General features: G+C 37.9%; 1 protein-coding gene across 1 annotated transcript; it reads right to left on the bottom strand.

The window, feature by feature from the left end:
- Positions 1-57,125: 57,125 nt before the first annotated feature.
- Positions 57,126-71,280, bottom strand: RECQL (RecQ like helicase). The gene is given in 16 exon segments (XM_030960932.1): positions 57,126-57,534; positions 58,098-58,157; positions 58,159-58,228; positions 59,294-59,513; positions 59,803-59,894; positions 60,603-60,741; positions 61,365-61,482; positions 61,575-61,723; positions 62,764-62,845; positions 63,224-63,390; positions 64,828-65,026; positions 65,969-66,075; positions 66,601-66,780; positions 68,647-68,844; positions 69,896-69,968; positions 70,925-71,280. Coding segments are annotated over 15 exon segments (1,986 nt in total). The 5' UTR covers positions 69,912-69,968; positions 70,925-71,280; the 3' UTR covers positions 57,126-57,345.
- Between the last annotated feature and the right edge of the window lie 809 nt (positions 71,281-72,089).

Genomic DNA, 72,089 nt, shown 5'->3' with positions numbered 1-72,089 from the left:
ATTTGCCATATACAAAGATAGAACCAAAACCCATCTTCTCCTATCAGAAGAGATTTAAAGAGAAAAGTTGTTTTCTCATTGTTGAAACACATGTAAATTTGCAATTGTGGATGCATAAATATGTGACCAATCAATAAAAAATATGGCAAACCTTCAGAAAATTTTGTTAGTTTATGCAAGAAATTGCAGTTTATATTACTTCCTATCCTGCCTTAGACTGCACATCCTTACTATAAAAACACTGCAGGATATTTTATAAAAGAATCTAAAGATACTTTTATGTTCTAGGGATCTCTTTTAATTTACCTTTGTTTCAAGATTTCTGGGGAAACCTTCACTTACATAAAAGAACACACTGCTTGTTTTTCTATTTTTAGGGGAAATAGTTTTTCAAAGCAATTGCATTACACATTTTTAACCTAAGGTTGTGAAATAACTCAAACAAGACATGATAGCCCCTATTTGCTCTTTAGTACATGACATGCTATGTGTAAAATTCTTACAGACAGTTTAATTCTGGCTGAATCATACAGGTATGAAATGATATGTAGTGAGTAAACTTAAATAAAGATGATATTATAGACATATCAGTTTTCCTCTCTCTTTTAATCATGGCATATATAAGGAATGTAGAATTTTTCTCAGCTAAGAATAGTTGATATTGTTACACAGTTGCTGATGGAAAGCATCTACACTTCCATCCAAAGCCTCAAATCATCACAACCTTCAAAAATATTGCAAATTTCAGGACTATTCTGACAAGAAAGCTTAAAAATGTACCTACACCCAGTAAAAGTTTCAGAGTGGCATCATTCATATCTGATTTTTCTATACTCAGAGAAGTGTATTTTTTGCTCTGTTCTAGAATTAAATTAATTAAATTTAAAATACTGGGAAGAGCACATTATAGTAAATTAAAAATATGCACATTTTTTCATCGGTGAAACAGAAAACAGCAAGTGGAAAAGGATACTGATTTTCATATAATACACTTATGAAATAACTATTTTTAGAGATAATGTATTTCACACCCAAAAAGTAGAGAAGAGCCTCCAGAAAGGAAGGAGAGGTAAGGGTGGCAGCAAGGGCTTCTCAACAAGGGACACAATCTTTCTGTAGCTGAGCAGGTCTGGTTGGGTGATGAAGCACAGGGTTGGCCACAGTGCAGCCAGGCAGGCAGGTCTGTCGTGGGAACGCAGATCCCAGGGCAAGCTGGGGAGAGGATCCAGCAAGGGCAGGCCATGGCCAGGGATGGGCAAGACACAGACAGGAAAAACTGAGACATAATTTGGGCGGAGGCTGATGGTGTAAATCAACAGCCAGGCAAAGGGATGCTCATTTAATCTCTTACTGCTTCTTTGTTCTCCAGAGATCTGATCTAAGATTACATGGCTGCACCACATCAGAGCAAGCCTTGAACAGCAACAACTAAATCCCTGAGGGCTGTTAGGGTTGCAAAGGCTGAGTACAGAGAAAAATATTTCAGGACAGCAAGACCCTGCTGCACTCAGAGCCCTGAGAAAGAGGATGGCCTAGAGAGAAAGAGCAAGAAATTTGTTTGAGATGTCACTGAGGTGCCCTAGCAACAGCCCAAACTGGTGGCTGTAAGCAACTGGTTCGGATCAAGGATGTTTATTAAAACCAGAGTGTGACTCTCAGTCCAGGAGATTTTGAGTAATAGCATTTGACTTCTGGCAAAAAAAAATATTCTGCAGATTTCTAGCTAAATATTCCCCATGGGCAGTTTCCATGATTTGCTACTGTTGTACTGTATAAGTATACTTCCATCAGCTTCCACCGCTTCTCTCTATAGATTATCACTCCTGACAGGACTATACCCCCAACCACACAATTGCTGTGTTTGCTGTACTGCTGAAGACTGCCCCAGATATCTCCAGATATGACACACTAGCAAAAATATTTACAATTAAAAGCCACCATACAGAGAAGGGTACATGTGAAATATAGTTCTCCTGAGAAACAAGAAATCAATCCTAATTAAGTTGTTGTATCAGAAGTAGTCTTTTGTTGTTATAGTTTTGAATAAATAAGAGCCATTTTTATGAAACATATATTTTTAAAACAAGGCTTCATTCCCCTCACAGAACTTTTTTTTCTTCCTCTTACATAAGCACAACATAACACATGCCTTCCCTAGACATAATATTGCTTTCTTTTAGAAGACACTTTATGAGCTGATTTATCAGGGGATTCTGAAACTAAATAACAATCTAAATAATAATTTATTTAATTGCTGCCTATTATTACAGCCAAAATTTTTACCTCTGCTTAAAATGTCACAGAGCATTGGTATGTGGGGGGCTATTCCTGTGCCACAGAAGAAATCACAGTAGATTGGCATAGTGTGAAGACAACCTGGTAAATATCTGCAGAATATGTTAAGCTTTTCCTTTGCAACAGTACTGCATGTTTGTGAAAATTTTTCAGAGTAGAATGAAGAATAGAATAGTAGAATTGAGTCATAGAATGGTTATTGTTGGAAGGGTCTTTAAAGATCACAGAATCTTAGAACGACTTATGATGGAAAAGACTTCTAAGATCATTGAGTCCAACCATGAAACTAACACTGCCAAGTCCACTATAAAACCATGTCCCATCTTGTTCCCTCCCTCCCTCCCTCCCTCCACTATGGGCAGGGACACCTTCCATAGATTAGGCTGCCCAGGGTCCCATCCAGCCTGGTCTTGAATATCTCCCAAGATGGGGAGAAACCCATTCCAGTGTCTCATGACCTTTGCAGGAAAGAATTTCTTCCTTATAACTTATCTAAAACTAATCTCCATCAGTTTGAAGCCATTCCCCCTTGTCCTATTACTGAGTGCTGTTTTAAAGGGTCCCTCTTCAGCTCTCTTGTAGGCCCCCTATGGGTACTGGAAGGTGCACTAAGGTCTCCCCAGAGCCTTCTCCAGGCTGAATAAATCAAGCAGCAGTTTGTAAAGCAGAGGAGAATGATGTACTGCATCATTCAATAGGTGTGCTGCATTCTCCAGTGTGACTTAACGTGGGTAAAAAAGTTCAACTAGACACAGGTTAAATGCTAGGTGAAATCAAAGTTCTGAATGGTTAATCATTTCCCTCTCTTTGTCTAAATACATTCTAACTATGTTTTTTTCTAGATTTAACAATGATTGAGTGTTTAACCGGGGTTAATTTCCTTGCATTTAAAATTCTTTGTTGACACTGTTTCCATCTTTGCTTTTTAGTTGTCTTTACTTTGTGTTGAATATTTTCAGAATTTGGACAATAAAGAAGAGCAAAGCAAGCTCTCATCCTGCTCAATGAGGCTGACAGGACTCATCAAGATAATCACTGAGTAGTGTAGTCAATATATAGCTTAATTTCCAGTTTCTCTAAGACTATCTCGCATTAATATTACTCATTTAAATATTGTCAAAATTCCATGTATTACTATTAGGTAAGCTTCATTCTGTTTCAAGATAACTCTAAACCATGTTTTGGAAGAAGAGATAAACACTGAAAGAATTGAAATACTGGAATTATATTACTTTCTTTTTTCACATGGGGGAAGAGTCATGACTAGAGTCATCATCTAGACACTTTTAATTTGCTTTGCTGAACTTGAACCACTTGATTTAGTAATCCCATAAAGAATAACTGTGCCTCAGGGTGAAATGGCCTTAAAAATGCCACTTAAAAGAATTCAGATGTTTCTGGGAACAAGATCAGAGGAGGAGAATCTATTGTTTTGCCCTTACTGAAAGCATCAAGGCAATTGTTTTTGATGACATTGTACCATCTCTCTGTTTCAGAGCATGACCTAGAACTTCAGCCCTATCTTAATGAAAAAACCTAAAATTGGAGTCAATTGTCTATCTCTGAAAATCTCTGTGAATCTTCTCAGCTTTTCAATATGAATGGGCAGACTGTGACCATTGAACATCCAAACAAAGGATCTACACTTTTTTAAGGTCCATTCCATGTCATAAGACACCAAACATTTATATATAAAAAATTATTTCTCTTATTTTTGAGTGGTTATTATGGCTCCAGAAACATAAAATGCAAGCTCTGGATGTAAGTAAAGAATTGCACTATAATGTAAAGAAATTAAATTAAGAGATCCAAGGAAGGGATCTCCACAAGTATGAGTAACTATGGAGTTAACTGTCTTAAAGATCAATGAGTACCAAATGATCATTTTTTCTTGTTTAATGTCATGGCTTACTTGATTTTGCTCATCATAATTCAGTAAAATATCAGCAGCATGCTATACATACACACACACATATTATTATTATTGCATAACATTATTATTATTGATTGCAAAATACAAAAATAATACCTTGCATCTTTATGGCAGAGAGAAAAGCAACAACAGCTGTCTTATCAATACAAACAAAGGCATGAGATGAAAAGCAGTTAATACAAAGAAAGAAAGCAAGCTTAATTTGATTCTGTAATTTTTTCTCTTCAATACAATACTTCTCTTGGAAATAAGAGCAGATTTCATTTTTTGCAATGAAATATCAGTCATAAAATTTTGACCCCAATCAAAAACCTTTTCTTTTGTTCTGCCAGCTAATAATACAGCAAGAAAGCAGAGCAATTAACTGAATTTTATTCTCTTAGTTAAAAAAAGACATTCTAATAGCCTGAAAATTAGGGTCACCAATTGAAAAAGCAGTTGATTTCCCTTAATTTTTACTGTTTCATCAAACTTTTATTCAGATTTAGAAGTGCTTGCCTTTCCTACCCACTTACTATTTTAATCCTTTATTTTTCTCTCTTTTTACTCTAGCCATGCTTTCAGTTAGAGGTAATTTTGTAAAAAAATTGGTTTAATTTTTTTCTCTGTATGATCCAGTCAGCAGGGGTTTATGAAAGATGGGTCCTGCTGACCAGACTGATCTCATTCTATGGCAAGTTGACCTTCTTAGTGAACATTGGAAGGACTCTTAATGCTGTCTGCTTCAAGTTTCAGTGAAGACTTTGACCCCGTCTTCCACAGCATGCTCCAGAAGAGAATGACCATGGCTTGGACAAATGCACAGTTTCCTGGGAAAAACTGGTGGGATGGCCAGGCCCAGGGAATGGTGGTGAGTGGTTACACATCCACTTGGTGGCCAATCACTGGTGGTGCTCCCTAGGGCTCAGCACTGGGATAAAACTTGTTTAATATCTTTATCAATGACCTGGATGAGGGGATCAAGAGTACCCTCCATATTTTTACAGATGATACCCAGCTGGGTGCAACTATTGATCTGCACAAAGACTATATGTTGGGATCTAGAGAGGCTGGATTGATGGGCCAAGGCGAATTGTATGAGCTTCATCAAGGCCAGGTGCTGGATTTGCAACAACTGCAGGCAGCACTGCAGGGTGGGGCAGAGTGGCTGGAAAACGGCCAAGGTGAGGAGGCCTTGGGGATGTTGGTCAGCAGGAGTTGAACATGAGCCAAAGTGTGCTCAGGTGGCCAGGAAGGCCAAAGGCATCCTGGCCTGTACCAGCAAGAGCATGGCCAGCAGGACCACAGAAGGGATTGTCCCCTGTATTTGGCACTGGTGAGGCCAAACCTTCAGTTCTGTGTCCCATTCTGGGCTCCTTTGGAGCAGAAATTGAGGTTGCTGGAGTGTGTCCAGAGAAGGGCAATGAAGCCAATGGAGGACCTAGAGTGCAAATCTTATGAGGTGCTGCTGCAGGAACTGGGGTTGTTTAACCTGGGAAAGAGAGGGAAACCTTATCATTTCTTCAACTACCTGAAAACAGGCTTTAGCCAGGTGGGTGCTGGCCTCTTCTCCTAAGCAGTAAGGAGATAGGATGAGAGGAACGGGTCTCCAGTTCCACAAGGGGAAGTCTAGATTGATATTAGGGAAAATTTGTTCAAAGAAAGAGTTGTCAAGCACTAGAAGAGGGTGCCTGGGGCAGTGATGGAGACACCATCCTTACAGGTATTTAGAAGGCATGTAGGTGTGGCATTTAGGGACATGGTTCAGTAGTGGACTTGTCAGTGGTGGGTAAAAAGTTGGATTTGATATTCTCAGAGGTCTTTCTCAAACTAAATATTTCTGATTCTATAATTATGAAATCTTTAAAGATTTTTTTGTATTTTAACTAATTTGCTAATGTTAAATTTTCCCTATTCTATTTCACATATTACTGTTCTCAACAACTCCTTTTGTTTTATTCTCACTGTATTGTTATTCTCCTAGATACAATAATTCTTCTTTAAAATCTTTTCTTGCTATTTCATTTTTCTAACAGAGCCACAATAGAATCAATACCTGAGGGATATCTGAAATTATAATAAAAATTGCAATATTACACAGTCCCATTTACAAAAAAATATTAATACTGTTTAATTTTCTTTTTATTTTCTAGTATTTTCTTGCTTTTTCTTTATTTCTAGACCATAAATCTTGGATAGCTGCATAGAATGCACGATTCATGGGACATATGACTTTTGTCACAGCAGGACCTAGGCCTATTTAGGATTATGAACATATGTCTTAATAGTGAGATATTCAGTGGAAAAACTTATTTCATGTGGTCTAATTTCCCATATGTCCTGCCCAAAGCTGAATGGCTTGGCAATCTGGACATAGAATTTATTAAGAAATACAGAAATATATGTTCTTTCACATTTATCTTTAGACACCCCTGATAAGAACAAAATGGTTCTTGTTATTCACAAGACATAATTTTTCTCTCAAAAGACTGTAATGGCTACATCAATTTTTATGTTGTATTTGCATACCATTAAGGTAGGTTAAAAACCAAAATGGGAAAAATTATGCAGCCATGTATTTTGCTGAAAAAAGTTCTATCTGCCGTCACTATGCCAACAATATTTGTGACATGGACTCAAATATTTCAACAGAAAATAAGTTTATTAAATTAATTAATCTTGCTGTTCATGACAATGACGAGAAGATGAAAAATCCACAAACTTTTGTCTTCTAATTCTCTGTCTATGTTAGTTGTAGACTTCAATCTAATATCAGTACTCGCAGCACAGGTAATCTCTAGAGGAGCTTTCCACAGCTTCATGCATAGACATATTATTTTTATTAATGAAATCATTGATTTCTAGTTTATAAGTACCATGTCCCTAGTACTGCAAGAATTTGTTTCAAATATATGAGATTTAGAGTAATTTTGAGACAGTCAGACAGCTCTTTCAAGTGAGTAAATTACTTTACTTACTTGAAAAATATATCAGGACAGACATTAACAAAATAATAGCATAGACAGCCATCATTTTTGTTATGTGTACTACCTGGGAGGAGCCACTGAAGTAAGGGCAATAGTATGACAGTTGAGTGTTGTTTTGGGTGTTCACTAAAATGCCACTTTACATACCTCTCTGTCAATTAATCTGTCATTTATACAAATTCATTATTTCAAATTCCATCATTAAATTTAAACACTATTTAATTTGACCTATTTAATTTTATATATATACAATGAATCTTTATTATATTTACATCAGGCATAAGGGCATGTAGATCAAATGAAGGGATTCACGGTGTAAAACTTTCAGGGCACAATTCATCTGATGAGCTTTAGATGTCAATTTTCAGAGATAACCAGACAACTTAAAGAGCCTTTATCATTTCACTGACCGTGGAGCCAGTCTTGAGTAATTGACCTTGAAGTAGATAATTTATACCACAGAAAAGCACTGGGATTTATCTAGCTTGTGGTGGGTTTCTCACATGAATATTGAAATATCTGAAATTGTTCTCTTAGATCGTTTTTAGTCTATGGAGATGTTGTCTTTGTATTCAAATGAATCTAATGTGCAAAGAATCTCATTCTAGATGCCTACATTTAATCAAATTTAGCCTTAAACGAAGTTGTAGATATGTAAAACCAGGTGAGATAAATCCCACCAGGGGCCTACATCATTTTCTAACCATATAGAAAATTACATCAGGACATGGAGTAGTAAGTATCCTTATATCTGAAAGATGTATAAGAAGTATTTCTTCATTTCAATGACTATCAGTCATGCTCCAGGAAGGAACAGATGTCTAGTTAACACAACAATCCTGTCAAACCTTTTCAAATTACCTGATAATTTTATTTGGTCCTTAACTAATAAGCATTTAATTGTCTGAATTCACTAAAATTCTCTGCTAAAGATATGTTTTCATATGTTGCAATGAGTAAAAGTCTGGATAACAGATTATCTTTCTCCTGATTGAAATAAAAATGCTTTCTTAGAACTGTAATGAAAAGAAGGTGAGATCATTTGATAAATGCTTTTCAATTAAATTACACTGTTGAAAAGATTTATATGCTAATTTAGCAACTTTTAACTAGAAGCAGATATCATTTAAAGGAAGTTAACACACAGAATAAACTAAGAACTTTTTTTAAATGCACTTTTCAGTGACAGTCATTACCAAGTTGAAAGCAATGGGAGATCATTTATGGAAAGATTTTTTCTTTCTTGTACTAAAACCAAAATTCACCTCAAAAACCCCATGCAAACTATCTTAAAAACAGTTCCATTTTGAAGTGGCTGATAATTTTAATCAGCAAATATTACTTATTCAAACTCAGAATTTTTTTGTTGTTGTTTTGGTTTTTGTTGGAACATGACTTTTTCAGTGAATTTTCTTAGAAAATAAGAGATTTGTTATTAACATAGCCAGGGCAATTTGTTTTCTAAATTACAAATTCTCTTTTGTCCTTTAACCAAAGGGATATATAGTACTTAACTCTGACTGTCCTATCACAAACATGAATAGTCAAATAATTTATCTGCTTGCTTGCACTCTTTATTTTAAGTTTCCCACTGAAAATTCATTCTTTGCTATTGATTAGATCAGTCAAAGTGATTTTATTACCAGATGGTTAAAGCCTTCACAGCAGGCATTTCAAGATCCACTGCAAATTTATTGTAGACAAGTAGAATGAACCTAATTTCAAGACTGAAACCTATAGCTGAATAATTAGAGTAGTCATCTTCAAACTAAAACAAATTTCTATATCACTTACAGTGCCAGTGACTGACCAATGTCTGTTTTCATGTAAAGGTCATTCTTTTATTCAATGCTAGCAAGTTTTGTGAGGAAGGAAAACCATTTCCCAGCCCACTCAGGTCACAGTTTTAGTGTTTTGATTTGGAATGAGTTCTACAGGAAACCACAGGAGAGTTAATTTAGGCACATAAGAGTGCTCGAATATGTTCCTCCTAATTATGCGAATTCCTAGAAAATGAAGCACTCTTGCAATTTTACTGCTTTGTATTTCACTTTCTGAGCCTTTCACTATTATCACTTGGAAATACAGAGAGGATGTTCCCATGAGAAAGATCAGAAATTTCTCATAGGAATCCAAAACCCTTGCGGCAAAAATGACTTTTGCATTGAAATTAACTCATGGAAAATTTCATGGTTTTGCAAGTTTCAAACAGAAACACGAATATCTTACAGGAGAAAAAAATTCCAATTACCCAAAGTAACTCTGAAACGTGTCTGTTTGCACCTGACTTCATTTACAGATTTCAACAGAAAAATTAACAGTTACTACACAGAGAAAGCAGGTCTGTTCTCACAACACAAATACAATAAAGAAACCACTAACATTAACAACAACTACAATGACTGAAACTTTAGTAATTTTCAGACTTGTATATGCAACGCCACATGGTTTGTATGAAGCAATGGCCCAGCTCCAGTCTTATAGATGGAAATGCAATATCATATTTTCCTGATGGATAGAAAGGAAACTAACACACACTACTGACCCTTGATGACCAGCCTGAAGGAGTCACAAGCCTAGTGCTAATGCCAGTGACCAAAATGTATCGCTTGAGAAATGCAACCTTTCTTCATATTTAGCAAGCAGATAAGCTCGTCCACTTTCTTAATTTGCCATATTACCATCACTGTGCCTTTATATCTCTAGACATACCTTCATAATCCTGTGAAAATATTTAAGGTACAATGCATGTCCTCTCCTGAATTTAAGAGCAGCAGTTTGCTTTAAAAAGCTCATGTAAGGTACAGCGAAAGTCATTATGTCTTTTCTTCTCCCCCTCTTCCTAGAGTGTAATATCCATGAAACAAAGAAACAGACCTTATCTTTTATCACAAAACTCCTGAATATTTTGTTAGTATAATTATGCTGGTATTATAGTCAACTATATTGATTTCAATGATTTGACAAGCACAAGAAGTTATACTGGCCAAAACATAAAATATTGTGATAACTATATCTCTTTCATGGTTTTCCCAGGAAGAAGCTGATAAAGACACATTCTCTTTCTTATACTGATCTAACAGAAGGAGCTTCTGGTTTGCTCTACATAAGTCACAGTAAGGAAAGAGAGCTTCTTTTCAAAGAAAAAAGATAATGTTTCAAAGCAGGTGCTATTCCTTTCAGTGAGTTTGATTTTAGTGTCAATAGTATAATACAATATATATCTTAATAAGGCAGCTGTTCATCAGAGAGGATATTTCCCTAGAAAGTCACTCATGTACTGTTGAGAAATTACCACTATTTCATCATGGAAGAAAGGAAACAAGAAAGGGAGGGACAGAGGATTGGAGGGACAGAGAGGGAGGGCTTGTCACAAACACAATATTTTTATTTGTTATAAGACATATATTTTTAATTTATCTCAGGCAATCCAAGGTGCTCAGGACTACTTTTGAAAAAAAATGGTTCTCTCCTTCTTTTGTTTTTCAAGGAAAAATCCCACAGAGGATATTTTTAGTTCATCTTAACCTTTAGAGATTCTTACACTTCCTTAGTGACCCCACTTAACCAGCTTTCTAACTCATGTCTCCTGCTGATACCTCCTGCAAAAAGCAGTTGGTGGGTTCATTTGCAGAGTAATAAATGCTGTCTCCCAGCCTGCAAGAAACTGATTGAAAGAGATTACCTCCCAACAGTGCTTGTTAGCTATGATTGACATATCAATATGAGATACACTTTTATTTTCAACCCTTTCCACCCTCAATTTCAGACAGAAAGGCATTTTAAAGGCACTGAAAATAACTAATATAAATTCTTTCTGTAAAGATTACTATGGGTTTTCATGTGTCTCAGCATTATAATTTCCCCCTCATTTATCCCACCTTTTTTTTTGCTAAAGTCAGTGTGTAATGGAGAATCATGTCCTATTATTCCCAAGCTTGCTCCATTTTATCCTTTTAAAGGATATTTTAACTGCCCTTTTAAAAAGAGCAAAGCTAGGGCTTATTGTTGTCAGGTTTTTTTCAATGCACAAAGTTCAGAATCCATCCAAGTATTGATCAGTAAACAAATGAAATATGTGAGATGGGATGATTACCCAAATTCACTTCAGTCATGCCTGACAGATGGCACACATAAATAAGCCAAACAGAACAAAGGTACATGCAACACTCAGTCCAAAGTCTGTATAATATGATGACCATATTTTATTTGGGAAATTTACTTAACACCTTCACTGACATAGCCTTACAATGAATGGTTATTTTTCAAATAGCTCAGCTTGTTTACTAGCTGGCAACTGTGCCGTGTATTTTGGAAGTAGGATTAGTGATCTTGGTGACAGCTCTGTATTATATAAAACACCATCCCCAGAGCCAGAAAGAAGTCTGCACTTTCAGCTGAAATTTATTGGCAATTTCAGCTTAAAGGCTAATGCTGAGAAGGCTCCACTTTTGTGACACATTTCTGCAAAATGTGCTCTTTGCTCATTACCAATTCCTGATCCTGAAAACCCATTAACTACCAGCACCACAGGGGAAAAAAAAAAGTGCCTTAAGTGCCTTGTAAAATGCTACAGGTGTAGTCATGTGAATCAGAGCTAACATTTAAAACAGCCAGAATACATGTGCAGGAAGAGCTGGGGAATTCCCACTTCGCTCATTTTACACATATGTACAAATGGTAAGATCCAAACTTCTCACTCAGTTGCCACCTAATTCGAGACAAACTCCAGGTACTTCAGGTTTTTTCCCTTCTATTTTGAAAGCCAGCCAGCCCAGAATGCTGTCACTTTCGAAAGAATTATTGTCTTTCACAAGACCTCTGAAGGAGAAGCTCCTGGTCCCACTGATGCTGAGTTTTATCTCGTGGTACAGTACATAGCAAAGGTTTAGCCCAGACAACAAAGACCTCAAGCTTCTGTTTCTCAGGAGGTTTCCCACAGCTCTCTGATAGAGAATGTGCAGGGCAGAAAGCAGAGCAGAGTCCTGTACTAGAATTATTCCTTTCTTAGAATAACTGGAGACCTGGTAGATCTTTCCCTGGAACATCCACCTACTTCACTCTAAGACCTGGTTCCTGTTCAGGGAAATGTTTATGTGACTTTTTCCAACCACTAGTGGAAAATGCACAGTCCCTGAATCATGCCTGGAAAGCTCTCCAATAGCTGGAAGGCCAATCCCCAACCACTCATATATGAACTCTTGCTGCTTTTTTGTCCCTTCTCTCTGGTCTAATGCAGTATAGATTTTTGACACACAGTGAAAGAGATTCAACAAAAAGAGAAATGGTCTCCTTTTATCCACAGTCTAGCAGCCACATGACTCTCCCAGAGGGTGGGAGTTTGAGAACCCTCTGGCAGAAAATGCATTGAGCTCGAGTGTGAAAGAGTATTCAATCCAGTAACCAAAAATCTACATTAAAGAAAACACCAGAACTTCCCTTACTTAGGGAAGGGGATTAATTTAAAAAAACCCATTTGCTTTGGTTCAGGTGACCATTGTGAGAACCTGAATTTTGATTATGCAATGGAAGAAGGTGGAGAGATTATCACAACACAGTAACTACACACAGACACCCCTACCCGACATGGGGTCTATCTCAGGTGGAGTTAACTTCCCCCCAGCGCTGTGGCATTCCCTCACAGTGCTGTGCTTGGATTCTACAAAGGTGTTGATAGCACACCAGTGTTTGGCTACTGCTGAGCAGTGCTGGCACACCACCAAGGCTGTCTCTCCAACATTCCCCCTTTCCAAAGGCCAGCAGGCTGGAATTGGGCAAGAAGCTGGGAGGGGACAGAGACAGAACAGAGATTGACCAAAGGGATATTCCATACCATATGGCATCTGCTCAGCAATAAAAGCTAGGAGAAAGAAGGAGGAGGGAGCATTAGTTATTCATTAGACACTAATCTTCTAGACCAGCCATTTCATATACTAAAGCAGTACGTCCCAGGAAGAGGCTGAACATTGTCTGAAGATGAGAAGCAAAGAATAAATCTTTTGTTTTCCTTTGCTTCTGTTTTTAACCTTTGCTTTCGTGCTATTAAACTGCCTTTATCATGACCCATGAGGGTTTTTGTCATCTTATTTTTTCCCCTCATTCCGAGCTGAGAAGCATTGTGGGCACGTGGCATCCAGCCAAAATCAACCCACCATATCCTTCCCCCCAAAACAAAAAAGCAAACAAACAAAGCAACCACAAAAAGAGGAGAGAGGAAGTGTGTGAAAAATTGAAATTAACTGCTAATCTTTTTCTTTAGAGTAAAATATCACAGGAAAAAAAAAAACATTACTCAAACTGTAGGAAAACATAAGTGAAGGAAACATTTTATTCAGTAGGAGACTGTTTCATCAATAGGCCAGAGAAAATCAAGTAGATGTTGACCCAGCTGCTACTGAAGCCTGGAAACTTTTTGAATATTTCCTACAATTACACAAATCTCATCTGAGGAACTACAGATTTGAAAGTAAGAGCTAAATCCTCTAAAGAGTATTTCCCCAGAGGCCTTTATTTTTAATGGAAATTATTCCTTCAGATGTTTGAGCAAGTTCACTTCAGAGAAGTTTGGGGTTTTTTGCACAAATAAAATGTTGCAGAATAAAAAATGTTGCTAACCACAGGTAGTAGTTACTATTATTCCATAACCTTTCTACTTTTTCAGTACATTCATTTCCATGATGCTGAGGTCTGATAAATTGTATTCCATTTCTTGAGAAGTAGCAAAACTTTCACAAAAACCAGCCACACAGGGGCTGAAATTGTTCAGATACACATAAAAAAAATCTCCTTGCAAAAATAATTAAAATGGGTCTGCACACAGCTGCATGTGAGTGATTCTGTTTAGAAAGAACAGGTTTTTCTCTAGGGGAAAATAGGTCTCACAGTTTTGCTGCTCCTTATTTAGATGCTCTGTTCCACATCCGTAGTTCTTCTATATTCTGGTATATGATTTATGTATACTCACCAATACTTTTTCTCAAGTAATTTAAAACATAACCATAGAATCTTACCTGCCAAAAAGACTATTACAGTATAATAAGGAAGAGTGGAACACATTTTCTGAAAAATTGGTTAATGAGGAGTGAATGGGGATGTCTGCATGTAGATGCATCAGAGGAAATAGGATAGGGCTCAAGGCTTACTAATAGGAACAGGGCACTCTGAAAGGCCTCTGTTAATGGCTACCAGATCAGCCACTCACTATCCATCATCAGGGTCCCTACAGGAGAAGGCATATCTGTAACTTGCATGTAGTCCCCATCCTAGGAGAATCCTCGAAGACATGAGGAGGATTTGACAGCTTATGTCCCTTTTCCACCATGTCATCACAACGGAACTGGAATTCACACCTGGAATAAGCTCAAGGTACCTGGCTGCTGGACAGGCTCCTTGGACTCTGCACATCTTGGTGGTTCTGAGTATGAGACTGGGAGAGCGGGAGAGTAACAGAGGGAAAGCTGGTTTGTTTCAGATTTTATTTTAAATAAATCACCTCATGCTCCTAATAACATCTGGGAGAAATAACATTTTCTACAGTGCTGGAGCATGGTGGCAACAGTATTTCCTACAAATACTCTGGTACATAATTGTGCTAAGGCATTATAAATCATGAACACAGGGAGGCTTCAAAAAACTTTGGGCTAGACAGAGCACTTCACATCAGTTTCTCAACTGTATGTGAGCAAATCCAACTCTGCAGAAAGGCATGCAGGCTCCTTCCAATAAAGAGAGATATCTTCCTGATAGACCAAAAACTAAAGGACTGTGAAATATGCATTTGGAAAAAATGCACTGGGGAAATAGAAATACTACAGTAAAATAATTATAAAAAGAGTTGAAGTATAGATGATTTTCTGTTCAACAGTCATACACTTTCTACTAGTATTCTGAACAATTTTGTAATATAATTTAATAATTTTAAAAAACCCAAGAAATTTACAAATAAGAATTTCAAGAGGGAGAGGTTAAGTGGCAGAGAAAATCATACCTGTTAGGGAATCAGAGAGATCCAGTGTCTGAGAGAACTAGAGCTTATTCCTCTAGTTTCAAATCTTAACTCAACCCACACAAATTTTGCCTATTCCTAAACAGAAGAGATTCCTTAGATTTCTTTCCCCAGGCTCCTCACTTATTTCCCCTGAAAACATTTGTATCAAAGATGTGCTGGGTGTTACTTGTTTGAGAAGTGATGGCTATTTGGAGTTTTCCAAACCTGGCTGGCCAAATAAATGATATACTATTGAGAAATGCTGATCACCTCTAGTGTAAATGCTTCTTTTCAGCCTTTGAAGCATTTTTATTAAATTGATCAAGATATGCTAATGTCAATTTGTCACACTGTAACAGTATTTTTTTCTGTACAAAGCAACACCCTTTTATAGAACAAATTTCAAGAACATATATTCATTCAATGTCTGAAACAAAATCAATATGTTGTTCAGGCTTCTTTATTTTACAGCTTCCATGAATAAGAAATATTTTGAAAAACTTCTTAGGCTGCTACTAGTGTTTGACCTTTTTTTTTTTTATTTAAGGCTCCAGCCACATTGCCAGTAGAGCATTAAATCTCAAATAATCTTTCTAATGCTAGCATGTAATATCTTCATTTTTAAAAAAAATATTATGAGATATTATTATGAGATAGGCATAGGTGCGTGTATATGTAAAATGCAGAATGGATAAAAGATATCATAGTGAGATAGGTGTCATAGATTTATGCTCTTACATCAGGGAATGGAAAAGATATGTCAATTTTGTGTGATCTGGATGTTTCAAAAAATTTTAGTTTTAATTTAATTATGTTAAAATGAAGTTTTCTGTATCAGGTAATTTATTATTTTCCCCCTCATTTTCCAGAACATTTCCTTCTTAATTAATGAAAAATTTCAGTCCTCCAGTGAAGGAGTTGAATGATTGTGGAAACCTATTCTTTCCATAATAGTATGATATCTGAGAAAAGTATGATATCTGATATTTGCTTTTAATTTATTAACCAGCAATCTGTATAAGTCACTGGTTTGGCAAACACTTACTGAGTTTTCAAAAAACTACACAAAAGAACATGTAACTTCAGGAATCTCCTTCCTGGTTCTTAAATGAGGTAACATAGAATCGTAGAGTCATAAAGATTGGAAAAGACCTCCAAGGTCATCAAGTCCAACATGCATTCCTCTTCACAAAAATTACTAACCTATAATGATATACTTAGGATATATTTATGAGATAAATATCAAGAGCTGGATCTACATCTAGATCTAGAAATAGATATAGATATATTTTATTGCTTTACCTGGTGAAGGTTTGCAGCATAGGGAGAGTTTTTTTCATTATTTTGTTTTTAAGATTTAAAATGCTTGGTATGAAGCACGTCATTCTGTCTGCTTCTTTCTTTTCTTTTCTTTTCTTTCTTTCTTTCTTTTCTTTCTTTCTTTCTTTCTTTCTTTCTTTCTTTCTTTCTTTCTTTCTTTCTTTCTTTTCTTTCTTTCTTTCTTTTTTTTTTTTCTTTTTTTCTTTCTTTCTTCTTTTTTTTTTTTTTTTTTTTTTTTTTTTTTTTTTTCTTTTTTTTTTTCTTTTTTTTTTTTTTTTTTTTTTTTTTTTTTCTTTTTTTTTTCTTTCTTTTTCTTTCTTTCTTTCTTTTTTCTTTTCTTCTTTCTTTCTTTCTTTCTTTCTTTCTTTTCTTTCTTTTCTTTCTTTCTTTCTTTCTTTTCTTTTTTTCTTTCTTTCTTTCTTTTCTTTCTTTCTTTCTTTCTTTCTTTCTTTCTTTCTTTCTTTCTTTCTTTCTTTCTTTCTTTCTTTCTTTCTTTCTTTCTTTTTCTCCCTTTCTTTCTTTCTTTTCTCTCTCTCTTTCTCTCTTTCTCTCTTTCTCTTTCTTTTTTCAGTCATGTATCAAAAAGAGAGCAGAAGAATCTTTTTAATGGTCTCAACTTTAGATAAATTTATCTGGAAACCTTATCACCTTAAAAAAAAACTGTCTTGACTGACATTTGAAATGAGGATTGTTAAATTGATGCCAACAAGTAGTGGGAAAAAAAAAAATTTCTTCAACCCCCTTGTGAAAATATCTGACATGCTTCACTTAAGCAAAATTGCATGAATTTGGATGTCTGCCTTTCCCAGTAGGTCCAATGCAAATGAGGTGAGAAGAAGAGATGAAGGAATTCCCTGGTGTGATATATATTTTATGGAGGTATTGAATTTTTTTCTTAGCATTTAAAACCTTTTGCTTAGCTTGAATAGTTTCTTCTTGGGTTAGGGAAGAGAGAAGGGGCCTGGACACACTGTACACTGATACACAGATCCTTTTAGATGATGAAAATTCCGTACCATATAGACTATGATTTTATTATTTGCACTGTAGTACAGCCCAGAGGTCCAGTCAAGGATCAGAGGCCCATTTATCTAATGAATAAAAAGACAACCAAGATTGTTTCCAAAAGCAAGTAAAGACTTTTCCAGTTGTTATTGGCAAAAGTCAACTTTTGTGTTTCCAAAATAATAAAATTCAACATTACTTCAGAACATATTACCTAGATCCAAGAGGTCAATAAGATTCAGGTTACTGGAAAAAAACCCTCTTTTGGCTTAGAACTAAATAGTTTCATACTTTGTAAATTCCCATTGATGCTGCCTTTAACTTACTACCTTTTTCTGATTTTTGCTATTTTTATCTGTGACAGTAGACAGGAAGATATTAAGTGTAATTTAAACCAGCATTTAGGGACGGTCTCTTCTCTTACTTGAATTCTTACAGAAACTCAATATTATTAGACAATACATCAGTGAAAATATTCCAAAATTAAGTAAACATACAGTGGTTTATATCCATTTGTCACTAGAGCGTCTCTGTATGCAGTGCGTTAATCCACTTAAAAATTATAGCAGAGTCTTTTCTAACTGAAACAGAAGGAGTTCTCAAAGCTAATTATAAAAGACTTCATAGTGCGCTGTAAGAAACTGAATTAGTTCATCCATATGGGATTATTCTTTGTGTTCTTTGGTGTTATAAAAGGTTAAAGAAAAACTTTTTGGATGCAAATAGAGGAAAACCTAGCATAACTGAGAAAAGCCATCAAGGCATGCCTCGAATTATGGTCTAGCTCCATGAACTCATTTTGCCTCAGTCAAAATCTACCTGGACTGACTTCTCTGTCTTGAACTTGACATTGACAGCCCCTAATTTGAGTTAGAGGTGGTTTTTTATAAGAAAATTCAGCTTCCAGTATTCTTAATTTGCAGGAATTTTCTGCTGCATACAATTGTTTTTCAGAATTTATGTCTCCCCAGGGGAATGAAATAGAGAAATTCACATTCATCATATGTATATGCCCCTGAGATCACCTAATAGTTATCTAAGACATTTGTCCATAAAATACATTACCTCAACAGTATTCAGCTTCTGAGGCAGTCATTTAAACTTGACCTTGTTGCTGATTTATGTATTGTACTTGTAAACTGAGGAGAGAAAATGCTTCAAATATTAATCTTAGAGAACAAATGAACTTTTAAACATATGCCAAGCACTCTCCTATTTCTTTGAAGCTTACACCACTTTTCTATACTGTACATATGGCTTAATTGCTTGCTAGTCCACGGCATGCTAATAGAGTATCAATCTGATTACAGAACCCTTTGAACTATCATTGGTGAACATATTGGAATGGGTCCACATTTCTTCTTAGAGAGTAAATTAAATTGCTATTATAAAATCAATGTAATATTTTGCAAATCTTTTATTTATAATGCAGTCATCTCTGCACTACTTGTGGGTTTATTAGCATTTCATAGGGATCACAGAAGACATGTAACTTCAGCTATTAGTTTTGGAGGTCACTGCACCAGCACTCAATTTCTAGAGGAAAATTTAGAGCTGCTGAAAAGCTCCTGTGCTCATACATTCTTAAGTTAATGTAATACAGAATTGATAAACACATGAAAAATCAAGTCAAGGAAACAAAGACTGCATCAGAATACTTTGAAGCAGTTCTCTGTGGTGTTTTCCACAATTTATGAGTTCAGGTAGCAGTCAGGTATCTGAGAAAATGTTCATGAACTTTCAGAGGTTTGCCAAGACTTACACTGCCATAAATGTATGTAAACATCTTTCCATTTGTGCATTATTTTAAGTTATTGGTGATGCAAGTCAGGCAGACACAACTACTCAGGTGACTTAGAAAACCTGCTGTACCACAGAGCCCATGAACAGCAAGTGGAGAGCTAATGTAGGCATTTATTAAGCATTGATTAGGTAGTTTGCACCCATTTTGCATCTTGAAAATTGTAAGTTCATACCTTTCATTGAATAGCAGGCATGATGCAAGGAATTGAGCTTATGTTTTGAGTATCTTGCAAATACATATAACAAGAAATGCTGCCCATAATACTTTCAGTAATTGATTCTGAGAGATTTTTTCCTAATAAATTTCTATATATTTTCAACATAGTAGTCACACAGGACTCTACTGGATATGGAATTTCTGTGGAACAAATTAATCTTGGCGTGCTTATGCTTGATATGAAATTGATGCAAATAAATTAATCCATTCCATTCTCAGTAGAAAATCACACGAAATTTATGATGCTCACATATAAGTCTTGGAAATAAACACAACAAAATAAAATGTCTGTTTTGACTGTAATTTGTGTCTGACAGTTTTCCTGCTGGTTGTGATTAAAGTATTTTCCCAGGGGACCTAACTCACTAGTTCCCTGAGCAGCCTGAAGTCTGTTCTCCCCATGTCCAGGGCTGAAGTTTCACTGGCACTTTTTGTCCTGTCAATAAAGATTTTAAACTTGATCTCTTTGTGGTCACTGTGGCCAAGACAGCCACCAATCTCCACTTTGCTCAGGAGATCCACTCTGTTGGCAGAGTGGACCAAGCAGCAGATCAAGGAGGGCATCTTTCCAAGTCAGCTTCCTTACTACCTGTACCATGGAATTGTCATCCATGTATTTTAAGAATCTTCCGGACCTTGGCCAGCTGTGCAGTGTTCCCAGTTAACACCTGGCAAGTTGAAGTCCCCTATAAGGACAAGGAGCTATTGGGCGTGTCCAATAGCTCCTCAAAGAATAATTCACTTGGCACCACCAAGGCTACCTAGGTAGCCTATTATAGGCTCCCACAATGGCATTTGCATGATTTGTTTGTCCCTTAATCCTTACTCAGACGAACATCATGCCATTTCCAACTGTAAACTCCCCATATTCCAGACCCTCCATTACATATAAGGCCAGAGAATGTCATGATGCAAGGGGGGGGCTCTACTACTCTAGCTGGCCCCTCTATCCCAGAGGGACCTTTGCCCACTTCATCAGTTGATTTTCCTTCTAGATCCAGGGCTGTGTGCCTCTTGTAAAAGATGGTAGTTCTATTTGTTTGTTATCTTGAAATTTCTAGGAGGAGAAGGAGACTGTCTCTTAGTATGCACAGTGACCAGACTCCAGACCTCATGTTGAATAGACCTTTCATTAACCCTTTGACAGTGTTCTGAGGCCCCCTGCATGCCTGCTTCTATGGAGGTTTGAGGCTCCTGAGACTTCACCATCATCAATCTCTTACTCTGTGCATCCTGTTCACTTCCTCACATGGTTCCTTCACCTGTTGACACAGCTCATTGACAACAGCACGCCTTCTGCAAAAGGAATGATTGCTGGCCCATTCTGGTAGAGGATCCTGTGATTCTGTGAAGCCTGAAGAATCAACGTGTTACTCATGAAGATGATGAAAGAATGCTGCTGTTTAAGATGGTCCTGGCAGAGACTGTGTTCACCTTACACTTATTGTTTATAAGAAATAGACATAAAAAGGGGATTGCAGTGGGACTCTAGGTCTAAATCTGCTACTAAAACTGTAGAAGATATCTCCTCTGCCACAAGAATGAAGCTGGATACAGGAGTTAGTAGATGATCTTGTCCAATACTCTTTTGTATTGTCAAACTTCCCTGCTCTTGAATCCTGCACTGTAACTTTAGATGATAACTTCTCTTTGATTTCAAGATTTTCGAAGAGCAAATAACCATTACAAATTTCAGCAAACTCAAAGACTCTAAAGCATTCAGAATAGGAGCTATGAATTTGCCTGCAGGATGGACCGTTTGCTAAATCTTATTGAATTAGAATCAAGAAAAAAAAATAGGGGGAAAAAAAAGCTGTAGGGATGAATTGATTTTAAACTGTACTGTCAGCATGGCTTGTTTATAGGCCATTAGCAAGAAATTGCAACACGAAGAACATAGCTGATTTGGTTAACAATTACCCTCACCAGCTTATCAACTTTCTGGCTTCATAACATGAAACTGAGCTCATTAAATGGACTCTCAATTAACAATTATTCATACTGTCAGTTGACAGTGTTAAACTGTGGCAAGAGAGATTGAATAATTACCTCATTTTAAAGGAAAAATAGAGAATGAATTCTTTGTCTGTCTAATTTATAGCAAAGCTAGAGACAGAAAAGAAGCTGAACCAAGTGAATTCCTGAGATAAGGAAGTCATACAGGACCACAGCATCAAAAAAGCACAGGAAAACCTTCCATACAGGAGGAAGAAAGAAGTTCATTTACATGGGCAGGCCTTGAAGTTTTACGGTTAGATTTAGTTCTTAAATCTGCTAGCAACTTAGTTCATTAGCTCCAGTGGGATTTTGCAACCGAATTTAGAGCTTCTTGGATCAGATCCTAGTTGTGGGTTTTCTTCTGTCCTTTCCATACTCTCAAATGGGCTTCCCTTTGACATTTTTGTATCTATGTTACTGTTAGCTTATCTCAATCAGTCTTTTTATCTGTCAGGTTTGAAATGCTTGGTCATAAATGCTGTTTATTTTATCCCTCAAATCTTGACTTTATGAAAACTTCGTTCTTCCTTTTCTTTAGCATCAGTAATAAGTTGTCTGAAGTTTCACCCTAGACACCTATTATTCACTGAAACCTTACCTTATTTTCTAAGCAAGGAGAGAAGATACAAAATCATTAATCATTCAGTAAATATCAGGCATATGTAGTGTGCATAGTGCTTCAGGTGTATATTATTTGAACCCTGCCTTTTTATTTTCTGACTGACAAAATCCCTCTCAGGGTGAATGAATTTATTTCCTGCAGTTCCCAAAACTGATTGTTACTCAGAAAAACAAGTTCATTGATCTTTTCCATTGCTTTCCTTGATGGAACTTAAAATGAAAACATGGATGCCAACTGTCTGAATTTCCAAGGGAAAAGTGCAATTATTTTGTATTGTCAATTCAAAATAAATTTTGAAGCACCCTCTTAATGATGTGACTAAGATATTTATGAAACTTCCAGCCTTCAATATCAGAAAAATGGAGAATTTCAACAATTTATTTTTTTCATCTTTAAAAATTCAGGAAAAAAATAAAGAAGAGAGAGAAAAATACAAGGACTCCAAAATATTTTGTTGAAAAGATAGTTTATAAAATTTCTACTGAATTAGTGAAATCATGTTTTATAAAACACAGATAATTCAGATTAGGTTTCTACTGCTGAAAAAAAAAGAATTAACAATGAATAGCATTGCTATACAGAAAATTATTCTGGGGATAGCTTTAAGCAGCATGAAAGCTGTGACTCAAAGAACTGTTGTATCATCTTGCAAGATTTTAACTCACAAACAACGAAACTATCCTCCATTAAGTTTTCCTGAAAGAGAAAATTGTTTTGGTTAACAAACAAATGTTCCATTTGCTCTGTATATAAATCTAAATACAAAAGTAAATTTTATGGTGGAACAAATTAAGGGCATGTGTGATACTTATTAAAGAATTCTATTGTTGTTTTTACACAAGGTTGAATTTTTAAAGAGATAAAATTCTTATTAAACCATTTCTAAGGTTCTCCAGAGTCGGCCCTTTCATATTATAGTTCTCATTTTTCTCAATATCTTTTAGCTCTACACTAGGCAGTGATGTCTGTCCTTAATGTTGTATTTTCACTTCCCTCCTTGCTGCATGCATACGTATTTCTCCATTTGGAGTCTATAGACTGCCACAGTTAGCAGCAAAAAGTGTTGATATTTCCAGATATGGCAGAGAAAATTGGCTAAATTGTGTCAGCCCCCTTTTTTTTACAGTTCTTCTTGAGTGCAGTCTCCTGAGACAGGCATCTGAAAATGTCCCTGATGATCTAGAGGATGACATCTGGCTAGATGACTTTAAAGATGCCTTCCAACCCCAACTAATCATATTCTATGATACTGAGATCTTATATGCACACTCCTCAAAGACAAATTCTGAGTGTGCCTGTGGTTGTATGATAATCAAATTCAATAATTATCTTGTTTCTGACATAATTTAGCACTTAAAAATTCTTTTCTTCTAGGGGCTTGCAACAACATTTGCTATCAGGGATTGTTTCACTTTTAAAACTTAAGAAATTAGCAAGCATGTTGGTAATTTCTATTTAGAGGATTCACTGACAGAGGGCAGACAGTTCTTTCCTAGCCATGCTCAATTAGAAAACCTGAGCAGAGATGCCTGCTTTCTTAAAAAGAGTGAAAATTAAATAACAAATGGCTCAGCCTCGACTTTAGAGTTCTGAGCCTCTCATCAACCAGTACTTGATCCCAATATCTGTTTTATGGCTTCTTTTTAGGAGCAGGCTAAAGATTTCTTCTCCAGGTATTCCTGAGGTTTTTTCATGCATTTTTTTTTTCACACAGGTCTGTAGGAAGATTTCTAAGCAATCTCTGTCCCTACATTTTGCTTACTATGGGAACTTTTAAAATTTAAATTCTCCAGACTTTACCAATTTCAGTAAAAGCTCTTGGTATTTAAGCTAGTTGTTCTTTAAAGATTTCAATAATTTTTATACTTATCTTGAGAGAAAAGCAGCTGTTGTATCCACCAGCTTCATTGTTAATAAGCCAAATCATCACAACTGCAAAATCAACTCCAGGATAAAAAGTTATTTTGTTTAATTAATTTAAAGTTATACAGCATTCAGAGAGAACAGCCAGTGTTGTAGGAGTGTTTGTGCCTGGCCACTTACTTTGCTGACCTTGACCTACTGATTTGAGTTCATGGCTTGACCCAGGGAATCTCTTGCCACTGTAGACCTGCCTGGCCAGCTGTGGTGTCTGACCACGGCCATCTTCACCAGACCTGGTCAGCTTTTTGCACATGAGTGCTGCAGGACTGTGTCCTCTGTCTGTGTGGGCACTGTCCTGCCTGCATTGCAGTTAATCTTTGTCTCCTGTCTTGCTTTTCTTTGCAGAGCAGACACCCTTTGCCTTCAAAATAAGTAGACATGTACATGTATATTTCATATTTGTATAGACTTCTTTGATTCTACTGTACTGAAATATTTCTTAATTGCACCTAATGGGCACCCAGAAGTAGTTTAAAGAAATGTAGGGAGAGGTGCCCTGGGGTGAGATAGCACCTCAGCTGTGTTATGGCCTTGCACTTTGATGCAAATTACTATAATTAATAACTTGGCTCTTGGGCAGTAATTCAAATACTTAAGCAGCACAGTTTAGCAGAGGCCAAATTAAAGATGACAGTTTTAGGCTTAGTCTTGCCTTTAGGCCTGCATATTTTCATATGGGTTCAGCCTAAGAAATTCAGCTACAAGCAATTGAGTATCATCTTGTACCTATTTTCAGGAGTCAGCATTACCTCAATCATGGATAAGTATTAATGTGCAAATAAAATGTTTCAAATTGTAGTCTGAATTTGAATAGTCTTCACAACATAATGTGGGAAGTTCCTTAAAAAACAAAACAAAACAAAGCAAAACAAACAAACCAAAAAACAGCACTAAAAGAAAGCCTCTTACACAAACTGCAGGTTATGATAAATTAGGACAAAAGTAGCTTACACATCACTAACATGCTGAGAAAAAATTTTAAGTAAATCCTAGCATAAGTGTTTATGATGTACATATTTATTTAAGTTTCCACTTGCCAAGTTTCTAAGCAGTTGAGTGTAATGAATCATATTATCAAAAGAAACACCTTTACCAAACAAAATTTACCATTCTGTCAAGTACAAGTATTTTTAGGATACCTCAGTATGATACTTCAGTGATAGATTCAGGTCTACACTGAAGTCCCAAAGTTGCATTCTTTTCAAATTTGCAAAACCGTTCTTATTCATATGAAAATTTTGTCAGATTTTGGGAGACAGCAGTTAGAATAATTAGGCCTCTGCTATCCCTTAATACAGGCATATATATTAAAAAAACAAAAAGGTATTTGCAGTGTGTACAGGGGAAATAGCGCCACTTGGGTTTTTTTTCTTGTCATGGTGTCAGTTGAAGAATTGGCAGAGAAGTTTTAAAACCCAGAAACAACGCACAATGAAATAAACAATAAATAATAAAAAAAAAATTCTCTCATTTGAAAACAGGTCATTATTTTCAGAAAACTGCATCAATAAAAATGAGAAATTGTGACCACTGCAAGCATTGAAAACATTTGCACACATGTCTGAAATAAAACTCATGCAATTATTTAATAACTGAAATTAAACATTAATGGAAAGATGGCAGTATCATAAGAAAGGAATTCACAAAGTTTAACTCTCCAAAACCAGTGAATTACTGTTTTATTTTCCTTCATGGCAAAGCAGTTTATTATCTTGCCTTAGTCAAAACTATAATCTTTATGATGCAAATCCAAACAATAAGAATCTTACTAACAGCTTTTGATCGTTTGTATAGAGCAAATTATAGAGCTGCAAAGAATCAAAATGTATCCTGTAAATGGTAAAATTATCTAGACTAGACTTCATGAGCTAACACTTCAAAGATATTGCACTGATGATTGTCTCAATAGCTTAGAAAGAGCGCTGGAAGCCTAAGATTTTCCTAGGATATGTTAACTATTAGTATGAAAAGTGACTTTAAGACTCTAAGTCATTGTGTTTAACAGTAAGCTTCCATAAGTGATGTATATGGCCTTCCTTCACTTGTTCCTCTTCACAGAACAGCTTGAAAATATCTTTATCTGGTTGCAACATATATTTTCCTCACATTTCAGCTCAAACATTTATTTCGTTCTACTTTGTTAAATGGTTCTCATATACACCAATTCCTTTTGCTACTTCAGACCTATAGAGTAGACAGATTACTGGTCTATATTCTCACCTTCCCAGCTTCTAAAAAGGGTATGTGCTAAAAGCAGTCTGAACATGCAGTTATAATTTATCATTACCAAATCTATCACAAATTCAAGTGACAATAATTTTAATCTTTAGTGAAACTTTTAAAGCAAGTTTTGCTAAGAGTTTTCTTTGAATACATTCCTTGCTATAGACACCTGATGAATGAATTAGAGCTTAAATAAGACCTACTTGTTACCTTACACTATAGTGCTGTACTGCCCTATGTAGGCAGCTCTAACAGATCTTTCCTGAGGAGTGTTGAGGCATGGTGTCCTAGACTATTGCTCCTTGTCAACATCAAAGCTGGGATTCCAAGGCCCTATGTTGTCTCCAAACATCCTAGCAGGTGCTGCATTGTGCCAGGAGCATGGAGAGACAAAATCTCTCTTGATAATTGTGGTGATGACATCCTATTGCTCCTGCCACTTTCTGTTTGCCTGAGCTATATGTGATGTGCGCAGTTCCAGGGTTTCAGCTCACACATCCTTTCAGCTCTGCACTATGTGAGCTGTCTGAGACAGGCAGATCTTGTGACAGAGGGAGAAATGAGGGGAGGAAAAAGGTGTCAGAATACTCTACCTAAGCAAAATGTCACATCACCATGGATCAGTGTCAGTGAAGTCACCAGGTTCATCACCTTTGGAGAGCTTTGCCAGTCATATATGCACCGAGCAGCAGTGAATGTCATTTAGAGCAGACAAACAGTATTGTAACACTCTGGAGCGTAAATGAATCAGAGCTGCAGATGCATATAGCACATATCTCCTCCAGTGAAAATCCCCCAGACTTTCAATGTTACTGCAGAGAGCGAGGCCAGCAATCACCAGGACAAATTCAGTAGAAAAACATCAGTTCTGCTCTCCATGTGTATGATGCTTACCTCCTTTGCAACTGTCAGCTTGTTGGTTATATGAATATATTTTTCCCACTGCTGCATTAATTGCTCATAATGTTTTTCAGTCATAACCGTTCCATTCAGGTCCTGCTGTTACACTGTGCGTGGCTGTACTTAGAAAACTCATGGGAAATTCAACCTCACCAAAACTAAGGAAATCTGCATGTCTACCATTAAAGGAGATTTTTTTCAGGCAAATTTCAAGGGCCTGTGGGACATATTATGCCTTACAGACCCAACCACCATGCAGCGTGGATAAAGATAAGTCAGAATACAATGATATATGGTGGACTTGGACTAGGACAGCTCTTGGAAACCACTTACACAAACACCAGCCTGGCCTGTCACAGCCACAGAAAAAGAGAGGCCACTTCCTTAGTTGCAATAAACACACTAACTTTAATCAGTTTAAAACTCATAAGCATAAGGTAAAATCCCTTCTAAAAAAGAACTGGGCACAGGGAACATCTGTTAATTAACTGCCCCACAGATTTCATTAACAAGATTTGTGAACTCATTGTACTTTCCAGGTGTGCAGTCAGATGCTTATTCTACAGAAGGTAGAATTTTAGCGAAAATGCTGTATCTGCAAGCAGAGAAAGAGAGAGGAGGAGAGGGACAAAGAGAAGAATCCTGCAAGGGCAACACTACTTTCTATCAATTTTACTGGCACCTAGTGAATTTTATGAATTTGCTAAGATTTTTGTTTTGCTTTGTTTGTTACCTTTTCTTAATTGTGTTAGCTTGATGAATGCCAGAGGCAAATTCCACACTTTTTTTACAAATAGTCACTTTCCTCACAACTCGAAAGATAATTTAAATCCAGAATTAAATTAAGAAAGCCATAATTGGAGAAGGTCACAGATTCTGCAATAGATAAAAACACATATAGTCTGCAATAATCAGAAATGTCTGCCTATTTGGGCTGGTGAACTTAGGTTAAGGAAACAGGAGCACATTTACTTGTGATAGAGGGCACTTAAAACTACACACAGAAAAAATACCACTTATTTCAACAAAAGAAAAAATACAGAAAATTTACAGTAGGTTTACACTTACATTAGAACTGTTCTTCTGGCACTCATGGAGAAGAAGACATAAAGATGCATTTTATTCATCACAGATTCATATGTGAAATATCCAGTGTTTAAAAAAAGAAAGGTAATACAGACAGGCAAGACTTATACATCATGGGAATCACAGAAAACAAAACTAAAGACTATTTCCAATCATTATTGCAGTTTTCCTAGAGCAGTCAATATTGTGATATTTGCCCAAGACATCTGTAATAAAGTAGATTGCCAGAAGTTGTACATAATCTGCAGGTAGCATTCACAGTTTCCTGCTAATTATACCACCATTCCCTCCCACACTCTGTCCTGTAAGTTCAAAGCAATTAATGTAGTTGGGTGGAAAAGAGTGATTTGTAAAAGAATTGTTTCACTCTTTATATAGGGACAGAGCTTAAAAAAACTAATCTCCAGAAAAAAAATTGACAGCAATTATGTCAAAATCTCAGGCAGCCAAAAAATTATAGGACTGATTTAGACAAAGGGTGCTCTATCATAGGTGAAAAGATATTGTTAAGTTGCCTATACCATCATATAATGGTATAATGAGCTAGGAAAAAGGAGAAAATCTGAAATATATGAACAAAGAAACATTCAGGTTCAAAATATTTAATAACCAAACATTAAAAATCTCTGAGGACCACTTGGAAACTTTAATTAAGATTCTCATTAATCTTTAAACATGAGTCATTCTAAAACAATAAAAAATAAGGAAAAAAAACCCCACAACCATAGATCCAAGACAAAAACTTCTCCTGTCAGAAATAGATAGCCCTGTTCAAGAACTTTCCTCTATTCAGGGAGAGATCCCACATCCAAAATGCTAGCATGTAACCCATCACAGATAAAACCCAACTGTCAGAAACAGAGCGGCGAAGGGCTCAATGCACTCAATCAAATTGTGGAGCCTCTGCTTCAAATCATTTACAAAGTCCCCAGAAAGAATCTTGTAATCAGAACAGAAAAGAAAGTTGAATTCAGTGCCACAAGCCACAAAGGCCTCTTTTCATGAGCAGGAGGATACTGTCCTCTGGCAGCCAAGAAACAATTCCCTGTCACACTACTATTAAATAAAAAATGAAAGAAATCCCATGAATGTTTACACATATAGGAGAGAGATAATCAATTTAAAGTTTGTCTTTAGTGGGCACAGATGCAGTGTTCTGTTATTGTCCTGTGGCAACAATATTATCTAGTCCACTGCAGTTTTGTGTAACATGTCTAAAACTTAGATGATGACCTCTTCCCCAGTGTATCTCATCTAAAGCCCATCTATCTGCAGAGGCCATACACAGATGACAGATGGCAAGGTAAGGTGACAAATAGTTACATAGGTAACTATAGTATGAAAAATATTCACACCAGCTGTTCTCCACAGTTGGCTAGTTACCCAAATTTGATCTGCAAAACCTAGTGATGGACATTTTCTGTTCAGTTGTGCTAGCCAGAGAATTTTTTCACTCCACTTATCCTTATGTCTAAATTCCATAAGGTTCTCAGTGAACACTGGGATGCTTAAAATCCATCTACTCTTTTCTGTGGTGCATCATCTGATAAGAGTGCTAGCATACATACCATTTATGTACACATGCATACATATAATATGTATACACGTGTGTATTTTATGGCTATTGAAGAATATAATTAAACAATATGATATAATTTTATTTCATTTGCAAGAAAGATGAATGAACAGTGCATTATTCATTGCTGCAGTAGAGTTTATATGTATTTCAAAACACAGTGGTATCAAAGGTTCTGTTACTGTGAAGAAGGGTTATGTAAAGAGGAATATTCTATGTGGACCCTGTTGTGAAACTGAACTTAAAAATTGACTGAAATCCTGTACTTGAAGGAAGACCAGAACACAGCAGTTCAGCATACTCGTCATAATGAAGTAAACTTCTCAAAACAGAGTAATACATCAGATAGTGTCAACTAAAGGGAAATGAAAGTGCTCAGCAAAAATAATGAGTCCTTTTGTGTTTTGCATCACTGAAATAAACAAATGCTAGTTATCCAGACTACCTTTTTGTCCTGGATCTGTAACATACAAAGATGTTGGGGGGTCTCAAAGCATGCCATTATTGTGTGTAAGCTGTGAACCTGGACTTCCTTTGCTTCAAAAGGATGGTGTGGGAAGTGGTGGTGACCCTTAGCTCTGCTCTGCCTGGTCTGGAACAAGGAGAGTGGCACACCTCTTTCCTTACAGATAGGAATTATTCCACAAGTGATAATAATTACGTTGTATTTTTTACCGCCAAAGGACAACTGAGATTTTCTTCAATCTTACTTGTGTTTTAAAAAATTTCTACGGTATTCCCTCTTAATAAAACCATGACTTGCTCTTTTTCTTCATATTCACTTCCCACAACTGGTAAAGGAATTATGCAGGACATGGACTGAAAATTCAGGGATTTTCATATTCTGAACAGAAACTGAAAATTCCATTAAGACATCTGTGACCTTGAGTAAGTTTCAGTTACCTTTATCTACTTTTAATCCACAAGATTATTGGCTATAATCAGGTTTCCAAGACACTGAGTTAAACACATTAAAAGTTAGCAGGAAGGAAGTATTATAAAATACCTGAAGCTAAAGAAGCCCATGAAAATTGCGCCTCAAAAATTGAATGCAGATTATTGGAGAGAGCATAACACATATTCAACGTTCTAAACCTGCTTATATTTTCACTCACAGTCACAGCAAATTCAAATACATTGCTGCTTTCTTGTTGAAAAAAATAACTTTGTGTGAAAATAAATAAAAAAGAAAGAAACTATACTTCTTCCTCAGTTTTCACAGGCGGAATTAATTATTTGAGTTTGTGCTTTGGATATACAAGTCTTTCTTATGTTTGATCAACAAAGCATGAAATTTGGCTTTAAACCCTGGAGTTTATTTTAATAATATTTGTCCAACTTCAGCTTTTTTAAAATATGTTATTCTTACTCCAAAGTCTTGAAACATAATCTTTCTTGAATAAAACTATCTGACCAGCTGAAGATTTTATTTCTGGTATTCATATTGATAAAATACATGAGAAAATGAATATCCAATAATATAAATATAAAATTCAGCTCATAAATATAACAATATTCTAATTGTATTCTTGAGAACCTTTTAACATATAACAAGAAAAGATAAGTAAATAATTGCAAAGTTTTCTGAGGATTACAGTGGGTCAGGTGTCAATCTTGACAGACTTCTGCAGAACACACATAAATGTAAATAAATAGTTTTCCTTTCTCAGTTGCTTTAACAAATATAAGGCTTTTCTTTTCCTGCAACAAACATTAATATGTTTCTTTAGTATTTGGAACAGGACTTCAAGTCTGGACATGGTTTATGTGGCAGAAATAGGGAGAGGTACAAGTGTATGATAGCTAAAACATCATATGCAAGTACTCTGCTGTTTTTCTCTATTTTCTCTGAAACTATAAAGTAAATAAATACATAGTTTAAATTTTTTACAAGAGCAATCATGTTATGAAATAATGCAGTGATATTTCTTGCCATTGATTAAGACTTATGCACTTTCTATAGAAATCTCCAGAATTTACTTTGTTTGACTCGGTGACAAACAAGTGCAAAGTCACAAACTGAGAGTCCTGTAAGTCCCATGTATTAGGTGCCAGAGAAAATATTTTTAAGGAATGTTTTTGTCAGTAGCTCTAGTTGTTTTTGAGAATTTCAATAGTTTCCTATGCAACCAATTAAACTGAGAAGGAACAGCTCTGTTGGTCTTCCACCTTATATCATATTCTGCACAAAATGAACATCTTTAATGTTTTTGCACATTACAAGAGAGAAACAAAAATAAAATTATCTATTGCTTAGATAAGTTCCATTTTTGCTTCCCCTTGGTCTGCAGCTGGGCAGATCTTAAGCTCCCTGATACTCTGGTTCTGCTCCAGTTATATGTTCTCTTTTAATTCAGGAAGACACATGCTTGGTTGAAAATTATTCATACATTGCAGAGTTTCCATTCAGACTATACATTTTGTAACACTGTATTTTTATATATACACTACTCCCCTACCAAATAGCAGCCTGATACTATGTTTTTCAAGTGGTATTGCAACATACACAGAGGCCATAAAATTGTCTCCTTCCATGAGAAAACTATCACTCTGTGATTCATTGCAAAATCAGGAGGGAAGGATTAACATGTGGAAATATGGGAAGAGTGCAACCCACAGCCTTTCCAGATCCCACAATAAAATTTACTTCTGAGGGATGTTATACGTCAGAGAATTTAATATACTATATATTATATATATAAAATATATATATATATATAAAAGTGACACTTGAAAGCAGAAATCAGATGTTAAACCATAAAACAGGTCTGAAAATATTTGTGTTTATGGATCACCATTTTATAAAGGAAAGGGATGTACAGAGAACTTGGTACATCATGCTATCTTCCTTGCTCAGCACCAGATTCTCAAAGAAGCAGTAACCTGCATTTATTTTCCCCATTTCAGACTTCTGAAAATAATACAGATGAGGTGAATACCTCTTTTAATCTTTAGTGGAGACAGAAACTTTTAAGATTAATTGCTTCACTTAAGTGTCTGTGTCTCATTAATAATAATAGAGGTATCACAAAAGGAATTATTTAGATTTATACTTTCAGACAATTAAGTTACTGCCAGTGTATCCCACAGAGTGACAATTTAGGGCTCTGCTTTGCCAGGCTGACAATCAGCTGATCAATGGCACTTATCAGCATTAGGCTTAACATTTCTTTCTTCTTAGATACCAGTTTTACTAACCAGCAGAGGAAGAGATAACCATACTTTTATTCCCATCTGAATCGTCCTTAAATGAATAGCATTATTCCAAAGGGAATGTAAACCTTAAAAGACATGCTATTATTGCAAAATATCAAACTCAGAATATGCAACTGGATTTTAAAATGTACAGCAAGCACCTCGTAATTCCTAATCTATTTCTTGACAAGACTAGCTACAGACTAAAGTAACACAAGCATTGAACAGGAAATAGGTGATCCAAAATAATTTCCCAGCAAATCAAATCAATATAAATTTCCCTTGTAAATAAAAGTGATATTGTGATGTTACATCCGATGAGAACAGAAGAGAAAGTGGAAGAAGAGAAAGAAGAGGGAAAAGAAGAATAAGGACTTGTGGGAAAGCTAAGCTCTCCCTGCTACTTAAAATTCACACTTCTGTTTGCCTTTACTGGTATCTTGCAATAAGTGTTGAAAACCATTGCAATAGTATGCTACTGAATAAAGTCACTTCTTGTTAAATAAAGGGTAAACACAGATTATGCCTACAGTTTTAGTTGGTGAGATTACTGGTGTTTTCTGAATAATTATTACAAAAACATTAGAATTGTTTTTTCTCGGGGAAACTATGACTATACATTCACTAACACTAATCAGCTCATTAGGACCTTTGAAAATCTTAGAGGAAAGGAACAAATTAATTCTTTCCTTCGATTCCATGTCACAGCAGAATCCTCAAAATTATTTGGAACAATTAACACTCTAATTTATATTTAAACAAATATTCCAAATGAAGCTTTAAAACAATCAGCAGGATGAAGCACTAATAAACTTAGGAAAATTATCTGAATAATGTGGATTATTAAATTCTGAGGCATTACATCTATCAGCTGGATCCAATTTAATCCCAGAAACATCCTTCCACGTCTGTGAAACTTCAATTTGATCCGTGATCTTGGGGTTTTTCAAGTTTGCTTAGCACATTTGCACGACCACAACTTCCTTCCCTCTTTTCCTGACTATAAAATGGTGAGACCACTTCCATTTCATTCTTCAACAGCTATCTACATTATTTCACATTAAAAAAGACCATTAATTTTGAAAAGTTACATCCTGCTTAGAATATAAATTAAAGACTGCAAAGACTGTAAAGTCCATTTTCATGTCATTCTAGTGCAGATTAAGTCAGCATTTCTCAAGACTGCAGAAAATATTGATTCTGCAGCTTTTCCAACCCAAAGCCTTTTCAATGAAAATAAGCATCTTTAGGGATGACATACTAACTTCTCCAAAAGTAATAATATTGTCCTCAGTGGGAATGAAATGATGTATTTGTACATTACAATGTACAAATGTACAAATATTTCAAGTTTGTGAAAAGTTTTGAGATCAGGCTTGCAAAATATAGGAAATTCCTTTCAATGGCATGCATGTCTAACTTTTGCTATAGACACATTATTTTGCAGTAACTGGCCATTTTCTAAGAGAACTGACTGTTTCTCTGTTATTGAAAATGGTGGTACTTTTGAACTCTTAACAAGTCACGAATATAATATTTTTGCCATGTATATGTGAGAGAGTTTCTTTCTTTCTACCTGCATACATGCCTGAATTTTGAAAGTCACTTATTTTTCTCAAAAATTATTAATCAAACTTATTTGAAAATATGCCTGAGAAGTTTTATTCTTAATTATATATATTATGAATATACTTGGTTTTATAACAATTTAGGACAGGAAATTTTATGTCAGATTTTTTCGTGTATCTTAACTATTTTGGCTCTTTGACCTTATATCAGATATTTCTCACTGAAATCCTTTAATTGCACTAAATAACCCCAGGGACAGTACAGGCTGGGGGCCAACCTGCAGGAAAACTGCTTTGCAGAAAAGGACCTAGCAGTCCTGGTGGGCAACAAGTGTTCATGAGCCAGCATTCTATGCCTTCAAGGACTCTGTTAAGGCAAATCACAGTCAACAAGTGTTTCTAAAGGACTTTTAAACGAAGAATAGCTAGTGAGGTGGGTGGCTTAGCTATCAAGGCTTGATTGTTCCTAAATTCCAAACAGGCACCTATGTAACTAAAATGTAATTTTCCTTCCTGAGAAATTAAGGGGTTCTCTCTCGGGTCGGCTGCTTTGTTCTCTGCCCCGAGATGTGTGGGGTGGTTCTGAGGTGGCCCATGCTCTGAAGAATGAGTCAGGACTCTTCGATATTTGGTCTTTGGGTTGTTTATTTTATCTTATCTATAAGGTTTTCTCTCTGCCCAGCTGAGATCCTCTCAGCACGGCAGCCACAAGCACTCTCTGCCGCCCCTGAAGCGGTGTCGTTTTTTATACTACAAACTACGTACATCATATTTACTTTTAATTCCCAATACCTATCACCTATGTTAGACAGTGCACTTCCATTCTAAACCAATCCCCAAGTGCCAACATCACAGCAGAAAATGGAGAACAAGAAGAAGAAAGAAGAAGGACAAGACACGCCCTGTTCCCTCCATCTTGTCTCCATAACCCCTATACCAAAAATCCTAAAATCTACATTTTTACCCTGTATGCACCCTGTAAATACACCATTCAAACTCGAGTGACTTTCAAATCCCCATACCAAGTTGCCAATTCACTAGAAGGATCAAAGTCAAGCCACCAGGTGTTCCAGGCACCATGCCAGGACCTCCGAGCCCCCCGAAGGGGTCTGCGGTGACTCTGGACATCCGGAGTGATGTGCTGAGTTCCCACAGTTCTCCATACCTCTGATATAGTCAAAATGTTTCTTTTGTGAAAATAAACCTTGGTGTACTTCTCTTAGGGCTGGGTCTGGCCTGCAGGACACCTCTGCAGTGCCTCTGGCCCCACCTGCATCCTGTCTGTAGATTAAGATAAGAGCTGGATGGCAGCCATGAAAGAAGGGAGCTGTACTGTGGAAATCAGGGTCATACAAAGCTGAGACAAAACACTTATAGGTATTTCCAAGGTGATTTAAGAAATAGCTTAAATATTCATGGCATGTGATTGTAGTAATGGGCTCTACATCCACAGAAAGGAAAAGTAACACAATGGTATTGAAGATGTCACAAAAAAATTACAAAAAAATTTACAGGAATTACAACAAGGAATTACAAATTACAGCTATAGGTTTTCCTAAGATGACAAAGCATATTTGGGGTGTTTATTTACTTTTTTAAAAATATTGATAATGAGGAATTTCTGGTTCCTCCAGAATACATTTAGAAAGATGACTTAAATTAGCTACAAAAAAACCTCTTACAGATGCAGTTCTGAACATAGAAAATAAACCTTTACCTAAACAAGTTCTGACATTTTCCAGCTCTATTATAATAAATTCAGTAAGGGGAAACACATACTTTCTTAAGAAAACATAAGCCCATTGTTATTTCTTAATCATACCTGACATCCTCTGTGCCAAGATATATTTTTTTACTACAGTGCAAATATCCCATCCAACAGAGATCAATTTTTGCTAAGGTAATATTTGCATGATGGGTAGAAAAATACAAATATAAATTTTTGAGTAATAAGCCAGGCATATGCAAAAAGAATGCAATTTTTTTCTTTAAAATCAGCATTGGCTAACTTGAGTATTTTCTCCCTCAATGTACGTCATAATTCCCATTTTTTTTCCAAACATGGGCTCTTTTTCTGTCTTGTTAATTCAATATATGTAATTATAAGCAATTTTCGTGTGGTGAACTGAAATACTATTGCTCAAGCTTTCAAATATCACTTTGAGTTGCATTTGGTTGGGTAGGAACTTGGACAAAAACTCAGATTCTATTTTGTGCTAAAACATACCACAGCTTCATGGATCAGACTGACTCGTTCAAAGATCATATTTTATTCTCACAAAATCATGGAAGGTGCAGTAAAAAGAACCAAAACTTGCCAAAATTATTCCTGCTGAAATTCCACAATCAGGGAAAAGACAGGAAGCAAAGAGACAGGAGAAGAGATGGAAGAAATGAAATGCTAAAAAAAAAAAAAAGAGAAACTTCTGATAGCAGGTGAAAACCATAAAAGCCAATGGGATAACATGACGTGCAGGAAAATGGACTGAAGCTTGGCAAATTGATCCTCACTGAAATCAAAAGATTTCATTCTCTTTCCTGAAAGAAAAATTTGAATTTATTCTAAATCTATTTTAGATTATCTACATGCAGATCACTTTTTTCCACCCTCTCTTTATATTAATTTAATTTTCCACTTTAACTTAATGGAAAAGGAAGCTTTTGCACATAATGGCACAGTCAGCCTCTGTTGGAAGGTTACCTTGTACTGCACTATTCCCCAAATACTCATTTACCATGTCAAGTTTTCTGCCAGCTAAAGTAAATATACTCTAATTTATTTGTACTTGACAGTATGCTCCACACTGATAGACAGCTAGTTAAGAAGCATAAAAGTGTTGTGAACAAAAAGTTGAGAACGCTTTTTCAATTGGTCAGGGTGTTAAAAATGATACATCCATAAATAAATAACAATTTTGCCTTTTAGTTTAATAAGCTGACATAGTTTATAACTCATTTCATTTGCAGTATAAATTTTCAGATTACAGCAACAAGTCTAAAATATCTAAAATGATTGCTGTGATTGCAGAAGGGCTTCAGAAAGACAGAAAGAATACAAGTTTTTCCTCTCCCTGCGGAACATGGAGGACTGGAAAGGCTTGAAACAAAACAACCAAATGTCAAGCTTTCAGGTTCTGACTTCTTATGTTACATTCCAGAGTTAAAAACATCCCACAAACCAACAAACAAAAAACATGCCCCGTTAAAGGAAACCTTAAATCATGTCTTAATTTTTTTTCCCTTTATACGCATAAAGAGCTTTGTCTGGAAACTGTTAAAGATCTTCCATAACTACTCACATATTTTGTCCAATATATTTACTTGGATCCAAGATGAAGAGGATTCATTTTTTAAAAGTCGAATATGGGGCTTTATTGTAAATCAGACTATTTATTTGATACTGGGAAATATTTTTCATGTTGGTATGATTATCTGTATGTGTTGTGATGGCATATTTATCTCTACTCTCTTATAAAACATTTAATATAAGCTTCAAATATATATTATGAATATTCTTTCTACTACAAAAGAACTATGTAATTTTATCTTGCAGAAGAAATCTTTGTTATTAGAGTTATGACTTTTTTTATAGCACCAAAATTATTTTGAATTCATCACTGTTTGTTGAACTGCGCAATTTATAACTATCTCCCTAATTAACTTCAAAAGCAATTAGATTGAACTGAATTGAATTTATCCCTCTGTGTAAAAAAAAAAAAAAAAAAAAAGGCAAGTTTGAATTACTTATTTATTTGGGAGGAGAAAACAGCTGGGAAGTATATAAAGCAACTTGAAATCATTTTACTTATTAGCTCTCTTGGTGGAGTCTGCCATTTTAGAATATATTTATCAGGTATTGGTTTATGTGCTGATCCTGTAAACACTGATCTGAATAAAGAATTCCATATCCTGGCTGATAAGGGTAAAAGTTGAGATAGGGCAAACAAGAAAAACAAAAATTATAGAGATTCATAACCAGAAAGATATACTTGTGTGATTCAGTTATACTGAAGTTATACTAGTTATACTAGTGTGATGCAGCTTACAACTTTTATAAATTATCTAAAAGGTATGCTAACATAGAAACATATGTGGGTTGAGTTATAAGAGCAGCTCAAGTGTTGTTTCTCAGTATAGCACTAAGGATAACATAGAAATAAGTTCAGGATAGCCTGAAAATGTGCAAATGTACAGCTGAAGAAGGTCAGTAGACACAAACAGAGATATGGGCCATTTCCCTGCTTGATGGTGAAAGCAGCCATTTTATGTTTGTCCATAAAATGAGGACAAATGGGTAAAAAAAGTTTGCTATGATAGAAAGACAGAAATGTAACATCTCCCATATCACTTCTGCAAAGCAATCAATCCACTGGAGAGAGTCAATGCATAGAAGTTCATGGTGTAGATATAAATTTCCTCTATCATGTGCAAGAAGAAAGAGGTATCTCAGCACAAAAATCAAATATCCACAAACTCAAAAAGGGCTCTCCTATAAGCAGCACAGACTTAAATTATTTGGACAAGATGGAGAGAATGCTGAACCATCAATCCAGGTTTTTGGAATAGCACCTTCAGATAGAGCCTAGAACTTCTGGAAGTTCTCAATTATTAGTGGTAAATTTAAGTACTTTTATAAGTAATTGTTTGGTCCTTAGCAACTCATCTGGAAAATGGGGATGGAGGTCCCTCCTCTTACAGTGTGTGGAAGTGCATCTAATTCAGTACTTTAAGTAACAGAAGAGTTGGCCTAGGGGCTTACCAGCTTCATCCATCTCCAACCCAGCTAAACCAAAAACACAAGAACTTCCCCCTACTTCTCAAATATGGAATTCATATGAAAGCAGGAGGCAGTGAAACTTTGCTGCCTTGTTTCGTTTTCTGCAGCAGAGTCTTCCTCTCTTTCATCATTCTTTTAAGCTGGAACACAAGGAGACCTTGAACAAATTTGGAGGTGGGGCCAGACCATAAAAAGGGTAAACAACTCTTTACTCTTCCCCTGCTTGGTTAGCCAGTGTTTGTCTTGATATCATGTCTGGCAGATGCAAGAAAAGCCAGCAGCGTGGCAATGGAGATACTAAGCACCAATTCAAGACGTTTTCTGATAGTATCCTGGACTTTATTAAGCTAGATATCCATTACCAGTGAGAGCTTGAAGCATATTTCAGGAAATGCTTGGAGCACTAGGAGTGTTCCAGGAAAATGTTAGCTGAGACGCCATTACCTAACCTGGACCCAGACTGACTATGACTGCCAACAAGCTGAGCTATGATGTGAAGCTCCAAAGGATCACACTATAGATTTTTGGCAGTTAAACCTTTCTTTCAACAAAATTGGACTGTTTTGTTAAACTTAATTTGTAAGAAGTACTGTTTTTATTCCCTTGGGAGTAAGTCAGCAATTTACGCTGGAGTCCACCACAGGAGGTATCATTTACCCACCTACTAAAGAGGTCTGTAGAGTGCAGGGGGTTACAGTGTTTCCTTCTTCCCTAAGCCATTCAGAACCTTAACACTCATGGGAAGACTTTAGACCACACTGATGTAAAGTTCAAAATAGATAACTTGACAGCTTTGGGGGGTGGTGGTGGGAAGGTACTTTTTTTCCATTCAAGAAGTGTGGGCCAGAAGTCTTGGCTTTTGTGGCTGAGAAACATGTATGCATTATCAAAAACCTGCAGTCATTCATATAAATATCTATTAATTTAAAATTCTATCCCTAGGTTATATCTCCCTTCAGTCTAACGCAGACTTCTTTGGGCTATCAGATGCATCTCACTAGAGGAAGCAGAAATTTCAAAACAGTAATCCAGTCTCCAGAGATGCACAGACCTCCTAAACATTCTTCAACCTGGCTGCAGACAGGCAATCCAAATGTGGAACAGGGTTTTCCAGAGAAAGTCAATATGACAGGGTGGGATCATGGCACAACAGATGCCCTAATAATTACTAAGACAGTTTTGTTTAGTCAATATTACACCAGGAAGAGTTTAAGGGAATGCTTTGAAAGAGGCATGAACATTTCTAATTTCTTTTCCTTTTCATATACAAAAATGTCATGGCAAATCTGCAAATGATCTTCTACCTTGCTTAGGAAGCAAAAACTGAAGCATGTAATTGACTACTTCAGCCATCCCCTAGTAGTTTAACTCTTCTTTAATTACACGAGCTGATTTACTTCAAAAATTCCCAACCTGGGGCTAAGCCCAAACTAAATCATCATGTATGAAAATCAAAGGTTTAAAAGTATGACTAGAACAGATGGGACTGAAGGCATCATGGTTTGACAACAGCCAAAGAGTTATTGGTTTAATAAAAATGAGCACTGAATAACACTCAGAAAATTTTACAAGAATTTGAATGAACAGAATTAAGGATATTATTGTGAGTCAGCTAAAAGTAAAAAGTACTTGTGACATAGAACAAGTGAAGGAAGAAATTAAAAAAAAAAAGACAAGGCTTAATTTTTGTGCTTTCTTGTTTTTCAGCTTGGCAGGTACCTGTTGTGGATTGACACTGGCCAAATGCCAGGCCCCCATGACGGACACTAACTCACCTTCCCCTGCCACAGCTGGGCAGAGGAGAGAAAAAAAGATTAACAAAAGATTCATTAGCTGAGATATGGACTGGGAGAAAGCACTCCAAGGGCAAAACTTAAAGGTAAAAAAGTGAATTCATTACTAACAGAATCAGAGGAGGATAATGTGAAGTAAAACAAGCCCTTAAAACACCTTTTTACCCCCAGTCCCTCCCTCCTTCCCACTGACAGCACAGGGAGACAGGGAGTGGGGGTTTTGGTCAGTTTGTCACCTGAAGATTTTCTTCCACTGCTCACAGAGAGGAGTCTTTCCCCTGCTGCACTCTGGGGTCCCTTCCCATAGGAGACAGTTCTCCATGAACTTCTCCAACATGGATCCACTCTCACAAGCAGCAGTCCTGCCAGAACTGCTGCAATGTGAGTCCCTCCCACAGGCACACATTCCTCCAAAATCTCTATCAATGTGGGTCTCTCTTTCCACGGGGTGCAGTTCTCCAAGGACAGGCTGCTCCAGCCTGGAAGCAGGGCCCTCTCTCTCCACTGAGTCTCTCACTGGATCACAGCCTCCTCCAGGCATCCCCCCACTCCAGCATTGGCACTTCCCCTACAGGCTGAGGGTGGATCTCTTCATTCCCCGTGGATGCCCCAGGGCTGCAGGGCACAGCTGCTTCACCGTGGTCTCACCAGGCCTGCAGGGGAATCTGGGCTCTGGCTCCTGGAGCAGCACTCTTCTTCTCCTTCCCCACTGACCATGGTGTCGCCATTTTGCTTCCCCTCACATGTTCTCACCTCCCCCTCTTCTCTGACTAGAAGAAAAAGCCTGTGCACTTGTTTTGATTTTCTTCTTTAATATGTTATCAGAGAGGCATTACCAATCTCCCTAACTGGCCCAGCTTTGGCCAGCAGTATGTCCATCTTCACAGCCATCAGGGATTGGCTCTGCCAGACATGGTGGAAACTTCTAGCAGCTTTTCACAGAAGCCACCTCTGTGGCTCCCCAGCTACCAAAAAACAGTGCAAAACTGACACAATACCTTATAAAAATTCTAAATGAAACTCATACTGCAGTTTGCATGATTTCGTTTTGCCAGTAATATTGTGATTCCATATGTGTTGGCAACTGTACATTTGTCTTTGCCTAGTCCCCTGCCCAACTGTCTCTCCCTCCTCCTCCCTCCACCCCAAAAATAACAAATCATTCAGTACTGAAGGTTTTCTTCTATATAGGGTAATGTAATACAATATGTTCATTGTATTTCAGTCAAATATAACAACCACATTTTCTTCATCCCTGAGGAACCTTCCCGTCACATGCCATAATTTCAGTCCTGTAATCTCTTCCAGTAAAGTTCCCTGGGATTTCTGCATGCAGAAACTTGTATCATCATGTATGAAAGACTTCAGGCTGAAACAACCTCCAAACAGAGTATGGTGTCAACATTCATCGTACTGTTCCAGGCATAACTGCATCACTGCAATCTGCTGTTAAGGCTCAACAGAGGGTTTCCTGTGGGCTGAAATTTGCCATGCCAAATTTATGAACACAATTTATGAGCACATTTTATAAGTGTGAGTATTCACAGAATCATTTGGGTAGCCAAGAGTTAACCATATTAACATATCAGTTTTACGGATGATACTTAAAAAAACTCAGTCGATGAACCAAAATGTTAGCAGAGTAGATGTTTAGTATTTCCAAAACTTAAAACAAAAAATAATGAAGTATATAAAGAAATCTTCCATGTCCTTTAGTTTTTCAAAATCCCAGCTTGGATTTGAGAACTCAGTTCTAGTTTGTTCCTCTTGCCAGAGAAAATCCATGAGGAAGCAAAGTATATGTCAAAACTTGTTACTTGTTTTGTCCTAAAAAAGGCAGTTCTTACAGAATTTCTGAATTCCTGTCTTCCATATCCTCTTGTTTAGGTGTCTTTCTAATCCTTACCTCTGTCAAAGTGTTTCTGAAGTCATTATACAAGATTAGGATTAAGTGGATTAGATGCTTTGGAACAGAGCACATGAGGTAGATGGAGCAATATATTTGCAACATCTTGAGTTAAGCAGCTCTCCTGTGACAGGCAAGTTTCATTTTACTCTCAAAGTAAAACCTGAAAGTTGTTGGGTAATAATCCTCATATTACAAGATACTCTTACTACAAACTATGACTAACAGGCATAATGCAGAAATTACTATGTGGAAAAGCCAGAGTGTTTCCTTTCTTTTCAAATTTGGATATAGTATGGTAGTTAGTTTGGCAGGTTATACCAATCACATTTAAGTCAAAACAATCAATAAGTATGTGACAGGTTTTGTCAGTCATGCTTGCCCATCCTGTGCCCCAGATTATTCAGATCAGAGAAGTTGTTGAAGCAGGGCATGTGTGATTCCTGGCATGCACAGCTTGATTTTACTCCCATGGAAACTCAGATATGCTAAAGAAGGGAAGGCTCATGCACCTCAATCCTAACTTCTAAAGCAATTAGGACATAGATAAGACATATGCCCATTTCAGGTGCTGAGAGGCACACCTGAGGTCCCACAGTACGTGGGACTAATGAATTGGTTGACAGATTGATCAGATTTATTTCTTCATTGACATTCTTATTTATTTCAGCTTTTGTCATAAGCATACACTGCAAGGATGCAGGCATTTTGAAGTCACAGTTTGTAACACAGTTAAAAGCAAATAGAAAAAAAAAATTAAATGCCAGAAACTGAAATTTTATTGCTTATCCTGACATTTAACTTCTAAATGTATGTACTTAACCACAAATTTATTTTTTGCTATTAATCTTGGCCAATTTTTCATTTGAAAAATGGAACATATGGTTTGACACATATGGTTATTCCTATGTTAATGAAATCAGATACCATGGCAAGTGAGATGTGGAAGGGAAAAGAAAGCTGTGTAATGGTGAGGGTGTTCAAGGAAAGCCTTCTTTTTGCCCTAGTAACTATTAGCCTATCATATGTCAGTCACTTCTACTTACATCCACTCAAGGAAAGGTACAGCACTTCATTATTAAAGCGTATGCTCCAATACCACTACATGCAAAATGTTTTCTTGAGTGACTCAATCCAGGTGGGAAAAATTCGTCTTTGTATACTGAATTACAAAATAATCAGCTGAAGATCTTTTCAGTTCTACTGACAGAAGTAGCTGTTTATAATATATCAGGATAGACATGATCAGAAATATTTCAAATTTTTCTTGTACAAATAATTTATAATTAATAATGATTAATTTTCATCATTTTGTAAATAGGATATGTTCTGGATTTTGTTATTTCAGTTAGACCTATTTAAAAAAATGAAGTCTTTTGATGCAGGTCTAAAATTAATTTAAAATCATGAAAATTGAATTAAAAGTTTGAATATGACCAAAACGTGTTGATTTTATGGACCTGGGCATTTTTGGGTTTTAACTTGCTTTGGAGGACTTCTAAAAATGTTTCTAATTTGATTTGAAACAAGGAAAGACATAAAAAGCATGGAAAATTTTGTGAAATTAATGATCTGGTTCTTGCCCAGTCTACTCTAATTCCTGTTCATCTCAATGCTTTTGGTTTTCAACATGCAAATTAATCAGTTTCTTTGTCCCATAAGTGTCTACAATGACTTCATATTTTTCTTTAGAATATAATTGATCTCTGCAACAGCCATCCAGTGCTAGCTTTGGGTTTTATTGAGGCTTTCAGCCTCTTCAGAAGTTACACAAGTGAAGCTGTCTCTGTTTGCCAGATGGGGTTATTGCACCAGGATAAAGAAAAAGCAGAATAAGAGGAATCTGATCCCCACCCACTTTTTGTACAGTCTCAACTACTGAAACCACTTCATCTTGCAGTGACGAGGCAAAGGACAAAATGACTGCCTCACTGCATTTCTCTATTTGTAAGAGGCTTGCAATGATGTTTTGGAAGAGAAAGAAAAAGTATTTCACTGGAGAAAGAAAAACAACACTTGAAAGGAAGAAAGGAAGGAAAATGGAGGAATAATACACTGTAAGAGAGAAAAGGCTTATGCTAATGTAGCTATCATGAAAAAATAATGGTTTAAGGTCATAATAGTTTGTATACATGCCATGGTTTAGAAATGGCATTCCCTAATTTAGTGCTCCCACTGAAAGGAAAACCATGAGTTCCTGTTTTCCCCCAGCCCCTTCAGTGAGAGACAACAAAGGCAAGAGATCCCAAGCTGAGACACAAACAATTTACTGAAAACAGCAATGAGGTAAGAAAACAAACAGTAACAGCAACAATATTGACAATAAAAGTGCAAAAGAAGATTATTTACTTCCAAACAATACTCACCAATGGACCTACCTGGTGCCATCTGATCCATGAGACAAAGAACAAAATGGCAGCAGACACTCCTGGGCCACCCTTTTCTTCCTGATGGTAATCCACTCCTGCCACCCTTCTTGGAAGTGAGAAACCCTTACTCCTGTCACTGGTAGTGACTTATAGAATACCAAACTAGACATGTTCCCATGGCTTCAGGCTCCACACCCTCAGCTACTGGGAAAACCTGTACAAGTCTGATTATTTTAATGTGAACAAAAAGAAACAGCAATTTTTAAACTCTGATTTGAAACTATACTCACAACTTGTTATTCTCCACTCAGTAAAAGTGCTGTGTCATGTTGAATCCTATGGTCATTATTTGCAGGTAAACTGAACACCCTTGACCACAGAGATTTACTGAAGTGTGGAAATCAACAGATCATTCATTAGACAAAGTGTGAAAAATTCAACAGATAGTGTGAGATTCTATGTTTCTGAAAAAGTGTCTTATCTAAACCAGAACATATTGTAATATAATTTTGAAATATGTATATTTAAAAACTTTCTGGTTTATAAAAGTATTTTTATTGTAAAGCCTGTTCAGTTTTGAAACAAATCCCCAAGTAATAGTTACAGTCATTTCGGGTTTTTATAACAGATTGAAATGTACAGACCTTAGTAAACTAACTTAAAAATGTGTAGGAAATGGAGTGTGAGATTATAGTTGGTTATTTAGGGAGCTTTTTGCATGGGTAGAACATGTCTGTAGAACAACAGAAAGCCCCACATCTAGTGCTGCAGCATGTTGTTAAAAATGTGGGTTTGCTTGCCTTGTTTACATTAGGTGAGTTTTTCTGTCTGCTAAATGAGAAACGGATGAAATAATTTTCAGTGTTTACTATGGCAAGAAAGAGCAGAAATTAGACCTGTTGGATTTTCTACTGCGTGCCTATCAATCCAGTGGCGCCATTCCTAAGCAGCTGTTATTAGCCAAGGAAAGGTTTCATAATGTTTGTGTCTGCAGTTTGTATCCTGAGGTTTACCACATACTGCAGTGTCATCCTTTACAGATTGAACTGTGCTGAAGTGACAAGAACACATTCATGACTATGCATATTCAGAAGTGGTATATAACTTAGAGAGGGTAACATATTTAGCTGGTTTTTTTTTTTTTTTGCTGTTCTTCTGCTGTCTAAGTGTAAGCAAAGGTTTTTTCCTATACCTTTTTAAATTTGAATGTCTGCATAACTCATTGAATTTCTGTTTTCATCAGGACATGATTAACTCTCAAATTAAAAGTAGTTCAAAAGGAGAGAAAATCCTGTGGTCAGTCATCATTACAAGAAAATCTAAATCAAATTACTGAAGTGCTTACAGAACAATCCAATCAGGAATACTAACACTTGGCATTTCAGAACACATCAGTAAGATATTCAGACAAACCTAAAGGAATTGTGAATAGAAAAATGCAGGAGATGGCATGACCCCTTTCATATACAAAGAGCAGTTCGTCTTGCAAACACCTGTGCTGACAGGCAACATGAATTACACATACTTTTGTTTACTTATGTTTAGCTACCTTTCTTAGAACTACCCCTTACATTTCTGAGGAAAATAGTGACAATGAAGGCATGTAGACATCCCGAGGGTTTGCTCAAAATGTGATGAATTTTTTTTAATTTTATATAGTCTGCCTTAGCATTTACAATATAATAAATACATTACACATATATATATTTAATCTATTAAATACATTTAATCATATTTACTTTTTATTTGAAGGTTACCATCAATACAATTCTAGCCAAAGATTAGCATCTCTTTGTAGTTTTCTTTAGCCCTTGCCTTTCTTTTCCAAATCCCCATATTATTTTTAGTGATTTATGCATTTAGAAGCATATTTTTATTCTTAGGAGAAGAAGAGTAACAAAAGGACAAAGTTCCATGCATGAAAATCTTAAACTTTCATACATTCTCTACTGCCTAAATTGCATAATGCACTATGTTCAGATGAAAAGGCAAATTTTTTATGTCTCTTTGGTTATATATCAAATACTGCATGATAGTACAAATGCCACCTTCAATTTTTTTTCTTTAAAGACCTAGTAGACCACAGTGCACATTCTAGACCTTCAACAGGGAATTGAAATCTTAATTTTACAACAGTTGATATTAGAACTGCCTGAATCAAACACAAATGCTATAGCACAGAAAAAGAGAAATACATATAAATCACTGAGAGGGAGGTAGAGGGCAAGCCAGTTATTACAGGAACAGGAACCCACAGAGTAGAGTAAGAAAGAATTTACAAATTAAAAACAACCCAAGAATCAAAAGCTAACTCTTCAGGAGGCTGGAAAAATGCAAGGAGCTGCCTGACATTGTATGAAGGTTTCAGTATGCTCAGGATGGCTGTAAAGCTTTCAGAATACTTGGCAGATTCAGGAAAAAAAAAAAAGAACCCAAGAAAAAAACCCAACAAATGCAATAGTTTTTTTCAGTCCAGCTAAGGAACTTGTATTGCTTGAGGTCAGTGGATATGTAAGTGTTTTGGAATTTTTTTAGAGGGTAATTTTGAATTTTCTCTTACATAGCAGTTATAGGTATTTAGTACATCTTAACTTAAAGGTGTGGCTTTGTTTCTTCTTATTAATATTGATTAACAAAACTTTTGATTAACAAAACCTTTGTTTTCCAGTCCTTCAGAGCTAAATCTATGTTTTTACATGCCAGATCTATAAACAAGTCGATGATCTCTTATGACATCATGAATGTATTTTCAAAATGAAATAAAAAGCAATTAATGCAGAAGATCAGCTTTTCTGTTTATATATTCTGTTTACTATTTGATCTGTTGTTTAAATGCTTCCTTTCCAATTTGTTCACATCAGTCTTTACTCACCTTCATGTTAGGGTCAATTACTGACCTACCTGTCCACTTTTTTAAATTTTTAATTCTTTCTCTGGTTGGTGCTTCCTCAACTCAGTTAATTAGTAACCTTCCCATGACTGCCTCACGTACTGCTGCTCTCTTAAAACACAGGCAATTAACTTTCACAAAAGCTGCAAAATTTCCACTTTCTCTGTGATCCGTACTTCTCCTTTACTGCTCTTGTGTCACCTTCATTGACACTATGGGATGTTTGGGAAATACTATAATCCGCTGTAACTTCATGTAATTTACAGAGTGGGAAGAAGAACAAAGGCATATTTTTGGCTGAATTATGAAAAATCCTTGATATAAAATTATATTTTAAAAAGATTAAAAGAGAAAAAAATAGGAAGTTATCCTTAGATGCTCTCATATTGGGTAAAACATCACATAACTAAACTATCATTAATAAATTAGCAGTTTTTATTTGCAAGTTTCACAATACTGTAAGGCAATCTATTAAATCCAATTTCAAGTAATAGAGGCATGACTATTTCAAATGCTACACAAAAATAAATATTATTCTAATAAGTTTCTTTCATTACAATTGTCTATAAAAATATATATTTTCTTTGGCTACTCATAAAATTATACAAGACTGTCTGCAAAAGGTCTGCAACTACTGTCACTAGAGTAATTCGTTCAAATGTAAGCAACTACATGTTGCAGTGTGATGCAATTTCCTGTTTTAGCTATACCAGTCCTTTCCCAGGTGTGGCAATACCTTTTCCTCTCCCCTCCCCTTGCCTCCTTGCTAAGCGCTGTCTGCCAATCTTAACATTCCAGCAAGGGCGTGGTCTGGTTGGTGAAGTTCAAAAGATGCTTCTCAGCCCTGGGGTCATTGGCCTGTCTAGGTGCCATTGTCCCCTGAGACTGCCCCCCTCCCACCTGGTTGGTGCCATACCTGCCCCTTTCCTCCCCCTCCCCCGGAGCTGAAAAGGACACTGAGACCATGCGGTGGTTACTCTGTTGGAGCTGTTACAAAGATTCAGAGATCTGTGACCCTGGAATAAAACTCTGGATTAACCCTCCGGCAGAATCCGTCTCCTTTTCCTCTTCACCTCGCCTAAAGCCTTTCCGTCAGAGGTAAAACCTGAGTTCCTGCATGCCTGGACTTGTTCCAAGTGCCTAGCTGCAACATACAGTTAGCCAAAGGTGTCTCTGAGGTGAAACACCACAGCTGCCGCCTTTGGTCAAGCAGCAAGGGCCAGAGGAGCCCAGGCACGTTCCACCCAGTAATATTGGGATATTATTCCAATAACTACAGTGACTATCTTCTGTGATAAAACTGTTCATTAACAGAAGATGCTAGACAAATCTCAACTTTCCTCAGTATTCCATATAGAATACTGCAAAATATATTAAATAGCAGCTTCTAAAGAAAAATGTTTTATCCCACAATGTAGTTTGGGATGTATTGCACTTCACAATGAATAAAAACCAAAGGTTTTGATAAATCTTTAATGTGCTAAGAAATAAAGGTCATCTAAAGAAATATAGTTAACTTTTAATCTTTTAGTAAGAATTTGTGCTTTTTTGGTAAGAATACAGTGTTCACTACTAGTGAAAAAAATTTATTTTGATAAAATATTTAGCAAAAATAGCCAATGACTAGAAAAAGCAACATCTTCTTTTAATATTTAATGTTAAAAGGCTCTTTACAGATACAGAGGTAGAACTTTTAATACCATTTAACACTTCAAAACCTTTCAGCATCTAGAAAAGAAATGTAAACTGTAATACTAGACAGTAACTGGAGGATTCCCTCTATGGAATTTCATGCTAAAACTGCTTTGTGACTTAAAAATAGCTTAGAAAATACCTTCAAAGCCTAAATAGCATGAACAGTATGTAAGAAACTATGCACTGCCTTTCTCTTCACACCCCCCTTTCTGCCTGAATGAACATTTTCCTGATGGCATCACCACAGTGTTCCTCTGTTCTTCATTTACCCCAGAGCCATTGCTCAGTGTCCCCTTCTCACCGCTAACGCTTCATCCCCCAGTATTTCAAGGACACAGCAGTTTTCAGAGATTATTCTTGAGAAAAGTGCTCCTTTAATGAGATTTTCTTTTAACTCAGAAAAGACATTAACGGAGAAGGTCACAGGTGCTGTATATGAATGCCTGGATGTCAGATCTTTGTGGCCCACAGTCAATCACATTCAGCAGTGAGACAGGAGTGTAAGTTTTTAAGTGCTTTTGCATGTTACATTCTGGGCAGTCATCCTTTAATATTCCATAACTTGATATCCCACCCCACTTTTTCCAAACTTTAATCATTTCTTAACATTTAAATTTTAAACTTTTATACAAAACAGAAAGTGTCACTTTTTAACTGTCCAAGGCATTAATACAGTCTGAACTTATCACAGTTATCCAAACACTTCTCATATAATGTCTTCTGAATATTTTTTTTCCCTGGATCCGTCATGGTCTGCTGACAAAGGATTCTGCAACTCAGTGGGCTCTGGGCTCTTTTTCAAGACCTAATGTGGTCTTCTCCAGAATTAGAAGAAAACCACATATACTTCCATTCCTGGCTGGTCCAAATCTTGAGCAACCTGAAATAAATTACCCTTGCCTTGAGCAAGAGGTAGGACCAGATAACTTCCAGAGGTCCCTACCAACCTGTACGAATTTATACAGTCTATACAGGTTGTTAGACACATATGCTATCTGCCTGTATGTTCTCTATGTTATGTCTATAAATAATGCATGTTTCAAGCACAGAAGAGACATAGTTAAGCCACTGATGGGCAAAATTGCTACATAAAAATACAATTCCTTTTTAGATTAAATTTGTCTGAGGAACCCACAGCAAGGGGTGCATCAGCAGCCAGAAATGAAAGACATAAGAAAAAGAAACTTGATTCCAGTCACCCAGCAGCTGGTTTAAACTGCTGCTAATTTCATGGTTAACAATGAAGAGATGTACTTTAAAAATAGTTTTACGACAAAACATTTTTTAACCACAGGGTTTGGAGAAATTAACAAAATTGAATTAGTGAGTTTTGGGATATATTTTGTTAGCCCAGCTAGGGATAAATCCTACCCCTTCTCACAGTTAAAATTCATCAGGTTGTGCTGAAGGCTAGCAACATAGAAGAAAGACTTAATAGGACAGTATGTATCTAAGATGGATGCACTGTTAGATTGCATCTTGCTCAATGCAAATATTCTGTGAAATACATCACCAAGAAGGTGTTGTAAAACTCAGGGGTAAGGTTCAATGATTGCCTTTCATAAAGAGGCATCCAGGATTTTATATTTTGGGTGGGTGGGTATTTGTCTCCAAAGAGAGGCAGGAAGATGTAGCAGAGCTAGCAATAGGCTTTTACTCTCTTACATTTGGCTGTGTATTTTTTCTGTTAAAACACTAATGTTTTCAGTTGTTTTCATGCACACCCATTTAAACTGGAGCTCAGCTCCATTTTTTTTTAATATTATGTTTTCTTCTGAATTTTCAGGGATGCAAACTCCTCGGACAACACTAGTTCTATAAATTGCTCCTGCTCTGTACCTGATACAGGGTTAAAACAGTGAAGAAAAATTTGAATTTTTGACAACTCTAACTGCCTGTTGATCTTGGCTAAAACTGCTGGAAAATTCCAAAGGCTCACCACCAGCAGAGAATACATCTTGCCAGGACAAGATTTCAAGTCCTGTGATAATTGGATCTAATGATTCCATATGCAATGAGATAGATTACAATCAGATGTAGGGTTTCTCTGCTTCGCAGGAATCCAAAATGCAGGGCTTTACAGATGCACCTACTTCACAGCATTGCTAGTTTGTTTATTTAAAGCTGGATTAGTCAACACCTATATTTTTGTCACTTTCCAATACCAGGCATTTGGTTTACTCTTTGTGGGCTTAGATAAATATTTCCTTGGGAAGATGTTTCCCCAAGTATTAATTAGAATGTCCATGAGCAGATAGGTTTTTCTGTTTATTTATAAAGAGTATTTTCTTCTATAAAACGGTATTTTACTTGATTTCAGTCTGATGAATGCACTTTTTTTCTGCATAGCAGCATGATTTTCCTGTTGATGTCATTGCTCGTAATATTTTTGGGCTGTCATCCCCATCTCCTTTTTCAGTGTTATTCAGTGAGGAAAGAAGTATACTCATCTCACTGGTATATCTCCAGCTCTATACTTCTACCTACCTTGGTCTTCTAGCAATCAACACACAAAGCACATGAATCTAAACATCAATGTTTCAATTTGGCACCTACCCACCTCTGTGGTAAAAATTATTTCATCTAGCTGAGAATCTGAGGGTTCTTTTATCAAGCTATTACTTTTCTGATAATATTTATGAGGTAATTTAACTTTTCTACTAAAACCTATATAAACCGCTTTTATTGGAGCATCCTCTATTCTTTCTTACCTATCACCCACTTCATTCTGGCATTTGTTTTATGAATAAGTGACTTCGCTTTATATACAGTCTCACATACAGTGGTTTTCTGGTGAAGTATTCTGGGAGAAAAGGCATGTCAGAGTCTGTCCAAAAATGTGATTTTGCAATCTGTGTCTCTGCCTTTTAGGCTGAGACTTTCACACAAACATTCTTCTGGGTGTGAGAAAAGAGTCCTCTCTAAAATTCACAAGGCGATACAGGAATTTAATTTTATCTTTAGTTTTGCTCAAACTGAATCCAAAGGCATTTACAGTCACAAATGCAGCAAGATGAAAGCAAAACAAAAAGCAAAACAGACTGCAGAGGCAGTCAACATTTCACCACTTGTTTTCTTTTCATACTTCTTAACACCAAGGAAAGGGACTACACATCAGTACCCATCAACATATATCAGAGCCAGGATTTTTTTCCCATAAGCATGTTCTTAATTTTCTACTGGTCTGCTTCATTATCAGCAGTCAACCTGTCTAACAAATCCAGGGTGTAGCTGAACAATCCCCATTTTGTTCTGGTTGGGTGAACCAGGATTTAATGGTTAATTTCTTCCCTTTTCCGTATAATTTTTACCGCTATTTAATCTACTGATACCTGTTCCTTAGTACAGGGGGATTTAATGGCAGTGGGCTGCAATGCAAACATGTAATTACCATGAACATTTCCCAACAGAAATGTGTCATCAGTCTGATGCAGCCTTTTAAGTCCCATTGCACTAAACAACTTCTTCCTTTGTAAGGAAGGAAATGATGATGAATTTGAAATGTCATTCTATGCCTATTTTTCTGCTGAGTTATTAGTTTCATAGAAAACAGGTTTTCAGATATGTTTTCCCAGGAGCCGAAAGGTATTTTAAAAAATGTAACTGTGGTGAAGGACCATGTAGTTCATATTGTTTTATTCTCCTAACCTCATTGTTACAGTTCTTAACACCAGAGGAATAATATCATCTGCATAACACAGAAAACATATTTTTAACCTAATTCTGAGTTCAGGCATTCTCTCAGAAAACAGATGGAATGGGTGCACTCACAAATGCAGTCAAGAATGAAGTATGAGAATGAATGCAGGAATTATGTAAGAACTCAGGATGTCTTGCCATCACAACTCAAAGTTAAAAATTAATGTATCCTATCCTTTATTATGCTTTCTATTCTAAAATTCTAAAATTATCCTTCTTGAGTATTTTCAGAGTATGGTTTCCCCTAATCATCAAACTGAGTAGTGGAAGAATAGGCAAAAAAAAATTCCATAAAACTGCTGAAGTAGATTAACTCTGTCTACTAGGGATGCTGTGATTTGAAACTTACGACAACTTTACACAATTTTTCTTAAAGACAATAAGTGGTGTATAATTAATTGGAAACTTATTCAAAATTATGAGGGGTAAAAAACCCCAAACAGATTGTTGTTTGAAAAATGGACAGAAGTAAAAAAACTGAAGAATTTCTACCTCAATTCCAGTCAAAAGCACATACTTTGTTCAGACAGCAAAACACTTCAACATTCTTTGTACTTTCTGTACATTTCTGTTTGGAATGCAATTGAGACAGAAATATGTTGGGAATCACTATGAAGTATTACTTATCTTCTTTGATGGAAAACAGGAATTAGCTTCAATTTTCACCTCTTCATTCCATCTACGTTATCTAAGAAGGTAGTTTGTGATGAATGAAGTGAGGTACACCAGCTATTCTTTGGTTACGTTCTGCAAGTCTTCTGCAAAAAAAAAACCAGAAAGCAGCATATATATATATTTATAACATTGAATTCTGATGAGATATAATTTGATGCAACCACAAGCTTTTGTTCTCAAATAAATATTCTCACAGCATGACAAATTAGAAGTTCCATGATTATATGGAGAGAGGGATTATTCACTTACCGTCAGATATCTTGTCTCTATCAAATGGCTTCAAGCTAATAATTTCAGTCCTATGAAGTCTGGAAAAATTAGTAAACTCCTTCCTAAATGTTATGCTTTTTAGAAAATAGAAATACTTTTAGCTGTTTAGCAATGTTAAAAAATATCACTTCAGTTTTCAGTTAGTTATCAGATAGCTTTATAGCTGCTTCTTATGAAACACCATTCTCTCTTCTGAAAACAAAATTCATGCTGATTGCAGTTGCAGAGAACATAATTAGAGAACTGTCCTCAAGTTCAAAATGCAACTCACATTATATTCCATTTGAAATACTATTACTTCAGAGATGATTACAGGGCTCAGTACATGAATACAGGAATTTGAAATCTGACCACAAGTGTTCTGAGCTGATGCATTCTTTTCAGCAGAGTTTGTGAAAAAAAGCCATGTGGTTGGACATTAATTACATATATCTCTTTTAAAATTTTCTTTCTGCCACAAATAGGAGAACCTAGATAGTTCATTACCATTTGTTTTTTATTAGAACATTTTGGTTTTACCATTCAGCTGCTGTGACAATCCAAGAAGCTGACAGAAGTTGCAGTTAGCATGTATTACATATTGTTTATTTTGGATAGAACTAGTCAAAATAATTCAAACAATTCATTATTAGTTATGTTACTGAACAGCTAGAAAGCTCAGATCTTGGGTGAGGACCCTCCAATGTTGGAGAGGAGAGAAGAGGAGACCGGAGCCTGTGCTCCATAGCGCTTGTTGGGGGATGCCGGGCAGCAGGGGGCAGCCCTGTAAGTGGGGTTCTATGCATCCCCTGGCCTCGGCGGGCGGTTGGAGGGACCCCCTGTAATCAGGCGGGTGTCCCTGGCCCCGGTCTTTCAGAGGCATGGGGTCAGGAGTCATAGGGCCGGGTGAGAGCCCTCCCTGTCATCGGGGCTGGGCTGGCGGCCCCTCGGCTTTAGGCCGTGAGCTCGACTGCCTGACTGTAGAGTCAGGTTCCTGTTGCCTTGGGGGAAGGCCGAGCTCTGTGGCTCCCTGGGTGTGGACTGGCCTGGAAGCAGGCTGCGGGTCTGGGAGCCTTTGTGCTCCCTTCAGCTGGCAGCCTGTGTGGGGCGCCCGCCCGTTAGTGGGGAGCGCCCCAGAACTGCAGAGAAGGAGCCTCCATAGGCCTTGGGGACCAGAGCCTCCCTGTAAGTGGGGCCAGTGCTCTGGAGTCCCGGGCACTTTGCAGTCCAGGCAGCAGCTTGAGCCCCCTGTAAGCAGGGGTGCAGCCTCTTGGCCGCTGCTTTGCATACCCAGCTTCACTTGCCAAGAGGGCCCAGCTCCCAGCATGGCGTGGGACTGCGCCGGACATCGCGACGGTGAGTCAAACTGAAGTTGGAGGCTTTTGGGCAGCTGGGGGGCTGCGTGGGTGGTGGCACGAGGATCTCACTGTGGGGCTGTTGGGTGGTGGTTCCCCCTTTGGGAGCTGGAGCTCCTCAGGCTTTATTGTGTCCTCGTCAACATTTGCAGCAGCCGTAGGACAGCGAGGCAAGAGCGAGCCGCAGGAGCGGCGAGGCAAGCGCCAGCTTGGAGCTGAAAAAGGACACGAAGGGCCCTCTGGGCAAAGGGCTTTTCCAGGCCAGGACACCTTCAGGGTGCCGCGACTGGCTTTGTGCTGGGCAACCTCCCTATGTGCAGGGCTGGTCCTTGCTGTGCTTGGCCTTTTGCCGTTGTGCTCCTTTGGCTGCCCGGAGAGAGGGGCTACCCTGTAAAGGAGGGTGAGAGCCCCAGTCTCCGCACCGGAGGGGACAAATGGAGCTCTCCCGGCCTCCAGCCCAGCTACCCTGTAAGCAGGGCAGGGCTTTTCCCCATCCCCGGCAGCTTTCTGCCTGCTGCTGCCCCTGGCCAGTGTGACCCTCTGTACTCGGGGCGTGTCACAGCCTGTGTCCCTGTGCCAGGCCTGAAGCACTTCAGCGCGTGGAGGCCCCTGTGGCCTCCCCTCAGTGCATGGGCAGATCTGATGCTTTCCTCTCCCACTCAGCATCAGAAATGGCTCCCTGGAGTAGGTTGGCTGTAGAGAACTTGCTCCCTCTTCTGGGACTGTCTCCCCCTCCCCGTCTTCCCCTTAGTTGGTGTGAGTGAGGAAGTGTGTTTGTGCTTTAGCCCCCCGCTTCAGAAACAGAGCAGTGTAGCTTAGACTTCCCAGGAGGGGAAGAGGAGCTCTGTGCAGCCACAGGCGGGTACCCAGAATGCACGGGTGGAGAAAGCGTCCAGCCTCACCCCTGCTTTCTGAGGTTGGCACGAAGCCGCTTAGCGGCAGCGTGGGCACCATGACCCGCCTGTAGCCAGGGCCGGGACGTGTGCCCATGCTGCCGGTCGTGCTGGTGAGCTGCCAGCGTGCAGGCCCTGTACTCAGGGCATGTTTCAGGACCTTGGCAGCACCCTTTGTCCCCAGGAGCAGCCCCACCCAGGTCCCTGTAAGCAGGGCTGGGGAGGCTCCTTTAGCCAGGTGACAGGAACGAGCGCTCCCAGGCCCTTGCCAGGGGGCAGGCTGTAGAAGTGCTGTGCCGCAGGGCACTGCTTCTCATAGAGTCCAGACCACAAACACAACTGAGCTCCAACAGATAGAGTATAAAAATATATTGCACTGTCCATGGAGCAGCAACCATGATTAGATCTTAAATGTAGTCTGTGACACTCAGTCAATAACTACTGGTTGGTCATGTGCACCGCCCTGAAGCTTAGGCTTCTTTGCTTTTAAGTTCGGACTACAGCTGGGCCGTTTATGTTCCTGTAATTTCTTCACCGCTGAATCTTGTACAGTCTTTGATCCAGCCTGGGCATTTTCTCTGCTTCCTTTTGAATGTGAAGATTGAGATGGTTTGACCTGTAAGATTTAAGGAGAGTTCAATTAAAATTCTACGACTGCTTTCCTTTTTTTTACATGTTCCCACACAAGAGAGAAGATATTTATGAGGTTATGATATTTATGATATACATGCATACACATATATATGCACATATACATGTGCTCCATCACATTCCAAATACTTCTGGAAGTTGCATCTTGAAATTCTGTGGTAGGAGACTGGCAAGTGCCTACAATTAGAATATTGTTGATATTCTCACATTTCACTGACCATAAAAGCTAAGATCAATATTTTCAACACCTTTAAAAATGAAATAATAATGTCAAAATATTGCCAGGAACTTATCAAAATGGAAAGGGTGTGTTAGGTTAAGCATAGAGACTAGACTGGGTTTTTTTCTGCATTTTTGCTTCTGACATTGTTTGAAAAGTGTGTTGTTTGCACTAGTAACTGAATTGCAATTTGAGGAGGATAGAATGACTGCATTACTACAAAACAGGTTTTGAGCAGATACCAAATGATTAAATTAAGCTCTAATGGAAAAGATACCTATATGGCAAATGAGAACAGATGTAAATACCTTGGAAACACTTTTGCTGTTTGTTATCCCCTCCATGGTGATGACGTGTCCCTCATTTTTTCAGCAGCCGGGCTTTGGGTCCCACCTTCAGGTAGGATATTGTGGCAAAGGCTGTGAAGCTGAAATCCTCCCTGCATGAATGAAATCACTGTTACAGGGGAAGGTTGGAGATGGAAACCAGAATATGCAGGGGGAAAAAAAATCATAGAATCATTAAGGTTAGAAAATACATCCAAGATCATCAAGTCCAACCATCAACCCAGCACTGTCACTAAACCATGTCCCCAGGTGCCACATCTGCATGTTGTGTGAACAGACCCAGGAATGGTGACTCCACCACTGCTCTTCTCAACAGCTCTTTCCATAAGGACAGAGACACATTACCCCTTCTGATGGATGTTCCAGAGAGCAGCTTCATTCTGCTTCATCTATTCAAGTAGACAGTCAGGTGACTTAGAGCTACTCCAATACACTTAACAGTTACTTAAAATAATTCAGTTTGTGGACCCTGACACACACAAAAACACTCAGATGCACACTTGTCAATCTCTTAAAACACATGGAAGAAAATGAGATGTGGCAAAAAGTACGTAAAACTCATCAGCTCACCCTATATAATATTTAAAAAGCTGTACAGAGAGATGCAAAGAAAAATTAAGTCAAAATAAAGGAATTAGATATTTGTAAATATTCTTAAACTTAGAGATTATATGAGAAGACAAAACACATAGCACACGGACTTCTTACAGAGGCAGCACGGGTATTAGTTCCACTATGCTTTCTTAAAATTTCTGAGTACCACCTTCCACATTAACCAGTCTTTCCTGACTTAGACATCACGTGCACAACCCCATTTGCTCTCTTTATCCATGGAATGTGAATGAGAGCTGTATGAACTGCAGACTTCTCCAAAATTAATCCTGCTGCAGATTTAAACATTCTATCTGAATACAGAAGACCATCAGCTTTTTTAATTTGCACAAAATGCAGCATTTCAGCTGTTCCTCTGACTTTAGAAATGGAAATATAGCAATACTTGAAGGGTTTTTAAGAATACATTAAATGCATCTGAAATGAAAACAGGACTACAGAATGAATCCATTAATGTTATACAGCAGTAACAAGAGAGCAAAGAAAAATGACTACTAAATGTTAAAAAACCAAAATAAAGAAAACAAAATAGTTCTCTTACATACTTCAGATACTGCTGCAGCAGTAAATGGGCAATAATTCTCTCCAGCTCCTCTCGAGGGTGCTTGGGTGGAGTAACTTCAGGCACCCTGAATTTGGACACACCTTTCCCAGACCAGGCATCGATTAATTTCAGTGGGGTGAGTTTCTCACTCATGCTGTCAGCTTGCTCAAGGATCTTTATTAGATCCCTGCAGTATCCTGTTACATCCAGCTTCCCACATGCTGCAAGTAAAAGTGAAGGAACATTTAAACAGAAAGCTCTTTGTAGTTATACATAGAGTTATATGTAGATATAAATATATATCTTTGTGCTATATGTGCAAGGCTTTTTTTGTTTGGCTTTTAAACAAACTTGGCAACAGCAGGCCACCAAAAACAGATATTCATAACAAAATCTGCACCTTGAAAACAGTCAGTAATACAAGCACAGGTCACAAAATTTGTTCAGCGTTTTTCTACACCAGGTATTTCTTTAAATCACCTTTTCCCATGTTCCCTGTCCTTTACCTACCATTCTCTCTACAGCAGTTATCACACATTCTGTTGCAGTTTGCAGAATCCCACACCTCATCAAAGTGGTGAGCTATGAGCACCCGGCGACACCTGAGGAGAGGAGAGCAGAGGGGGGCTATGGATCCCAGGTGGGTTTGTCACACCTGCCTTATACACATGAAAATGGCAAAAAAGGTCCCAGGGACAACTCAGATCTCAGAACAAGCACAAAGAATTATCAGAGGAAAAATCAGAGAACAAATGCAGCAACACCAGTATTCCCTATCAGCTATGCCAATACTGGTGTAGCAACAGTTTGGTTGAAGCACAAGAGGAGTATAATCTGCAGTTTCAAGGGAAACTTTTAAGAATATGAACTCATGGTTACACTGAGGCCACAAAAGGCTTTACTGGATGCACCAGTTGTCCACAACACAGATACACATTTTCCATGAATATTCCAAATATCACAGTGAAGCAGGTGAAGCAGCAAACACACCTGGATTCCTATGTGGCCATTAAACACTGTAGCTCAGAGCCAAAACCACAGAACTCCGGAATTTCCTCTGACTGGGATCTGAAATCCAGACAGTGTTCGTTGACAGATACTTCACCTCAACACAACCACTTCCAGAATTGTATCCTGAAGCTGGCAAGCTTGCTCCTGTTTTTGTGGGTGCTTTTGTTTGGTGAAGGGTTCATTTTGGTTTTGTTTCAGGTTTTTTCTTTTCTTTTTTTTCCAAATGCCCCCTAACCCCTCCCGCCCCAAATAATTAGCCCATTTAAAAACTAAGCAACCAAGCCACCACAGTAACTTACTTGTTCATATTTTGGCAATAAGATACCATATCATACAGCTTCTCTTGGCCAACATTTTCCATCACCACCATTGAGCTGATTCTGAATATATCTCCAAACCCATAATACAAAATGCAGTCAGCTTTTTGGTCATCTCTACCTGCAATGCATTAAAATGAACAGATAATTACAATCTCAACCAATTGCCCCTCAAGTTCTTTCATAAGCTCTTCTCCACATAGACTCAAATCTGTCTTTAAAACAGTAATGAGATGAACAAGATCAAAAAAACCCAAAACACTGCAAAACATTTTTGGGGGTGGAGTTTGGCCATAACAGGTGTTTAATGCTGCTAAACATTGATCAATCCTTAAAATTCCCTGCTCCAGACTTCCCATTCTACTTGTATTTCTGAAATTCATACAATGATTAAACATCATCTAGAGGCAATCTGAGTGAATCACACATCCCAGGTACTGTGCAAAATAAAACAAATAAAATTGTATATCAGATCTGTGTCATGTTATTCTGGTAAACCACAGATTTGATAGAAAATCAAGTATTTAAAAAGATGCTAGATAGCCAGTTATTCTTACTGCAGTAGAGGTGTGGTCATGAATTCAGTTTCTATTTAAAGCCTCTTTACAGAGGCAGTTTCATTACACCCTTTGGAAACTGTCTCAAAGGAAGAGACTTTGCACAACTGCCTGGAAAACAGAAGGACAGTTTTGCTGGTGTAGTGGATGTCAGTGGCAACTTGGCAAAAGCCACTGCCTGCAATACCTGCACGTCCACTCTCTTGGTAGTAGTTTTCCATGGACTTGCTCATAGAGTGATGGATTACAAACCTCACATCAGGTTTATCAATTCCCATGCCAAAAGCAACAGTTGCCACTACAACCTGTGAAAAAGAAAAGGATTGAGAAATCATCAAGCTACCAAATCACAATTTGTTTAAATAAAACATAAGTCCATGTAAAGTATTTACTTAACCTGGATTTGATTTGTTGCCCATCCTTTATGAACTTTGGTTTTATATTTAGCATCCATGTTTGCATGGTAAGTCCCTGCCTTGATTCCCAGTTTCTGCAAACTCATAGTAACTTGCTCAGAATCCTTCTGAGAAAAGCAGTAAACAATTCCTGCACAAAAGTGAAAGAGGCCTCATTGTAATGCCTTAAAAAGGCCAAACAATCCCCAATAGTTAAAAACAACTGTGAAAGTTTTATTAGCTTATGAAATAAATAATTAAAAAGCATTAGACAGTCTTTGTGCCAATTTAGTCCATAGTATTGGTATTTATGAAGGAAAATTCAATTATCAGCTTGGACCTGAAGGCTAAAGAGGAAATACAGGTGCCAATCCATAGAACCATGGAAACATTCTGTAAATGCTCAAGGAGGACAATGCTTATTAAAGGTTTTTAAAAGGGCGCTATGCCTTATGACATCTATGGCATCTTACCTGAGGTTTCAGTTAAATCTGCCTTTTGTCATTAGTCAGGCTGGGCTAAGCTAAGGATCACCCACAAAGCCATCTGATTTTGAATCATCTTAGCACAGTTTGTGCTCAGGGAGCTGCTCCTCACAGCCACAGAGCTCCAAGCAGAGACAGGGACAGACTGCTTCTCCAGAACCTTGGCAAGATGTTTCTCCTTTTTATTTCCACTACAGAGGTTTATTGACTACACAAGTCCAACTTCTACATTTCTGTTTCTATCTGCAATTCACCCCATAACACCCATTCTGGGCACTGAGTAACAGATGACTCTTCTGAACAAATATGAAAACACATATTAAAGATAGCAAGTATCCTGACACATGGATAGCAAGCAATGGGTGATTTAAGAACACAGAGATCACCTTTTCTGAGCCTTGCTTTTACAATCTTAAACCTTCCTATTACTACCTATGTAACCATTGTTCTATAGACATCAACATTCCAGTTCAATACTTCAGAAGATACAAGTAAACTCTAAAGACATTTAAACACTAATGAATGAAGAGAGAAATTATTCAAGGTATTGATCTTCCTAAATTTCATTTATTCTAATGCTGCCCTCACCATACATTAAACATCCAGAATTTCTGTACATGCTTCAAGATCATTTGAAAACATCCCAATATCCTTGTAATGATGAAGGTTATGGAAGATAACATGCGTCTTTTGTGACACTTTTTACCTGACAGTCCTTTGTACCTTCCATTAATGGTCTTAACTATGTCCTCAATGAAATCTTCGTTATTTGAAGGCTTATGCCGAACCTCAGAAATACATTAAGCACATGTCAGAGTTCAACTGGGCAAACAGCCTGCCAAACAAACTTATTTTACTTTCCCCAACATAATAAACACAACTATTCTGCCATTTAAAAAGAATTACTATATTCTTTTTATGAACAGTCAAATTACAACTCAAAAGTCCATTGAAAAATAAACCCCAAAACAAAGCTGCAAGCTTTCCCCACCAAGAACAACAAACAAACCTGTGGCCAAAGTGAAAAATACAGCACAACAGAATAATTCACAACCTTTCTGCCATCATAAGTCATTTTCCAACAGGTTGAAGCAGTTTGAGCCTGCTGCCCGCCCCTCTCCCTGCAGGAGACAACACAACAGCACAAACCAGGCAGCAAGACCTACCTCATAGTAAAGGTTGGGCCTGTTGAAGGAAGCAGTAAAAGTAATGCACTTCTGAACGTGCAAAATGCTCTGAGCATCCTTTAAAACATGATTGGTAGCTGTTGCTGTCAATCCAATCAAGGGAGTATTGGGAAACTGTCTTTTCAGGATACCAAGAGACTTGTAGTCTAAGCAAGAAAAGAAAAAGGGGAAAGATTTCTCCTACCACAAATGCAAACTTAAAAAAGGCATTAATGTAGACAGTATTTAATGGGGTAATACTGCAATAAATGTTATTACTGCTAATCTACTACAGAACTAATTTATACATCCAAAGGAAGTAACTATCAGGTTGCACTTAGCAAAAGAGATGTCTTCTAATTGAGTTTTAAAGACTCAATCACAGAATCATTTGGGTTGGAAGACATCTCAAAGGACATCTTGTTCCAACCCCCTGCCACAAGCAAGGAACCTTCCACTATCCCAGGTTGCTCAGAGCCCCATCCAACCTGGCCTTGGACACCTCCAGGGATGAGGCATCCATAACTTCTCTGGACAGCCTGTGCCAGTGCCTCACCACCCTCACAGTTCTTCCTAATACCCAATCTAATCCTACCCTCAGTTTGAAGCCATTCCCCCTTGGCCTGTCACTCCAAGCTCTTGCAAAAAGTCCCTCCCCAGTTTCCTTTGAGGCTCCCTCCAGGTACTGAAAGGCTGCAATTATCAGCCACAATTCAGAAGGCAAAAATGAATGGAAGTAGAAATTCTTCAAAAGTTAGAAAAATATGTGTTGCATTGTATTAACCAATATTCAGGTTATTTTGCAGGTTTGTTTTTACAAAGAGTTTTTGAGTAAACAGAGCTTTTCTAATAAACAAGCAATGTGAAATTTGGAACATAGACCAGGCTGTAATAATAAAAAAAATTAAAGGTTCAGTACTGACAACCACCTACTGCCTTTGAACAGAAGTGCAGCCAGAGGAACACATCCAAATTCCACACTGCCTCTTGAACCAGCCTGGCTCTTGGCTCAGGCACCACTTCTTAGCAAAACTGCTAAGAGTGACTTTACAGCTAATATTGCTTCAAATCAGGTTTGCTTTCAAAGACAAAGAAACAGCAACTGACAATATTCTACACTCTCCAAGACAGGAAAAGACTGAAGCACACTTTCTTTCGCTGTAAGCAAAGGGAATTTGTTTCCACTTGCTTTAGAGATGATTAAAATATATCTCATGAATTTACAAAATGCTGTACCTCTTTCATCAGAAGGGCCAGGGAGTGGTGTACAGGATGACACTTTCATATAGCAGATTAAAGGTAACTATCACCCCTATTAAAGATGCCATAAAAAAGCTTTGATTTTATGAAGCTCCAATTAAAATAAGCAGACTAAGTAATTTTTCAGAATACTGACAGCAAAATCTATGTTGAAATCGTCATTTGCATGACCTTAGCTCCTGGATGATTTGTAAATTAAAGTCCTTGAGCTAACACAGGTAGGTGTCACACATTAAGAATTCATTTCACACAGGAAGGAAGCAGCTGGCCTTATTTCAGGCCCAACTCATGAGTGACTGACTACTGCGTGAGCAGCCCTGCAGAGGGATTTCTGAGGAGCATACCAGGCCTGAAGTCGTGGCCCCACTGACTGCAGCAGTGCACCTCATCCACAGCAATGCGAGCCAGGCAGCCGGCCTGGTAAGCCTTCTCCAGCTTGGACATGAACATTTTGCTCTTTGCAATCTTCTCTGGGGTCACATAAATGAGCTTCAGCTGGGAATTCCTCTTCAGCATTTCTGTGTGCACCCACTTCACGTGTTCCTGTTCAAAAAAACCAGACAGCAGGGGGTGACAAACTGGGACAACACACTGGAGCGCTTAGTGCTAAGGCTCTTAGGAGGTGATTAGCAATTCACAAGGTGTAATTAAGAGAGACTGATAAAGTGTTCCACGGCACTGACCACTATAAGCCTTTGTAGAAGATCACTGTATATGAAATGGTCGTTTTAATACTTAGAAAATCTGTGCTGGAACTTTGAAGAAACAAAGTGTTGAATATGTGCCTTTGCTTCATTGGGTGGTATCAACATTTCCCCAACAAATTCTGACCTACCAAACATCCCTATGATACTAAAAGTGTAAAATAATTCCTTGCACACTACAGTAGTTTTTATTACTGAGTTTTCAGAGCTCTCTTCATCAAAGCAGGCTTCAAGTTTGGCACATTGCATCAAGCCAGAGACTGATCAAATCCAGTATCATGTGCAAGTTGATGATCACAGCCTCCTGCTAGTCAGGAAATTAACTGTAAAAAAGCAACTGTCTAGTAAGAGACTGGGAAATGAGTTGCTTCTGGGCCTCTGGATCAAACAGCTCACCACCCTATAGTAAGAGATAAATAATTATATGTAAAAGCCTGCACTGCTCAACATGGTAAAAGAAGACAAAAATCACCTACTCCAAGTCTAGAAACTGAGTAAAAATCTACAAACACATCAGCCAAAGGCACTTCACACCCTCTAAACAGCCCCAAGAAATCTATTTATTCCACACATGGTGTTGGTTCCCATGCGTTGTTGTCACTAAAACATGAACACAAGATACTTAACCACCTTCCCCACATCACAGCACCCTCCTGGCCAGATACTGTTGCTAGAACAGCATTAGCTGATAAATCTGTCTCATCCATTCAATATTCACAAGTAACTACACAGAGGGGAGACACCAGCACATTCACCACAAAGCACAAGAACTTATACACACCTTGCTGCTTGAGGCATTCAACAAAGCTGCAGAGATACCAAGCTGTTCCAAAACCATGAGCTGATCTTCCATGAGAGATATCAAAGGACATATCACCAGTGTGAAACCTGTAACAATCAACCATTGTGCAGTTCAGATGTCACAAATATCTCCTCTAATTCTTTATACTGATGCATCAGCCCTTCTCTGAAGAAACTGCCAAATGTAAGCTCAAGCTTCATACACAGCAGGAGATTCTCCTCCTAGACAGCTGACAAATGAGTGCCAGATCACACAGGGATAAGTCTTATTAAATGCCCACAACACACACCTCCTCTCAGGGTCTAGACCACAAACACAACTGAGCTCCAACAGATAAGAGTATGAAAATATACAAAAGAAAAGTTGGATACCTGTGTCATGAGGCGCTGATTTGCCACAGAACTGAGCAGTGACAGGGAGTGGGAAATTTGGCCTTTGTAAATAAGTCAACTTCCAATGCAATTGGATGTGTTATTAAAAATAAACCAACCAAACAAAACCAAATCGACCAATCAAAACCCACATTAAATAATGTTCATTCTCCAAATAACTATAAAAGGGAGAAAATAAATCTAGTTCGTTATATTATGTCCTTTTTCTTCCTTACATACCATCAGAACAGACAGCTGGTAACTGGTAACAAAGGCTCTTCCCACCACCTGTGGGCATGACAAGAAATATATCCTTCCCTGCCATTGCAGCGTTTACTGTTTCAAGCTGCAGTGATCTAAACTTCTGGAGTTTAAATTTGCTCTGCAGTGCAGTTTTTATCTTCTCATACCATGGAAAATCTGTTAAGGGAAAAAAAACCAACTTAAACACATTTCATAAGCAAATCAAAATATAAGAAGAAGGGGTAATTTACATATTGAATAACTGAATCTAGCAGTGACACAATTTTAGATCTAGGAAAGTGTTTAAGGATTCATAATGGCACAGAAAAAGTTCCACACAACCTGAGTCTGGATACATCATATTCTAAGGTGTACCTTTGAAAACTCAAATAGTAAACACAATTCACCTCCAGGCCAAAGCTCTCATTGCACATGGATGTGAACTAATGTGAAAAACTGAAAACAGATGAACTTCAGAGTGCTAATGATCATATGATCATGTTAACTCATTGGTCCAAAATAACTAGAAATTAGAATCCCACTCTGAAAATAAATAAAACCAGACACTGAGCCCTACAATAGTTACTCAACTGCTTCCCTCATACAAATGCAGCAATTACAGATAGCATAAAGAAGGAGGGATACAATTTTTCCATATATTCAATCAATAATAAGCATTTATTAAAAAAATAAAGAGGGGGAAAAGTTGTTTAATCTTCCCCAAAATCACCACCCCAACATGCTTATAATAGGTTTTTCTTTTCTTCAATAAAGACCTAAAGACTGCATTTTTAAAAGATGTAGTACTGTAAAAACTAAAATTATGCTTCCTGATACATAATTTTGGTACTATTAAAATTAAAATGCAGAAGAACTGTGAGAGCTCCAGGTTACACCACGTGCAAGGCAAAAATTAATTCTGGGACTTGAGGTGACATTGCAGAGAAATTTACAAAGAGCACAGTTAAAATCCAAGGCTCTGTGAAGCCAAGAAAAGTCTCCCACTGGCCTCCATGAGCTTTAAACTGGGAACAAATTTAGCTGCTGCTCTTGTTTAATACACACACAGCATCTGACTGCAAAGACATTAATTTTCAAAGCACAGGAGGTGAGAATCAGGCATAGAACTACACAAACCAAATGATTTGTTCAATTGCATAATTTGCAATGATAAGTAGCAGTACTCATACATAATACTTCTCAAATACAGATAAATATGGATTCAACTACAAGATTAATTTCATTTTTTAAAAAGCAAAAAAAAGGTTATATATACGTTAGGTATAGGCATGTACAAATTGAAAATTAAATTAAAAAGGAGAAAAAAAATCAAAATATCTAAGTCGTATGTGGCAAGGCATAACATGGCCAAGAAGCAACAACCATTGAGGACTTCAGTTAATGTCTAACTTGAAACACAGCAGTCCTCCCACCACCACGAGGCACTAGCTAGTTGCACTAATTCTACAATAATAATGTATTCTAGGTTTTTTTTGGCAGTCAGCACCTATCTAATTTGCATTAATTTGGTAAGACAGTGAGGCTACATAACCCATCACAAACACTACTAATGCCCTACCCACTCAAGGAAGGGAAAACACAAAACCAGCAAAAATCAACTCTAAGTCCAAATTTGTCATTATCAAACCCTGAGAAATTTCAAAGCAATTTGTTTTAGAACAGAAACAAGGAGAAGTATTGCAGTATAAGCATTTAGTATACAAGTACTGCAATAAAAATTTACTCTAGGATTCTAAGAGCAAATTAGATCAAATTGTGACTTTACAACAAGCAAAGAATTAAAGCAGTTAAAACAGGCCATTCTGACAGAACAGATAATTCTGCCCAGAACAACTCGATTAGTGTTTAGGAATGTCCAGTGAGACAAGTACAAACATCACTCCATTACCCTGGCATGTCAGCCAGCTGATTAAAATGAAATAGGACAACATCATTATCCAAACAAAATTCTGTATAAGTGCATTTTCCCCTACTGGATTAGTTCACCTTTCTGTTAAAATATTAGACTTTGACTCTGCAAACCTTTTTTGTTCCATTCCTCAGCTGAGGTTTCAGTGTCTTTACTTCCACCTGCCTCCAAGTCTCCTGAGGACTGTTTTATCAGATTCTTTACTCTCATCTTCTTTTGAAGGAGCTCCTGCTGCTTATCCACAAGCTCCTGTATCTGCATCTCCACTGCTTGCAGCTCATTCTCAATGGACACCAGCACCTCCTCTAGCACTGCAGGGAGAGGCAAGGAGAAGGCACAATAGAGACCACAGCCATGTGCTGATGCCACTTTTAATTGTTATTTGTACTCCAGTCAGTGATCAAGCTGTTAAGAAATCATTTATTTACATGTGAGAAGCAACATTAACCCCGGCAAGCTAAACTCCTCTGGAGTTGTAAATAGGGCCATTAGCAACAAGCCACATTCATGCACCAAGACCTCCCTCCTCCACAGAACAAGAGGATGCTGAGTAACAGGGTTTGGGTGTAGAGGGAAAATGTTTTACACGAGAAAGAAGTGAAGCAAATGCTCCCCAAAAGCTTGGGTCACACAAGTGACTCTTCGGCAGGAATTGCCTCTTTCCATCCCAACATGCATGTGTGTGAATTGCAGATTGTGTTCTAGAATCCAGTCCCTGGAGTCTAAAAGAATAATTAACACATACACATGCATGTCAAGCATGTACTCCAGAGCCAGGTCAGAAAAGCATCAGAAGGAATTACTTCCTCCCCCATACCCACAAAACCCAAGAGATTTTGGCCCATCCAGAGCAGATATGGTAATATGGTTATGGAAACAAAGAAGCGCAATATGGAAAAAAATCTTCATTTCAAATAGCACAAAATGGTGACAAGTGTCTTCCTAAATGCCCACTGCTACTGAGCAGAAAACAGTTAAGAGTATCTTAAAATATGAAGCACATTTTTACAATATTGAAAACCAAGTAATTTCCTTGACAAACTTGATATTCATCCTACAATAGCTTGGGTTAGAAGGGACCTTAAAGCTCATCTCACGCCAACTCCCCTGCCACTGGACCTCAGAGCCCCATCCAACCATGCCTTGAACACTTCCAAGGATGGGGCATTTTGGTTTAGTTTCACCTAAGATATAAGAAGCTATCCAGTAAAAGAATTTTTTCTTCAAATCTTAATTAAAGTAGCACAGATCCCACAAGTTCTTTTATGCATACATTAAATTAATGTAAATAACATCAGGTGATTATGTCTTGTTAGCTAAGAAACAGCAAAATGAACATATGGAATATAAATCATGGATTACCTGCAACAGCTGTCATCTTTGGAGATTAAAGAATGTTATCTTTAGGAGATCTTATTTAACCAAGCAACTGTCACTGAAAAGAAAATGAAATAAATACATTTTAAAATATATTTTATAAGTAAACCTTCTCAACTTAGAACAGATTTTCTGCAGGAGATTCTTCATTACCAGAGCTGTTGATGTAACAGTTTAAGCACTAGTTAATTTCATTTGCTCACTAGATGACAACTGCTTTTTCCCTCCTGCAAAATGGATAAACACAAACTCACAACCAATTCCCAAGGCCACAGCTCACCAGGCTTCTAAATGAACCCAGGTGAAGTTTAACCAAGTCATACATTTCCTGCAAGAGGAATGCTCTAAGGTAGACCACTCACTCACCAAGTGCCCATTGCCATTTTGGATCTCTTCAAAGCTTATTTTACAGAAAAGTCTGGACACAGTATATTGTGCCCCTTCGAAAGGCAGCCACCATACCACCCAGAGGATCTGTTAGGAGGAAGTGAAAATGCTGTTTGGTTTAGAGAAGGGGATCAATTTTGAATAACCATCAGTGAAATGAACATGGAATTGAATTTATTGCGTCATTATTTGACCAACAGTTTTTGTCACATTGTACCTTAATAATACCAAACTCAAGAAATTTATATTTTCTGTTATTGCATCCTGAACTGTTTATTACATGGACGGAAGTAAAGTCCAATGAAAGATGAAAGGGAATAAATTCAACATTACAATGAATACTGGGGGAAAAAATTCCTCATTACCAGCTAATTCCACCCCAACAAGGATCTTCCCCACCCCTATAAATGGGAGGAGAAATACATATTAATAATGATGTGTGAATAAAACACTTCCGCATGACCCAGGGCCAGACCCAGACGCCTCTTAATCACCTCCAGGAGCGGCGACTCCACCACCTCCTGGGCAACCTGCTCCAGTGTGGGAATATTCACAGGCGTACACTGTGAACATTATAGAAATACATCTAGTGAGCGTATACACGGCAATATTCTCTGTATCCCTCACCTACACGCCAGCCGCGGGCACGGCGCTTGCCAGGCCTAAAGCGCCTGCTCGGCTGCGGGACGGGGCAGGACAGACGGACGGACGGACGGGCAGGCAGGGAAGGCCCCGCTAGGCAGGCGCAGGACTGGGCTGGATGGCTGGATGGAGTGAGACCGCTAAGGCGAGCAGGAGTAGCGCCTCGCAGCCGTGTCCTCCCGTGCGTTGGGCTCAGCCGTGGCTCGGGCCGATAGCTCCCACAGCTGTCCCGAGGACCAGTGCCGGCCGCGCTCCCGCATCCCTTACCTTTTATCCCTCATCCCTGACCCTCGTCCCTGCTCCCTCACCCGTCACGGCCCCGGCCCCGGCCCCGCGGCCCCGCTCCCACCTGCGCCGCGCGCGCCGGGCCCCGCCCCTTCCGCCGCCCGCCCTCAGCCCGGCGCGAGCACCGCTCCTCCGCCAATCAGCGCCGGCCGCGGGCCGTGGGCGGGACGGCGCGCCCGCGCGGCCGTACAAGGCGGCTGCTGATTGGCGGCTGGCGGCTGTCCTGCGGCGGGGTGCGTGCTTCCGGAAGACGTGCCGGCCCCGCTCCCCGCCAGCCGGGAATTGTCCGCAGGGAAGCTCCCCCAGCCCGAGGAGCCCCGGTGTGCCCGGCCCTTGGCGGCCCGGAGCTGCCGCCTGCCCCGTGAGAGCGGCTGACGCTGACTTAGAGAGATAAACTCCCGCAGGGCACGGCCATGGGAAAAGATCTGCGCTCTTAATTGCACAAATTTTCACGTGTGTACGGTAGTTCCGTACTCTGTCCTACGCACCCCTAATCCCCCTTTCTTAAAAAGAATTTTAATAATTTTTTTGTGTGCCCCTGGAGAAAACAGGAGCCAAGCGCAGCCCCAGGGATGTTTATCTGTGTACAAGTACGTCTCCAGAGGTTCAGAGCTGATGAGGTTATTTTGAAGCAGTTTATGAAACACTTTGTAAAGAGAGTGAGTTATTCATAACTGCAGAGAGCTGGCTTTCTGTGCCCTGGCCCAGAGCTCAGGGATTCAGGATCCCTGCAGGAATTATTCTGAAGGACTGTGCTGCAGCCCAGCTGGAGGCTGCTGGGATGGTCTCCTTTTTGTTAGGGCTGCTCAGTTTTTATAAGCTCCTTGTTTTAGAGCTGTGTACCTCATCCAGCTCTCTGTGAGCC

This window comes from Camarhynchus parvulus, chromosome 1A, assembly GCF_901933205.1.
Source record: "Camarhynchus parvulus chromosome 1A, STF_HiC, whole genome shotgun sequence".
NCBI lineage: Eukaryota > Metazoa > Chordata > Aves > Passeriformes > Thraupidae > Camarhynchus > Camarhynchus parvulus.
This window is presented reverse-complemented; position numbering and strand designations above follow the sequence as displayed.